Consider the following 72,089-nt stretch of genomic DNA (forward strand, 5'->3'; position numbering starts at 1 on the left):
TATAACTTAAAAATAGCACAGTCAGTGAACTTGTAAAAATTCTTTCATAATTTTTAAGTTATTTCTACAAATTTTTAATATCTTTGAACCAATAAATAGTAAAATTGTTTATTTATTCAATCATTGCTTTCTTTCTTAATTTGTGTACGACCTCTAAAACACGAACATCTGACATTTTTTCTCTTTGCCAACTCGTATCCAGGCATCGAAAAGTGGTTTAAGTCAGCATTTATGTTTCATATCTGTGACTTTTTGTGATAAAATGCTGAAATTTCGTACATGACCTTATTAAAGGATGCGGCACATTTTACTCACTGGGAATTTTGTAAGGGGTCCGTATAAAAATTTAAATTGCATTTTTTAAAGTTTAATCCCCTGAAATCCCCTTTCATGGCAATTTGCACTTTTTATACGCAACTTTATAATTTACAGTATATGTCTACGATCAATATTTCAGGAATAAAAGCCGAGGTCAATGTTTTTGAGACATGTTTTACCTTATAACCATCTTGGAAAAGTTAACGATACAAAAAAAAATGCATAATCATAATTATTGAAAATAGCTGTGGTTTTGAAAATAACTCGAAATGCTGCACACGTTAGTATTTACTTATGTATTTGAATAATGTAAATCGAATATCGAAAATGTATATATGAAAGAAAAAAGGTAATAAGAACGATAGCAAGGGAGTAAAACGACAATTTTCCTTTTTTGCGAATAAACATTTATGCAATTTAAACGTTTCTTGATGAGGAATTAACATGGAAAACACGAAAATTTTGCATTAAATACATGACAATTCGGGCACTGTGTAATATAAGAATTAATAAAGATAAGAATTTTAATATTTATATATTAGATTTTAAAGTTTTGGTAATATATTTTAATTAATTAGATTTAGTTTTTGCAATAGGTGCATTTATTTTTACAAAATAGGAGAACTGATATAGCGTGTGATGTTCCATTATCAGAGTGGCCATAGGAAAGCAAAGGGTATAAAAATTGCATTCATAACATATTTAAAGAAACAATTCAAAATACTCACATTGGCCCATGAATGACATTTCATTGTTCAGAATTGCACATCATAACTACTTACCTTTAACTGCTGAAATTTTTTATTAAATATTGATTCACAAAAAAGTGAAAGAAAAGAATGAAATATTCCACTATATATTAAAATCAAGAATAAAATTTCCGCCAAACAAATATTAAAAGCAGACGACAAACTTTAATTTCCATAGCAAAAGTGGCATTATGCCATCAACACTCATTTAAATTCCTATTCATTAAATTTATTGAGATTTGTTCAACAGAATGCATTTATAATTTCTTTTATATAACTTTCTCAAATAATAAACATTTCTAACTAAATGAACTAGTTCTGGTAGATATTTTTAGAAATTGAGATAAAAATGACTAATCACGCTTCTCTTGTATACTTGTGTTTAAATTTAATTTTCGTATGTCATGTTAAAAACAGTCATCAGGAATTTTTTTTCCAGTAAGATGCAATTCATGAGTCTCGTGAAAATAAATTTTTTGAAAAACTAAATATTTGCTGGAATTACTCTGCTATAAATAAAGGCATGTGGCGCTCTATAGATCATTTTATCTACAGGTTCCAAATTCGTCACATTTTTTAATGTTTTCAATTTAATAGAAATGCAAATTTTTTAAATATTTTTTTGTCTAATTTCCTAAAACAGTTCACATTGACGCCCTGAAATTGAAACAATTTTAATCGTTTCAATTATTTAATCTTGCGATTTTTCTTCCATTGTTGAAATTTAGGGAAGAATAATTCTGTTTAACATCTGTGTAATTTACAAGACGAATAAAAAGTGAAGCTAAAACATCACGAAATTTAGAAAATAAACGAACCACACATTATGTTTTCAATGGCGCTAAGATGTCCTAGGTTGTTCTATTGAAAAGATTCATACAATGAACAGATCTTAAAGACAATTAAAACAAAACGACTTTAATGTCAGATTATTGCACAAAATCCTGAACATGAAAAGTTACATCTAGACGATTTATCAAATTAAATATAACCAATATCCCCGACAAAATAACTGGTCGCCAAAAGTGACTAATGCAAAATAAAACTAACATAAGTTGCTTTTAACACTAGTAAATATTAACGCATTAAGCCATTCTTTAATATTCTTCAATATTAAAAATCCATCAATAATTCCTAACTATAAATTAATTCCACAAAAAAATGATGTACATTATTAGTTATGTATAACTTCTTTAAAAGAATTTAATATGCATTTCAAAATTTTTAAAATATGCACAATTGTATGCACTAGTCTTAAATTCTGCCCCCTAGTTCGAATGAGCTTCGCTAGCTTTAAAATATTGAATTTCTTATCTATTTCTTGTATGTTAGGTGAAACTACGGTAATTGTCAAAACAATTAGATTAAGATATTTGAGGAATCTCTCTGTGTCTGGAAAGATATATTGTCGATAGGAAAAATTATTATACGTCTGTCTGAACTCGATAACTCAAAAACACATTGCATTAGAATGACGAAATTGGGTATACGGTTCTAACACTAAATTTGTAAATCTTTAACAAAATCTGGACGAAATAAATTATTCTTAAAGGTCGAATCAATAAATAATTAGTAAAATAGTGAAATAGCTAGAATTACACATCAGCCATCAAACCAACTTAAAATTATGCACAATATGTAAAAGAGAAAATATAAAAGCCGGACCAACTCTGAAAGAAAAGATTCATGCACTCCAAATTTTACGCTCCTATCTAAAAAAAATTGATCTTGCACCTGGACTATTGCAATTTTCACAAATGTTCTTGCATCACCTGAAAGAATCACCGCAATAATGCTCACACTTCACTCCTTAATGGATTACAGCAAAGGTCTTAACCGACTACTTGAAATTACTTTATTTTTAAAAAATTAGGTATTGGATCATACATTTAAAATTCTTCAAGGAGCAATTTAAAACTAAATAAATAAAGCTAGAATAACACTTACATGGACGATGCGATGAAACGACGAGATGGCGCGATGATGAAGGAGCGAAAAATATGCCAGTTTGAGAAACTCCAAGCCTGAAATAATGAATTTCATCAGTGAAATTACAAAAGCATCCGATTCCATATAAACATGTTTAAATGTGAACACTTGAACTTGAATCACGGCAAGAAAACAGCAATTAATTTTGGTATAAAATGATATCGGAGGAAAAAATTAATGAAGTATTAAATTTGGGTGATCACTAGCAATTCGTTTCCATCAATCACCCCCGAAAATACAAATTTCGCAGCTCGAAAATTCGTTTTTTTAATCGGTTGGAAGATATAATTTGTGTTTTCATTTTTATTACTGACTCGTGGATGGGGGAAAAAACTGAATTGAAGTTTTCTTGATATATGCGTTAAAATTCGTACAAAGTTTATTTAAAAGCCTTTATTAGAATTTTAATATTTAGATGCAAATTATGTTTTAAAATTTGGCGCAAAAGATCCCAAACCAATCAATAGAAATATCTTTAAGAAATTTGACAAAAATATTTTTAATGATTTCTTTTAACGACAAAGTTTAAAAGATGCATCACAATTGTCAAAAGTTCCATCTTCTTTCGTAATTTCTCAGTAATACCAAAGAGAACATTAATTTTCAACAAAAAATTTAATATGCACCAGATCCAATATATACTGGCCATTTAGTGGAATGAGAGTTTCGAACCTGAAGCTGTCTTCAATATCAATTAATGAATTCCTTGTTAGTGGACCAATAATTCGACTTTGTCATCAATAAACCCATATTTTATTTCGAATGCATAAAACATATTCCGACGATGGTTCATTACTGATAAACATTAATTCTTTTTTTTTATTTAATATTTAATTAGACAGGGAAAAAGCACAATATGTCAACAAAATACTTTAACGCAACTGGGAATATAAAAACAAAATTTCGATATTTGTAATATATATAACTGTTCGTTTATTACTATGCAGCAAAACAATAAAAATGAAAAGCTTAAAATATATTTCTATTAAATTTTCTATTTTTCTGTCAAACTGACGCTTCCACACTGGCCCAAGACGACCCAATACTTGATTAAATATGAATTTTCCGAGATTCATTTTGGAACGTCAATGCTTGAAGTTGGAACATTTCAAATTTTAAGTGTTGATGTTTTAAAATATTCTCAAAATCACCGATATCAGTCTGAAAATATCTTCATAATATTTTAAGATATAGAAATATGAATAAAACTTACTGTTTTTTTTTCCATTTAAGATTTTAGAAAACAACTTGAACAGAACAACGATCATTTAAATTTAAACTCGTATAATCGCCAAGGGGTTCATGATTTTAATATGCTTTAATGATTTTTTTTTCACATAAAATATCTTTAAGCTTAAATAAAAACAATAATAAAACCTAAATTCATAGAATTTTTTAAAAAATACATTTAAAATCAGAAGAAAGTCTTGGCTGATTTTAATTTCTTACCAATAGTCGATGAATCTCAGTCTTTTTCCTTGAGAAATCAGTTTATTTTAAGCAATTTTATAATATATTTAAATGTAAAAAAGAGTATAATAAAAGTTATCACTACTAATAATAGAGTATATGTGCGCTTGCAAGTTCTCTACAAAAAAAAAAGTTGGATCTAGAGATGAGAAATTCGACATTTACATATATTTTGGAGAGCACGCTTATACATCTTGGAGCCATTGTTTTAATTTGATTCGCGATAAATTATCTTTAATTTCACATTACTTTTAATATTATCATTGATATTAAAGATATTTTAAATAATCTTGCATCTATTTTATTTATTGCATAAATGAACCATTCTGACAGTGCCGATTTCCATGACATCGTTGTTTGTGTCTTTAGAATCTTGGCATTAAAATTAGAGCTGAATTAGTTATCTTTGGATGTAGTTTCCGATATAAACTTGAACAGATTCTAATGGTCAGATGACGAGGCCGACAAATGAGCAGGCATTCATTCTACAAGCTTCTGTGTTGCATCAGCTGGGGATATTTGTCCTCGATGTATTCAAAACGCTTCATATTAGGTCACATGGATATTCTTTGGGGGCATCTGGTTTTGGATTTGAAACCTTCAATCCCTGATGCCAAGTCTTTACCATCAAGCTACTTCGGTTGTTTATGTTGCAATAAAGAGTAATTATGTGGGTTTATCTTTATCATTTTTAAAGATAAACCCTTATTCTTAATTACCAATAAAACTTTAAAATTTCACTAAAAACATACTTTTAAAAAACCCATACAATATTCCTATATTGGAAAATCAAGTATAAAAAAAAAGACTCAGGACAAAATATTTAAAGCAATTATAAAAACAAATTGAATTTCAATGCAAGAATAAAATATCGCGGCAAAGTATAGATAAAAATATATTTATTGCATTTATTAAAATTATAGAAAATGTATGACATTTTTTTCAAATAATGCAATTTTTTTTTTTTTTTGTAATATATTTTGTCGAGGGGGTGGACAAAATTTCACTTTATTTTAATTAAAATTTCAAAACTCCCTGTGAAGTGCATATTCTCATAACCCGAATTATATTTGTGCCAACTTTATAGTTCAAGGTTCAACGATCTGCCCAGCAGAATGCCGATACACACAAGTTGGATTTTTTTTTTTTTAATTTTGTAAAAAATTTAATTTTTGCTAAATTGTCATTAGTTTTTTTTTTTGTTCAATAATCCCATCTTTGAATATTTAGCTTTGGAATTACGAAAAACAGAACTAAGAAAATCTGATCAATTCAACCAAAATTAATCGGCCACTAAAATTCTTTTCAGTATTTCGCTTATTCTTATTCAAACCCACTATATTAAGATGTAATTTTTTTTAACTATTTATTATTCATCAGGTATTTATGACGTGAAAAATGCCTCTATTCTGGCTTCACTAAATACAAATTAATTGCAGTAACTACAAGGTGGAATACATTCTTCACTTTCGCGTAGGCGGAGTCCTGGCATAGGGGTAGCGCGTCTTCCCCGTGATCTGGGTGTCCCGGATTCGAGTCGCGGTTCGGTCATGGTTATTATGTGTTCTATCTGTAAGGTTTGTGAATGTGCACCCCTATAAAAAAGGGACGCATGCAAGCGAATGGGACGCATGAAGTAGCCTCTTGACCCTTCTGAAAAAACAAGACACGCTCACTCGACTTAAATCGCTAACGGATAATATCAGCGGGCTTGTAAAGTGCCATAAGTCACAATAACAACTTTCTCGTTTACGCAGTATACAGAGATAAAGCATTATAAGCGTCGCAAAAATTCAATCTTGAGATTTTAACGAATCTCCTCCCTTAGGGAAGATGCATGCACATCTAGACCGACAAACCCAACCAGTCATATCTCAGAACTGTTTCGTCAGATTTGCTCACGAAAAAATGTTGTACAAACACCCATGCGTATTGGCAGAGCTTAAGAATGAAATGATTTTTCCTTCCAATAGGATCTTCCCTATTCATACCTTTTATCAACACGCAAATCAGAATAATAATTCTACCAACTCTAAAAAAAATCTACAAATACAAAATAAAAAAAAAAAGATGAATCGGTGATAGCAAAATCTTATTAAGTCCACCAACTATAGTAAAAAAAAATCATTTGCTCACATACCAAATAAATGTTTAACATATAGAAAAAGGAAAATAGTGGCCTTTATCAATTTTCTTACTACATAAAAAAGTATTTTAGATGCATAAATTTTTTAAAAAATGAAAAAATTAATAATTTTGTGACAATCGTTTCTATATGTATCAAAACGTATGCTGATCTTGCTTTAAAATTTGAGAAAATTACAAGACATTACGTACTTCTAGAAATTTACGTACCTAGAAATATTTTAATTTCTTGCATTTAATATTTTTAAATTATGGAGTATTTTGTTAAATGTATGGAGAATTTTAAACACAATTTTTTTTTAGTGTTAAAAAGAAATTATTAGCAGTAAGGACCATTCCATGTCGCCCATAAACTTCCGCCCGAATTACTTAACTAAAGAATTTAATAAAAAAAAATCCATATTCATATTGTTTAAAACTAAGCAAAATTTCTAAAAAATACTAGTAATAACATCCGATACCTTATAATTCAATGCAACTTCAATTATTAATTTAGCAACTTTTCTGTAGATCAGTAGTTAGCAACCAATACAAATCAAACATTTACTGATAATCAAATGCTGGACTTTCTGGGCATGCTTCAGGTTGCAGAAGATTTGAACTATTTTGGCTAATGCTAAGCTAAACCTAGGCTCAATCGCTATTACCTAATTACCGAATAAATCAATTATAATTAAGGGTGAATTAAAGAATTATAATAACGTCAAATTATCATTGCATTACCATAAATACAAGAACGGAGTAAAGAATTTTTTAGTCGAGTATATAAAATACAAAAGCAGTGCAAATAATGAACTGGTTAATCGACGCAAAATAGCCAGTGCAATTTGAATCCGAATCTATTATAAACTAGATGCACGACAATTGTTCTTCAAAATTGAAGGAACTCCTCAAATTACAACCCTGTCGATGCTACAAGCCCGAAATTTCGATCCCTCAGAAATTTAATTTTAAATCTTTTGTAACCTGAAGCATGCTCAGAAAGTCCAGCATTCGATTATCAGTAAATGTTTGATTTGCATTGGTTGCCAACTACTAATCTAGTTTATATCATTCTGATTATCAAAAAATACAGCGAATTGTCAAGTTAGAAAGAATTACCGATATATAAAGCATTTCCCAGTTTTAAAATAAATTTCCTCGACTTTTATCCGATTTTTCCCGATTTCTCGGAATTCCTCTACTATTTCTGGTTTTCCGGTCACCTGGACACCCTGATATGTAATCTTTGTACTATTTGTAGGTTTCTATAAAATGTTAAAGAAAGTCCAATCATAGGAAATATGCATATCCCTCTCTCCGAGTGCAAATAGACACGATAATCTGGAAACGCAAAAAGCTAGATTCATGAAATTTAGTACAAATTTTACCATTTCAAATGCAGATATGTATCGAAGAGTTCGGTTCAAATCATGCGAGCATCGCATTCCCATATAAACGCAATTACACTATAACGCAATGATTTAGATTATTGAAATTTGGTACGTGAATTTTTTTTTTTTTTATTCAAATTGCATTATGTGAAAAATTTTGGTTTTCATCAGTCAGTAAAAAGATATTCATTATATAAATTCGTTTTTCTTAATATTCGCTAATACAAATAAACGTACAAAACACTCACGTAAGAATTCTGAAAAAAAAATCTGTTGGCATTGCTCAAGGTTTTATTTTAATACTGCGGGAAGAGGAATAAAAAACTTCATTAGGAAATGTGAGAAAGTTTCGAGCGGATTAAAAGATATTCTTTTCTGAACAAAAACAGAATAGAAAGTAACAACTGGATAAGGTAAGCAGTAATTCGATGTGTACGTAGCTTTTAGACAGTAGAATAAAACCCTCAGATTGAAAGATAGGGAATTCAGTTTGCTACTTAGCGATGTCTGGTCTGACGTACCACTTATTTTCTCACAGAATTAATACGGCTTTTAATTTTGACTGGTATAATGAACAATTGCCCCGTATTTTAGGATTTCGCAAAATACGGATGAGAGAATTCATTCATTACCCAGGAAAACCAGCTCAATTCTTTGGCTTTAGAGCATTCATTGACCCCCTCCCCAGTAGAACACTCCAGTAAAAAGGTAGTCATAGTAATAAATATATGTAATAAAAATGAGAAATTATAAAGCTATGAGACTAAAGTTTGAAATACTTAACTGAATATCATGAATTTTAAAATATATATAGAAATCTAATAAACAAATAAAATGGTACATAACAAATATTTACAAATATCAATCAAATTCGTAAATATATAAATGAATTTTACAAGAATATATAAGTAAATATGAAAGTAAATTAAATGGTTCAGGTGATTACCATTTGCTCATATCTATATAAATAGTTTAAAGGTCAAATTTAAATAAAAAGATAAAGATAAAGATAAAAGTAATGATAAGAAAAAAAGTTTCCTCCCATGATTTCATCTGCCAATAAAAGTAACCAGAATTTTAGAAACCTCGAATCAGCAGCTTCAAAGAAAGTTTTTGAATGTTATGGTGGGATGTTTTCTGTTAGGAAGAGCATGTGGAAAATTACCACATGTTCACAATATCTGCCAGCTGCTTCTGATGAATAATTATACGAATAGATCAGATGGGTGTGCCCTATTTGCAGAAGTTTTATTTATATTCGAAGCTGATAGCCAAGTTAGAATTTTATTTCCAGAAATGTTATTTTATGACATCAGCATACGAAGCAGATGCAGCGAAATTTATCATGATGGGCTAAACAAACGAAACTACATGCGATAGTTTTATTCTAAACTAGCCGCCTTTGGCGACCAGCTGGTTCGCCAATCTGAATGCTCGTTAAAATTTTAATAATTAAATATTTTATGTAATTCCTACTTTAATAGCTTCTTCATCAAATATTTTAAAGCTTCAAATTTTGATAGTCATGTAACTCACTCATAATATTATAAAGGCTTTCAGTCATAACATAATATATACATATTATGTATATATTATGATCTCTCTAATTTTCTGTTAGTTCCGGTAGAATTTATACTTAAAATTAAAATGGAAATGACTAAACTGCAATTAATATAATAATATTTTTTACTGAAACAAAACATTTTTTTAATAATATGATTACTGATAATAGAGTCACTGAGCGTTTAAACTTTATGGGCACTAAAGAATGTCTTTCTTAATTTATGTAATATCTCAAGAATTTGTCAACAAAATTCTCAGATTCATCATGAACAGATCGATTAATGAACAATGTTTAATTTTAAATGCATCAAACTTTAAGAAAATGAATCGTTTAAAATAATCGGTCGAAAACAGGTTTAAAAAAACTACTTAAAAAACGATGTACTTAAAACTATAAGCATATACAAAAATATATATAACTAACATAAATACAATTTACTTACAAAAGCATGCAACTAACCTAAAAATAATTTAAATCATCCGTTGATAACGGTTGTCATGGCAACAATCAGAACAATGCGCATACGTGAATTTTCTTCGCCAGTTAAGGTAACGCAAATGCGTGAATTTTTCTAAGCCAGTTGGGGTAACGCTATGCATACATTTTTAATTTCTTTTATTCTGTGTTATTTTAATTCAAAAGTACTTCAGAATGAATCTGAAACATGGATTAATTAACAATGTTTAATTTTAAATGCATAAAACATTAAGAAAATAAACAGAATCGTTTGAAATAATCCGCCGAAAAATCTTAACCCTAGCCTCATTACTGTTGGGAGAAAAAAATCTGAAGCCTTACTCATTTGGCGATGGGGAAAATGGAAGATTTTTTTGGCGGAAAAGTTGGCGGTGGGGAAAAATGGAAGATTTTTTTGGCGGGAAAATTAGTTTTTAATTAATAATTAAAATTCTAATTAAAATTTCAAAAAAAGGGACCCCAGGTGCACATTCCCGACCTCTAAGGTATGCATGTACCAAATTTGATAGCTGTATGTCAAATGACCTGGCCTGTAGAGCGCCAACACACACACACATTGAGCTTTATTATAAGTATAGATGTATTCACGATAACAAGAAAGATTTAAATTAATGCTTCATGGATATTTTTAAGATAGAAATATTTACAAAATCAACTTTTTCTTCCAGGAAAGACTTCAAAAAGCGAGTTTCATTAAGAATATAGGGTTCTTTTAAATTGAAATTTTGAATCTGAAACCAAAGTAAAATTCTTCTGTCTTTCACGGCAGTTATTTAACAAAGTCAACCTCAATTTATTTTACGAACAAATGCAGCGATTATATTCTAAGCATAATGAACATCAGAAACTAGAATTTTTCAGAAGACAATTTTAAAAAAATCATATTTACGATACTTGTGGGTTTTAATGGCGACCAAAAAAGCGACAAGAAAAATTTCGTAAAATTATAAAAATATATTCAAGTACATAAATATATAATAAATATGTACATAAATATAGATCAAATTATGTGCAAATCTCATGCTATACAGTTTGTCTATTACGATTGAAATCGTCTAATTGGTGAAATTTTTTCTTGGCACTTTTTGGTCGCTGTTAAAACCGACAAATCCATATTGTAAGTAAAAAACTGTAAATTTCATTCAAATCGAAGATAAAAACTGAACAGTAAAAGGTGGAATAAACCGAATTTTTTATGTCTTAAAATTAAACAATAAAATGCCTTATAAGGAATTTAAACTTAACATCCGCAAATTATTGGTGATTATCATTTTATTCCAGAGATCTGTTTTTATCAACCTCAAGAATGGAGCTGGTTTACTTTCTCCTCTACAATCCGCAAATGCATCCTTAAATGACGAAGTATTTGATGCTGTGCTAACTAAAATGAAATTTTAAACTATACTTTTCTATATATTCTTTCGAAATTTATATTTTTTAAGAAAAAAGTAAATGCAATATCCAATTTTTAAAAAATAGCAGAATATATTGCTGAAAACATTTGTATGCCAAACAACTACGAAAAAGGTCGAATGTCATTTCTAGATTAGCTCTGTTTCAAAGTATAATATTGTCTAATTACAAATTGTTTGAAAATTAAGTTATTAACCTCAAGTTGTAGATATTAAAGTCTCGTTTATAAGGAAAATAATGGATATTTTTGGGCAGATCTTGTATTTTTGAGCTTCAATCAGGTAAAGGAACGACAGCTATCACGTTCCTCTCCACATTTCCGCACCACACCAACTGAGGTAACCTCAACTAATGTGTTGAATTCACACATCCCAGTGAAGAAATTAGAAGTTAAATAAGTATATATTTTATGATGAGTGATCTAAATAAAATACCAAAATGGTGGTTGTAAAATTTAGAAATGCATCCTAGAAAATGAAGCGTTATTCTTTCAGATATACTTTATAGAAAGCTAAAAGTGACTAAACAAAAAGGAAATTTTAATATTCTTTCAGTGCTTTAATAAGCCATCTCCATTACATGAAAAATAACTGTCAAATGTCAGGTCACTTGTAAAGAGATGCTTCAAAATAACGTTATTAATGTCTTTTCTTTCGACTTGGTCACTTTCAGCTATACGTCGATCATATGTGTGCGCTGTTTGTGCCTGACGTGTGAATAGATCACTTATGAAAAACAAGTTCGCCAATTTGATTGGAAAAGACGATTAAGATAATACTGATTTTGAAACAAGTTAGAAACTAACCCCTTGGACTGTTAATTTAAAGAAGCCGTTTTGAACCGTTAATGATGAAAGTTTTTTATATATATATTTATCGTTACTTCCATTCACCTAAAAACAGAATATGCCTCTGAGGTGCTTAGTATGCATAAATCGTAATTCAAATATCAAAAATTCTGCAACAATCCTGTATGAGTGACATTTTGCGAAAGGTAGATATACTAATCCATTCCTTTTTCTTTAGTGATAGGTTTATAATCTTTACAAATTCTAAGATTCCGAAATTTTTGTACTATTCATTAAGTTCATAACACTATAAGGTGGCGAGAAATTATAGTTCAAACACATTAAATAAAATTAACATTAAATTGAACTATAATAGAAATTATAGTTCAAGCCTATTGCACTGACCGATAAGGAAGTGAAATACGAGAAATTAAAAATTTAGCAAATAAAAATTCAATTGGCTTTGAAAGTAACATTTTCATATTTCGTCTTTAAATCGTTCACTTACTTAACTCCTTCGCAAACAATGGTGTGTCTAATATGCTCATCGAACTACTAAATTTATAGTTTTAAATTACTTAATACTTTCACTTAATTGAAGATGCAAAAATCACTCAGAAGCGTTTCAATATCTCAATGCTCCTTATATTATTATAGGAATTAAAATAAATGTTCCAGATTAGATGTGTCATCTAATTAAGAAGTTAAATTCTCATATCTAAAGGTTATTAATTCATTGCAATGAAAACGGTAAAAGTGAATTTTAGTGTGCCCCTTGCTGCACCAACAGTACCAAGTCGCCATAAATATGGCGGACAAAATAAATACTTCCGCGGAACAGTTACGGTTACCATTTCCCGCCATATAATTGGGACTTCTTACTGATAAGTAAACCAGATCTGTAGAAGGTACCGGGCAGAATTTCTTAACTTAAAAAAACATCATCCGGCTTCGCTAGCAGCGGGAGCGTGAACCTAGTAGCTTCGCTAGCACATTGAACATAAGGACTGTATGGATAACAGGAAGAGTACATAACCAAAAGAAAAGAAAGAACGGAGGAAGAAGCAATCGGAACATTCTCCATACAAAATTTCAAACAAACATCATTTTTCTAACTTCATCAACTCGTAAAAAATATATTCCACTCACCCTTCATCCATTCTGCCGGTTCGATATCAAACCATTCTCCATACAAATTTTCAAACAAGCATCCTTTCCTAACTTCATCAAATCGTAATTATAGATATTTCGCTCCCCTTCATCCATTCTGCAGGTTCGAAATATTGTCTTCCATCCCATTTACCCGACATCCATTTTTGCACAATTGACGAAATAACAAATTATCAAGGGAACCCAACTGTTAGAACACCAAAAGAATTACGAGAACTGCGAAGAATTCCATTGCAGCTGTCTTTTAAAGTGAGAATGCAGACGATTTCATAAATTTAGAATTCAGACGATCTTTTAAAGCGCATACTGACAATTAAAAATTACAAAAGAATAAATATTTTCTGTTCGTATTCACATTTAAAAAAAAAAAGAAAACTTAATTATAAGCTTAACTTTATTTAATAAACTTTTAATTATAATAAAAAACAAAATTAAAATCGTTAATCGATACTTTAATATTTTTAATTTAACATTTTTCAAAATATAGTTGTAGTTCATGTACAACTGAACCATTGCAAAAAGTAGTAAAAACAGCATTAGGGTTGCTAGAAGAGTGTTCCAATGGGTTGCCATAATGGCGACAAACTCAGGGGCACACTATTTTTTACTTCATGCAAATTTTGAACTTGCGAATCACATGCTGTATAGTTTGACGGTTGAAATCGCCAAATTGGCGAAATTTTTTCTCGATGCTTTTTCTTCACCGTTATAACCAACAAGTGCTAGTAATTTTCTAATCCATTAGATGCCCATATTTATTTCGTTTAGGAAAGACAAAGAATTATATTCTAGGTTGTTTGAATCAATGTATTACTAAAAATATATATAATTTTTATATAGTCTATCAGTCTTTATTGTCATATTTAATAAAATAATCTTAACAGACATTTTAAGCAAAAAGATTCTTCTCTACAACTTAAATTCGGAGATCCAAAACTCAATTGTTTTAAAACAATTAATAGTGTAAAGTATTGTATTTAATTGAATTTCCTAGATATAACCTTAAAATAATTTAAATTCGCCCAATATAGTGATATATTTTGTAATATACTGTGCTATATATATATCTAATAAGATCAAAGAACTTTGAGATTTAGATTTCACAATTTCTTCAGTTATACATTGGCCTAAATATCATACAACATAATTCTTATATATAAAATTTATCGGAAAATATAATTCTTAATGTTATTCCAATTGGAAGTATATGCATATTTTTAAATTAGCTATTGGTCCATAATTAAATTGGATATGGTATACATTTGTAACATTTGAATGAAACCAAATTTAGTCAAGTAATGAAAACAATTGGATTATAATCAACTTCCCGTGAAATGCATACATAGCATTCATATAAAATTAAAGCATAAAAATTGACTTGGACATTTTATATATTAGATTAAAATTATAAAACTCCAGCAAAATTATTTATTTTAATTAATATTTTACTAAGAATATTTCATAGTATAAACATTTCTATTTTTTATGAATTACTTATCGAATAAAATTGAATGAATTGAATAAAGATGTTTTTAAGACAATTTTTAATGAAAAAACATCTGTAAAATTAGAAATTCTGACTTCACACGTTTACGATATTGACATCGATTAAATTTTCTGAACAAAATCTTAAGCCAAATTTTTACTATAAAATTTTTTTCAAACAGGAGCATTTAACCAATTATAAACAACACGAACTTTTTGTAACTTCTTTTTCCAAAAATATCACAAACAATTCGTATTCTCATTGCCCAAAAATTATGACATTATATATAAGTTATGCACTGCAAATCTTTGTTGTAAGTCGAGTTCCTCTCAATAAATTACACAATCTTCAGTGCAATTTGAAAATAACAATCCTAAAATCGATATATTATAATATAATATATATATATTTGGAATTTAATTATGCAATAACCCCAAATAAAAAACAAAGTACAGGTAATTAAATTCTCAGATAATTCTGTGAAAATAATTTTAAAAAATCAAATTATAAAATGATTCAATTACAGAAATGGTCATTATTGATAAACATTGTAAGCAATACGATTCTGAGTGCTTTATATTTCATTTATGGTATCTAATAGTTAATTAATGTGGCATAAAGGCCAAACTATTTTTTTAAAAATAACCACATACGGTAATCGGATTTTTTAGTTAATATTCAATAATTTCTTCCCTCTTGAGCGATATGGCAGAGATCGGCAATAATATGCATCGGGTTCTTAGTTTTACCACGATAATTGTTAATGCATTTTAACGATGAATTACAATTTTAAATAAATGTGTGAACCGAATTATTTTAAGTTACAATGCTGCAGACAATAAACTTAATTTTATTATTGTTTTTTGCGAGCACGTGGTACGCAATTTCTATTAAACTTACAGTAAAGCATACATCACCATTAATACGGTTTTATTTTCTCGTTTACAAATATAAAAAAATGCAGTAATCGTTAAAAAATTCGAATTCGAGATTTCGACGAATCTTTAGTTTTCGCCCTGATTTCGAAAAACACATTTTTGAAAAATTTAAGTCTGTTTGCAACAAAAATATCTCAATCGCTTTGAGCTCTCGATGGTTCAAATTTGTTACAGGTCTTTATACCAAATAAGCAGATTTCTATCCATTTTGACTATAACCGAAATATGCAATGACTTAAATATATCAAGTTTAGTATGAAATTCTATGACAAGTGAAATTCTGTGTCGAAATTTTGTTCAGGCAGTTGGGGAAACGCATCTAAAACAAATTCGATTTTCGCATTAACCGCATTGATACTATTAACTGCATGCCAGCGATAAATCGCCAAGAATGACACGATAAATTTGGCAAAAATGCTAACAATTAATCTTTCGCAACTATTATATTCTAATGCTATGCAAGGCGTTCCCGAGGATAGCATCTTTATTAGAGTATATATCGCTCTTGTAGTTCATGGTAAATTGATTCTCTTGTAACCATTGTAATGATAAAGTACTTTATTCATACAACGCAAAAGAAACAAAAATTCAGTTACACAGCGTTTTCGACGCCCGACCTAAGACTTATTCTCATCAATTTCATTAAAAAGAATTCAAACGGCCAGAGAGTAGAAATCATATCCTCGCTTTCTATAACGATATCGTGCACATGAATTAAGAATTGTTTATATCAACAGAAATAAATGATGGGGAATCTGAATGAATAATTTCACTTTCCTTCAAAAATGCAATGGACCCCATTAAAAAGCTAAGGACTTATTTAGTTTTTCAATACACTTGTTACGAGCGCCTTTGGCTGAAAACTAATTTTAACTTTAATCATACTAGAGCTATAACTTGCTTTTACAACTCTAAAATCAGAATTAACTGCGCGCGAAACCAATGTATGTTTTTGTATATGGCAACTAAATATAAATATAGCATGTAAATAGAATTGTAATATAGAGAGATAATAAAATGGAGTCAGATTAATAACGAGTGGATTATTTCACATTACGATCCCACATCTTTGAATCTTATTAGCGGAGAAACGACTGAATGAAATGAAATTCAGGTAGAGTCTCAACAACACTGGTGACAAAAAAAAATTCAATAAACTTGAATTTTTTCATATCCACAGAGCACATTAGATGACGATTAAAGATTTTTTTAATTAAACACCTGCACGTCCGTATATAAATAATAAATGCATCATTAGTAATTCAATACGTCCTATAAAAGTAGGATTTAAAAAAAATTTTGCTAAAGATTTTATATTTTTGTGAGTATATTATTACATAACGTAAAAAACATCTTTAAAACTTTAAGACTATTTCTATTCATTTACTAAATATAAGAGCATTAAAACCTAAAAATCAAATTTTTTAAATATATAAACTCTTATTTATTCGACGTTTTATGTCAATTCGGTAAAAGTGACTTTTAGTGTGCACCCAGCTGCGCCAGCAATGCCAAGTCGCCAATAAAGATGGCGGACCCTTCATCCATTCTACAGGTTCGAAATACTCCCGACATAACAAATTATGAAGGTAACCAACCGAAATAACACCAAAAGAATTACGAGAACTGCGAAGAATTCTATTGCAGCTGTCTTTTAAAGTGAGAATGCAGACGATTGTTTAAAGCGCATACTAACAATTAAAAATTGCAAAAGAATAAATATTTTCTGTTCGTATTCACATTAAAAAAAAGAAAGAAGAAAATAACTTTTAATTATAAGCTTAACTTTCTTTATTTAATAAAATTTTAATCATAATAAAGAACAAAATTAAAATCTTTATTCGATATTTTTAACTTAACATTTTTCATAATGTAATTGTAGTTTATGTACAACTCAACCATTGCAAAAAGTAGTAAACAAAACATCAGTACGGTTGCTATAAGATGGATCCGATGGGTTGCAATATTGGCGACAAACAGCTGGTGAACACTAATCTTCACTTAGGCCGTCAATTCATTGAAAACATAATAAAAACTACAGTAATATAAAAATTTCAAAATCTTACTATAAGACCGATTAAATAATAATTATACGCATAAAAACTGTATCCAGTAAAAGATTAATTCCTTATATAAAAAAACTACTTACTGAATATTACATAAACAAATTCTTCATTTTGCGCGTCACACTGAAAACCACAAAATCAGATTTCCACAGTTATCACAGATTATAATTATTACCACAATTTTCGTATCACATGAACAAGAAAGACGTTACATAAAACATGAACTTACCCAAGCAAACAATAGAAGACGTTGAATGATAAGTTTTGCAAGTTATTTTATGGCTTTTAGATAGATTCCTTCAATATTTGTTGTTGCTAATCTCCATGACCTGACTTAGTCAGACCAAATCCAAAAATCCGTTGACAAGAAGAAAGTCATAAACGAGGAAGGGAGAAGAATAAATTTCTCCTCAATGAAGTCCTAAACAGTCTAGGATAGGTTCAGCAGAGAGAGTATGTGCGGGCGAAGGAGCTAAGACAGTCTTCTACCTTCCTGGTGCTCCAGTTTTTTGACTCGCAGAAGCTGCACTTCAATCCCCATGAATCGGTTGACAAATGATTCAATATTTAAAAACGCATATTGGAGACCAGTCGTTAGAAAGTCACTGCAATCGTTTCGAATAATAACTTGCAATCTTCTTTTTTCTCTTCAATAAGAAGATCAATTATTTTGAAAAAAGACAGATGAACAAATTTAAATTTCGGTTTCAAAGCAACAAAGAAATGCAACTTCGAATGCAGAGCAACTTCGCGATCTTATACTTAAACGAGCTCAACATCTGCCATGCTCTCCGCTTCAAGGACGAAACCAAATGAAAAACAAAGCGAGTGCGTAAAAGAATGAGAAATGCGCGAGCATACGTGATGTCAAAATGCTGATTAACATAATATTTTCAAAAAAAATGGGCAAATGGCTGTAAAGGATGGTAAAACGTAGTAAATATTTCTTCTTACAATCCAATCAAACACGATTGATGTTTACAAGAAATAATTTGTAATTACTTCCATTTGTGTTTATTCATTTATCTTATTTGCTTATTAATCGAGCGAGTGTATATCGCTCATTTGAATATGAAACGGACTTGAGAGCGAAATTCGTCATTTCAGAAAATCTGGTTTTGAAAGAATCCGAACTTTATTTTGAATTAAATGTAATGTATAGCGGTTAATAAGAAACTCTTATTAGAATCGCAACATTCAAAACTAACTTGTGTATTTAATACAATGCAACCATTATCAATCCCTCCATTAATACAGATTCCTGATTCTGATCAAACTTTAAAGCTAGCAAAAAGAGACATGATAAAAAAAATGGAATTTTTGCATTTCAATGATATAACGGAATTCATATAACACGAAGTTTCAATATTTTGTATTAAATAATTCTGAGATTAGGTCATTTTATTTTCTCAATCCTTAATCATTACGCTTAATTTATTAAAATTTCACATGTTAATAGATATAACTATCAAAGACATTGGCCGGCGTTTTTGCATAGGTGTAGCGCATCTCCCCCGTGATATGGCCGTCCCGGGTTCGAATCCCGGTTGGGGCATGGTTGTTCTTCATCTGTGTTCTATCTGTGAGGTATGTGAATATGCCTCCCTGTAAAGAGGGATTGTGCAAGCGAATGTGTGAGTTTCATCTTCATATCAGCTAGAAGTCAGACTTCTGCCCTCGGGTGCTCAGGAGTCTTTACCCTCAGAAGCTACTGCACCTCCTTTTCCGTGGTAACGCGGACACGACATCATCATCATCAAAAACATTAAATTATTTTTAAATATAACTACAAAAAATGCTTAAAAAAATATTTAGTTACTTACCCGAAATTACTTAGATTACAAGGAAAGATAATCAATTATTTTATTAGTACAATTGATCAAAAATATTAAATAAATCTAATCTATTATTTCAAATATTCACTTTTATCAGTGGATTTATATGTGGGATTAACATTACATGATAAAGACACACGAGAATTGCAGGAAAGCGTCATTTTGAACCGAGCTCAGATGAAAAACGCATCAGTATTAAGACGCTAAACAGTAATCTCATTTTCAAAATCAACTGGTTTCATATTCAAGATAAAATTCAAAGTTGAACCATCTATTAAAGCTTGAAGCGCATTGCATCTGTTACAGGGAATCAGATGTCTTCATGATAATGTACCTCAAGTTTAAAGAATTTGATTCCTTTACGCACTGCAACTGGCTATCTGAACCTGATTTAATATTATGTACATGATTTTTTACGATTTTCCTACACACGAAGTATATAAAGAGAAAGAAATCATCAAAAAATTCGAACCCGAGATTTTGACAATCTTCAAGTTTCTGAAATCCCCGAATGTGAAAAACACATTTTCGTAATTATGTCTGTCTGTCTTTGAAGACGATAACTTAAACCTGTTTTGAGGTAGACGGTTGAAATTTCGTATGTCACCTTTAAAATGCATTTTAGATTTCTTTCAAGTTTTGAACGAAATCTATTTATATGAAATTTAACTGTCTTTTCGAGTTCAAGTGAAAGTGTAAAGAGCTAGATGGATAAGATTTAGTATACAGAATCGTATCAAATTTTGTATCACATGTCGCATGGTTGTTGACAGTTGGTCGAACTGTTGCACAAATGTAAACGCGATACCTAAACTAGCTAGAAATTTTAAACTTTCCCGCTAATTTATTAACATGTTCTCTAATTAAACTATAATGCCCGCGCATAAACGTGTGGATTTAGGACAAAGTCATGATTGCCACAAGAGCTCAGAATTAAATTTTCAGAATTCCACACATGAGAGCTGTGTGCTTTCAACTATAATAAAGAAAATCGAAGTTTTTTTTTTTTTTTTTTTTTTTTGTATTATTTGTATGGCAATGGCGCTCCGAAATAACGATATCTGAGTGAATCTTTTCTTGGGTGTAATCTTTAATGATTTTTCGCTGATCGAGTCGGAAATCGAGTTTATATTTTTGAAGTCTTACCATTTCAATTAAAACCAAAATTTGATATAAATACTAGAAAATGCAGTAACCGATGCCAAATTTCATTTATTTCAAAATTGTAATTCTTAAAATGTTTGTATTTTTTTTTAAATGTTTTAAATAAAATGTTTTAATTTTTTTAAAAAAAATGTTTTAATGTTTTAAGTTTTTTAAATATTTTAAAAAGGGTTAAACTAGTTGAATCTTTCATCTCCAGATATCGTGGAGGAATAATTATTCAAGAAACCCACAATTCAGCCAATACGTTAATTGATGTACAGTATACATTCTAAAAAGGCAATAAAAACTTCTATATATATATTGTGCAGTTTAGTTTTAACGCTCATTTTTAAACAACGCGAGAACAATTTATGGTAAATCCTTTTCCTGTTCTATAGTTATTAGCGTTCTTTCACCCTGCATAAATGAATAACCGCTACTCAAAAAAGCAGCGAGCTAGACAATTGAAATTTGGTGTCATAAAGAATTTGTGTAAATAAAACAAGTTTTAGCCTGCTGGGTTCAATAAATTGCAGCAAAGAAACTCGTAGATTTTGGAGTTATAGTTATAATACTATCGGAATAATTTATGTAAAGAATTAACTCCAATTCAAATATATATAATTTAACTGAGATAATGAAATGCGAGATGAATTTCAGTATATAAAAATGTCTTAGCTTACTCAGATCAATAATTTCCAGAAAAGCTTTTCTCCGATTTTTCAACTTATCTCATTACAAAATCGAAAAAATTAGCTTACTTCAGAAATTATGCTTCATCTATACTTATAATAAAGCTCAATGTGTGTGTGTGTGTGTGTGTGTGTGTGTGTGTGTGTGTGTGTGTGTGTGTGTGTGTGTGTGTGTGTGTGTGTGTGTGTGTTGGCGCTCTACAGGCCAGACCGTTTGACATACAGCTAGCAAATTTGGTACATGTATACCTTGGAGGTTGGGAATGTGCACCTGGGGTTTCTTTTATCGAATTTTTAATTAGAATTTTAATTATTAATTAAAAACTAACTTTCCCGCCAAAAAAATCTTCCATTTTCCCCACCGCCAACTTTTCTGCCAAAAAAATCTTCCATTATCCCCAGCGCCAAACGAGAAAGGCTTCAGTTTTTTTTTCTCCCAACAGTAATGAGGCTACTGTTAAAATTTTTCGGCGGATTATTTCAATTGGTTCTGTTTATTTTCTTAATGTTTGATGCATTTAAAATTAAACATTGTTAATGAATCAATCTTTCAGATTCATTCTGAAGTACTTTTGAATTAAAATAAAACAGAATAAAGGAAATTAAAAATTTCTAATCCGCATAGCGTTACCCCAACTGGCGTAGAAAAAATCACGTATTTGCGTTACGTAACCGGCGAAGAAAATTCACGCATGCGCATTCTGTTCTGATTGTTGCCATGACAACGTCATCAATGGATGATTTAAATTATTTTTGGGTGAGTTGCATGCTTTTGTAAGTAAATTGTATTTATGTTAGTTATATATTTTTTGTACATGCTTATAGTTTTAAGTACATCGTTTTTTAAGTAGTTTTTTTAAAACCTGTTTTCAACCGTTTATTTTAAACGATTCGTTTTATTTTCTTAGTGTTTGATGCATTTAAATTTAAACATTGTTAATTAATCGATCTGCTCATAATGAATCTAAGAAAATAAAAATTACATAATTTAATAAGAAAATAATAAGAAAATAAAAACTACATAAATTAAAAAAGATATTCTTTAGTGCCCATAAAGTTTAAACGCTGAGTGACTATTTTCAGTAATCAGATTATAAAAAAATGCTTTGTTTCAGTAAAAAATATTATTATATTAATTGAAGATAAATTCTTTCCACTTTAATTTAAAGCATAAATTCTACGGGTGCTAACAGAAAATGAGAGAGATATATATTACGTTATGACTGAAGGCCTTTATAATATTATGAATGAATTATATGATAATCAAAATTTGAAGTTTTAAAATATTTTGATGAAGAAGCTATTAAAGTAGAAATTGCATAAAATATTTAATTATTAAAATTTTAACGAACATTAAGATTGGCGAACCGGCTAGTCGCCAAAGGCGGCTAGTTTTAAATAAATTGTTTAATTTATTCCATGAACGAATGGTATAAAAAACAATTTTGGACCTTATCTCTTCGATAGCTAGCAGTAAAGAAACAAATTTTCGGCCAACACCACCATTTTGTCATGGAAGTTAGCTTATATGAGAATTTCGCCGCTCTTTAATTTATATTTAGCTTGATATGATAATGCGGAAGATCAATTTGAGGATAATAACAAGATTCAGTCTATTCTGTTCAGTAATGCATAGTAAAGCTAAGGAAACTCTTTTTCTAACTATCTCCAAAATAAATTTATTTGAGAATTTCATTCTGCTTTTTAAAAAACATTCATTTGGCTCGTATAATGATTGAAGATGAATTAGAAAATATTAATCATTTTTTTTTATTTATTCGGGTTAGTAGATAGCAAATAAACTATCCATCGATTTTCGACATGTCGTAATGACTCACAAGAAATATTCCTGAGGTGAAAGATTAGCATGATGTTGAAGAGAAACCATAGCATATATAATCTTTCTGAGAATTTCATTTCAGTTAGAAAAAGTGTTTTCTGTTTCTTGCTATGATTAAAAGGGAAATGAATTTCAATACATAAAACAAGTTTTAGTCTATTCAATTCAATAATTCGCAGCAAATCTAACAAATGATTTTTTTGTTTGTTTATCTTGTCGTGATATCACCGAAATAAGCTTTTTATTCCTCTTAAAAAATCACTAAAGTGACTAGAGAAGATGAAATTGGAGTGAGTTTAAGAATATGAAGCAAATTTCGGCCTATTCTGATATAGTATGTTAGTTAGCAGCAATATTAAGATCAATTTTTTTGCATTATCTCATTTTGATATCACTGAAATAAATTTTTATGTGGTTTTCATCCAGTTAAAAGAAAAATTTATTTAACAGTGTGATGAAACAGAAGATTAATTTGACAAATTTTAACCCACAGGAATCGTTTGTTCTCATTAATCCTTTATTTACCGACAGTACTTTAAGGTACCTTTTAAATCCGGCTGATATCTACACAATATGGCTATTTTTTTAACAATGCTTGAAACAACACGAAGAATGTCCTTAGAATAAAAAGCTTTCAATGTCATCTAAAAAAATAACATTAAAAAAATTTATAATTAATTGAATTATTTGAATTTATTTTTTTAAAAAGTTTTGCTTTCTGTGTTTATTCTGTACCAAAACTTAACTAATGGTTAAAACATATATTTGAAAAATTGAATAGTAAAGTAATTCGGTCAATAAAGGATTAACGCTATCTACCGATTTTTCGAGTTATATCTCCGTGAAATCACCAAAATAAGATTTTACAATTTTTCTAGTTATATAAATAATTTCTTCCTTAGGTAGCACCCTTTGGTATTTTTTAGCGTTATAGCATTAAAAAATAATGGAACGAAACTAAAAAAATAATTGCCAAGAAACAGGGGAACATTTTTGAATATTTAGTTGCGCTATCGGGAGATATTTATAGATTTCAATAACTTTTCATTTGTTATTTCAATATGCACCAATCGCAAGTTTTCTCCGCTATAGCGACTCGAAAATATAATTTTGAACTTTTTCTCGCTATCCTAATTAATATGCATTAAGTCATTACTAAAATGATACTTTACAGGTAACTGAATTATAAACTTGCGCTTCTTCATTTCTTAGTCATCTTAATAATCAAACCTTGATTTCTGTGCACTTCTATGAAGCCTGAGCTCGATCCTAAACTTATATTTTTGTAAATTTTCATTCAAAATTCTTTCATATTAAATTAATAATTTGGAACTTAATATGTTTACTAATTTTTTATGTAAAATTAATTCATTCAAATGGCATTTTAACTATATAAAAACAAATTTTTAAATTTAAAATAATTATAACATTAACACTAGTACGTCCAGGATTTCGATTACCCTTAAATGCCCACCTGTGTCGTTTCGACACTGGGATATAAAATATATAAAATAATTATAATAAATATATAATCGCAGGACTACTGTTCAACAGGGTTTATAGTTTTAAGACTTTTAAATATTATTTCATGTAATTATCATATATTATGACCGTTTATATCACAAAAAAAAAACAAACAAAACAAATTACTTAATCTTGTAAAATGAAATAAAACAATAATATTCATAAATATTAGTATGCTAAGCAAAATCGTAATTTTTGTGAGAATGCAAGTTTTAAATCATTATTTATCGTTTTTATGCATAACATTCGGTACATACCTCATTTGCAATGGATGCAGCGATATTCAACTTTTCCTGTACATTTTCCGCACACCAATTTCTTGTAAGAGACACACATTCTTTTTTAGTTGTATTTCCATTACACGCTTTAATTTCGTCTTTTTTTTTTTTTTTTTTTTTTTTTTGCATTTTAGAGACTTTGTAATTCCTTTAAATTCAGTATTTATTACTGGAATATTTTCAATTTCATCAGCACTTTCTTCAGATTCTTCACAATCAATTTCACGCAATCTCATTGGAATCTAAATTAGAATAAGACAGCAAACCACCATCCGATTCATTCACAGAAAGCTCCCTCAACAAATTAGCAAATTCATTAGCACTTAGACCTTTTCTACGAGCCATTGTTCCAGGGTGTCTGCTCTGCACAAGGTTCGAAAATCGGATGAAATTTTTTTTATGAGCAGATAAGCAAATGCTATGTAACGAAGCACTTAGACAATTTTAGTATAATTGATTCATTTCCTCTGTGAACCCAATAACACTGCAATCAAGGTCCAACAAATGTGCGATAATACTTTGATAATTTTGGTTTTACTAATGGTATCTACTTTTTGTTGAACGACAGCTATTTATAATGATAAATTGCCTTGGTGTCGAAACGAAAACAGCGGACTTTCTAAGTATATTTAGTTGTAAAATCTCTCCTAATCAGCCTAGAACCACAAAACATTTTCTGTGTAATCACCATGGAAAACGATTAAAAATCATGAAAAATTTTCAAATTCCCTGCAAAAATGCGGATAGGGAAACTAGCTAAACAGACTCCGGTGTCCAATCGGCACCAACGGACGTTCTAATGTTAATGATGATAAATAATTTAAATAATTATCATCTAAAAATCAATAAAAAGTTTTAAAATTTTGGATTTTTAAAATTTTATTTTTTATCTAAATTTTAATTGTTAAATTTTTAATAGTGAGAAATCATTTGATAATTTTCTTTGAAACCCTGCATTTCGGAAATTAAAGAGAGCAGATGATAATTTAACAAATACATAAACAAATGTAGAAAGCAGATGTTAAAAAATCGAATGCATAGGCAGATGTTCCAAAATGTTACTAACAATAACAAGCAACACGAATCAGAATACAACTAAGAACTTTTACCAAAATGCATGCTCTGTAAGAGCAATGAAGGAAAAGTTTTCTAAATATTGATAAACGATTAATGATATAAATGTTTCATAATTTACATTATACTTTGAAATTTTTCTTTAAGAAGAATTTCTACGTGAATTGTATAAATTCTTTCTACAATTTCTGTTGGTTTTAGAAGTTAGGAAATCCAGTTCTCGGATTTTGTTGCGATTGGGAAGACTTACACTGAATTCTAATTATTTTTCAATAATATCGACAATTTAATATTTTGATGTGAAAATGTTTGTGAATTTGGGTAATATTAATGTATCGGATACTGAAGACGAAATCGGGCTAGAATCATTATACAGTGAAGTATCAAGTTTGAAATTAAAAGATGCGCTTATTTATAATAGAAAGTAATTGGATTGCACTGGAATCCTTAGGTTCAATTTTTTTTTAAGCAATGTTGATACCAAAGAAAATTTGTAAATGTAGAAAAATATCTAAAATTATGGGATAAATTTATTTTTTGGTGTGAATAAGTATAGCTAAAATTTATTAAAATTAATGTCTATTTATTATTATTTTTCTCTCAAAAATAATTGTAAATATAACTTTAAATTAAAACAATACTTTTTAATTATAAATAATTTTTAATAATAATTGTAATGTTAAAAACAGTTATTAAATATTAATTATTATTCAAATATTGAGTCAATGAACATCCATTTTCATACAAAAATAAATAACATTTTAATTGAACTATTTACAAATTGTTAATTTAATTTAAAATAGTTTTGAAAGGAAATTGTTTTAAAAAAAAGACTAGCCCAGAAACGAACTGCAGTCGAATAAATAGTAAACATACATCTTACTAATGATGATACCAAGTCGCTCAGAGACAGTGACAAATTATTACTATATAAAATATACTAAACGTTTGGGAACCACTTTCTCAGAATGGCTGGGTATGGCGCTTTAATATTTTATTGGAATTCTGAAATTATTCCAATGTATATTACTAATAAAGTATTCCTATGAAACAAAATCTCCTCTCAAACTCAATTTTTCAATCTACGCCTGCCCTTTGTAAAGGCTACATAATAATTAATCCTTTCTTATACTTTTTTTACCTCATTTATCTCTTAATTTTATATTAAACCATTTTAGCAACCATCTTCCTGCCCAATTTTTTTTTATATTTGAAATAATTGATAAGAGCAGAGAGCCGGTATCACAGCCAGAACCATCTCACCGATTTCGCCAAAGACTTTTTTTCATATGAAAGTTAATGACGCCTAAATATGGCATCTATAGTCCTTTGCTCTCAACCAACTTCCACTTTGAGAAAAATATGTTGTGCCCCAACTCATAATTTTAAATAGTGGTTTGATAACAAACAGTGGTTTTTAAATCTTGCTCCATCAATGGCTCGTCAGAATGGAATGTTTGGAGCATGAAAATAGATTAAGAATACACCAGGTGAACATAATTTTCGGATCTTTACTGGAATTGTATTTCGAATCCCAAATTCCAATCGTCCCCAAATTCAGCTGATCAATGCGACTCGTTGGCAGGACTGGAAGTAAATTCGAACTTTCAAATCACAATTTTGGAGTGATGGCACAACCTAACGTGCTCTAGAAAATTAGAAAACCCGCGGCGGCTTGGAAGTAACGGTAGGTTTTGGGACTGGTAGGTTCTGGGCGTGAGATGCGATTCTATCGAATAACCGACATGTAAACGTGTCGGGTGCTCGTTAAACCTATCGGGATCAAATGTCTCTCTACCCTTGAGGGACATTAACATGGGAAGTTTGAAGGTGTGTCGTCCTCTTCATCTAATGACTCTTCAAAATTATGAGGTTCACCCCAAAATAGCCTTCAAATTGTTTTAAAAACGGAAGCTTATATAGCTAATTAACTCAGTAAGATTATATTGCACTAGTGTGGACCCATGTGACGCTCCTGTCAATAGTGGTTTATAGAAATACTGGATTGTAGATTCGTTTAACTAAAGAAAATATTTGTGTGCCGAATTTCAAAAGTTTAAAAATAGTTCTTTTTTGGTCCTCTTACAAAACGTAATTTAAAGTTCTGTGATTAACTTCAGTAGACTTGACTAAAAAAATATCAAATATGGTTGCGATAAAGTCATTTATTTCCTAGTTCACTTATACAAAGCATTTAATGCAATCAATTTAGTTGAATTTTCAAATCGTTTGATATAGGAAATATGTTTTAAAAATTTCTAAGCATTTCTGAACTATTCATTCAAATTAACGACTAATACTGTTATCTCAAGACTATTAAAAGTAATTCCCAAGATCTTGTGGCTTTTGCAACTTTATTAATTGTGAACGTTGGTTCTTTTTATTCAAGAGGCGATATCCCTTTTCGAAAAGACCATATATGATACACCCCGGAAGACCAATGTCCAGCTCTTCACAATTCAGTAATTTTAAATTTAGTAGTTTGTTATATTGAACAACCAAGACAAAATTTGCATTAGATGGTAGATGATGAGAAGTTCAATAAGTAAATGTGCATTTCAGGAGTTGTGAGGATTATTTACTTTATTACTTTAATAAAAAGGTTCTGGTATCCCTGGGGCTCTCAGGGTAGTAACTGAATTTAAAATACTCTATTGATTTTCTTTAACTCGATTTAACAAAACTACTCTCCACATACGGTTATTTGTCCTGTTCAGTCCCGGGATTTTGGCGCCTTTCAGACTCGAATTGACCAATCTTAAAATTTTACCTGGGAAAGTCCAATCACTATTTGGTTGAATACGTAAATAAAACATTGGAAGTTTAGCTCGAGAAGGAATAGTCCATCATAGGATTAATTTTATCTTTAAATGCATTGCTGGGGTTTTCTATCTAATTCTAATTTTGTCGCCGCTAGTCTTTGTTGAAAACTTATTGACGAGGAACTCGAATGTCTCTTTGTATTTGAGGGAAAATTTCACCCAGGACTTCTCTCTTGATAAATAATAAATGTCTTCTGTATCTAGCCCTTTCTCTTCTATAGACTATACCCGAGACTATGAATAGACCGCTCATGTATTTATTTCTTTTCAAAATATATTGTAACTATATTTTAAAAAGTTTATTAACCTTATTACTGCGCACTCTGAGGTCTTTGTACCAGAAACTGCATTCTTTAGCTATCCTTTTCGGGGTTTTTCTGTCTAGAATTTTATACATACAATTTATGTATAAATTTGCAAATTTGTTTTGTAAAAGCATTAATGTATCAATTTTAAACATTTTTTTTTTAAATTTTGAGTTCTTTTCCGATGCTGCAAAGAAACTTATTCATTCCATATTTTGATTTTAAAAAATCAGCATCTGAAAACCTCAATTCCGGTTTCGATTTAAATTTGTGATCGTTATGGAGCTGCATGTCCAGGAATCCCCAGAATTTCAAACAGTTGGCAGTAAATGAACTCAGAGTTAAATCAGAAAACATAGTGTGGTTAGTAAAAGAAAAGACGGATCATAAAGCGAATAACTTTACAAGTATATAAATTATTTGGAGCTAAGAACTCGGTCATCTTAATATCTGTAAAATTATTCTCACCATAGATTTGCTCCGTCGTTTAGGTGTGCTTCTTCAGACTTATCAAAATCTTCAAAGCAGTCATAAATGTTAAGATCAATGAGCTCCTTTAAAAGCATTTTACTGGTGCGAAGAAGAAAATAACAAAAATTCTTTAAAAAATTTTGTGAAATGAAGTTCTACAACCACCGTTCTAGCGGTTTTGAACTTGTAAAAGGCATTTATCCATCAACATTCCTTTGCTATGCAAAAAATTAATTAGATACTTAAATTGCTTTGCTGGTCACATTCGCCGGTTAAATTTCTTAAAAGACGATGGAATTACTTAGATTAATGTCCCATATTAGTAACTGTGATTGCAGTGTTCCGAAGCACATAGCAAAACTCGTAGATATTATTTTTTTAAAAAAATGCTAGTCTTTGTTACGTCTCCTAAATGGCAGCACGACTACCTGTGCCTTTTACAGTAGCAGTTAAACTTTGAGAAATTACTGCCGCCAGTTTTTAACTTAATAATAAAGGTGTTATTCCTCTCCCCTCCCCTCCCCTCTCCCCTCCCAGCATAAAATTTTGCATTTGGGGTCAAGTCATAAACTCCACAAATGCTCAGATTTTAAAGTTCAGATGACCACTCATGAGAATTTTGTACTTTATAAATAACGACGAATAAATATTTTGGGCACTTGTTTTTCTATACCGAAATGAAACAAAAAATTTGATACAAAACTACCATTTTAGTCATAAGATTTCATACCAAATTTATATAAATTGTGTTTTTGATCTGTCGTCTTTACATGCATACATACGTACAAATCAATTTGACAACCTCTTGGCAAAAGTGTCAATCCTTCAAAATTTAAGGATCTTTAGATGCTAAAACTTTATAGTAACAATTGGAAAATGTTTCAACATCAAAATTCTGAGTTTTCTGGTTTATCATTTGGAAATAAAATCTAATCTTTTTTTTTCTATGAAATAAAATCTTGTCTCGAGTTCAGCGTCAATTTATAGCTAATTATAAAATTTTTAAGTTTATTATCTACATTGGTTTTTTATTAATCAGTTCCTCAACTTTTATGAATTATCTTTTTTAGCAAAAGTTTGACGTGTAAGTTTTAAAAATAGTTATAAAGCAAAATTTAATTCATGTACGTAAGCTTATTCACATCAGACTGGTGACCACATCGAATTTCCTGCTCTTTTTTTTTTTTTTACAATTAAATAAACTATTATAATGAAATTACACATACCATCATTCAGAGAAATGGATGAAAATACTCGAACGTTTTAAATAACACGCGAGTCCAGTATTATTATCCGATTAGTAAAAATTCTTGACTGTTTTAAAAAACAAGAATTTCCCTTAAATAGTGCTGCTCGAAGTAGAAATTTAAAATTTTAACATAAGAACAACCATCCTTAACATTATTTTGATTATGGAGAAGATTAATGCATATTCTACGCCTCTTTCCAAACATCCAGTGCACAATGAGTAGAAGTCAGTAGTAAATGTTATCATAAAAAAAAGTTATTTGATTAACAACAGATTTAATGAAAGCAGTTTTTAAAATCACATTTGTATTATTTATTGTACCAAAAATGAGTTATTTCTCAATCTTGTTTTGCCTTAAGTAGAAAATTCGATATTAGAAGTATCATAGAATAATGCAATTCTTTTCTTTCGAACTTTGCAAGGTCAAATCAAAATGTAATTAACCGATCAAATTTAAATTTTTTCAATTTAATTAAACTAATATCAAAATTTAATTAATCGATATTATTACAGATATTTAAATAACCTGAAAATTCGAACACATCAGAAAGTGACACTACATCAATGAAAAATCATTAACAAAATTTCATCTTTGCAAATATTAAACAAGTAAAATGTTAAAAATCGTGCCTGAGTTGTTCCCAGATTCTGACGAATGCATTCTCCAATTCAGTCACACAATTTGGCATCAGAATCACGACCAGGTCAAGAACTGCGAGGGCCCATGAATAAGGAAATTTTCGGGAGGGATTTCTCCCTCTTCAATTTCCAATATAGGGTACCTTTAATTTTCACCTTTAGGATACATTTTATTTTAATTAAATCTCTAAATAATTAGTCTTTGGAATAGTACTTACAGTTTAAAATGAAACAACAAGTAATGATGGACACACGTTATTGTCGAACAAACATGTAATTGACGAAGAACATTAGCTTCTATATATGACACTTAATAAATTTAAATTTAGAAATTTGTAATTTTCTAATTTAAAGTTAAGGCGAATGTTTTTATCTTGAAACATTGCCGCATTGAAGAAAGACAGTCGAATTTCCATGGCCGAATGGTCATGGCACTGGTCTCATGATCAAGAGACCTGGGTTCGAATCCCGCTAGAGACAATGCGATTAATAGTATATGTAAATACTTAATTCCTTGATTTTATGTTTTCCTTTATTTCATGTTCCAGAAGATACTGGACATTTCTTTAGTTTACTAGACAAGTGTTCTGGACTTTTCTTACTGTCTCCAGAAGAGTATTCTGGAACTTTCTCTACTAGTATAAAAGCAGAAGATTTGTCAGTTACTGTGTTCAGTTCTACTGCAAGCATCCACCACCAAGAACCACGGAATGTCCATGGCATTCAAGGAACGCCAAGCTACGTTGATCCAACTTCTCGCCATTACAGGAGATAGCTTCAGTTGGAAGCGGGCTCTCCTAAACCTCCACCATTCAGTTACTGTGTTCAGAGTTCAGTTAATAAATTGGTTTAGCTCTATCTCTTGTGTGTGTCATTGAGTTCTATACTATAGTTCTACGTGACAATATCAATTTTGTTTGCGGAAAGTTGAATTTTTAAGCTATAATTGATCATATATAACGCATTCATGAATCAAACCATCAGAAATATTTTGAAAAAGTTGATTGAGTTTCATATTATAATCTACCTTCACAGATATTTTCAACAATGTTATTAGAATTAAAAGTAGATTGTTATAATTCAAAAAATAAACATTTTGAATTTGGATATTTTTTCTTATATTTAACTAATCCGACATATGGTCAATAGACCATGGCCTTTGTTTTGCCAAGTTTTTTCGACATCACAAATCCCATTCCCAAATTATCAGATCCTTGTAAAATGTAAGAATTAATTACAAATTTTTTAATACAAAATAAATATTCGTAAGCAAAATTTGCCACGAATATTGATTTGTAGATCTGTCAGTCAACTACTAAAAAATTTGAACCGCTATAATCTGCAAGTAAATTAAAAAACATGAAAAAACAAATTGAAGATAATAATCTGAAAGTTAAATATTATTTGATTTTAATATGAATAAATTCGAGAAAAATAGCGTGTTTTTATCAAATGAAGGCAAAAATAAGCTGGAAAATGTAGCAAAAATACTAACAGAAAAAATCTTGAGTCCAGGGGTCCTAAGGCCCCTATATTGCCTGCTAACAAACTGGCCCTGATTACAACAGATTTTTATAGAAAACGAATAAAAGGGGGGGAGTAAATTTTTTTGTCTTTTCAATATAATCAACCCATTACAATTGCGTCCGACGTTATATAATAAATGAAGCAAGATCAATAATTCTTATCTTTGGTTAAATAAACTGATGGTCAGTTCAGGATTATTTTATATTAAAAGGTCTTTTCAGAATGAAATAGAAAAACATTAATTTTTGCTTTAGGCTTTCATCTAGTATACTTTTATCATTTTAACTCTATACATGATACATACATTCTTCTACTCTGTATGGTCACTTTTCCTGCAAGTAATTAATATTTTATTTTCCTGTCCAGTATAAATATCTGCGTCTACCTCTTTTGTTCTATAAAAAAAAACAAGACCTTCCCATTTAGTTTGAAAGTCCCTTTGATTAGAACTTAATTTAGTTTTGAATGTTTTTAATGTTTTAATTTTCGTATATGGCATTTAAAAAAATAAATAAATATAAACAAAAGTGTAAAATTATTTTTAAATTTTAATTACTACTTTGAAATTAATTTTTCAGGATAAAAGAAATAAAAGCTTTTTTCAATTTAATTAAATATTCTAATGTAAAAATTGACAGGACTTTTCTCTTCAGTTGGTCAGCCAATTGTTAAAAAAATGACCACAAGCAAACGAAATAAATCAAAAGCATGAAGAAAAAAATTCCTTTGAATAATGTCCTGAAATTTAAATTATATTTAATTTCAATTAATTCAAGTGTATTTCTTTATAAAAGAAATAAAAGAACTAAATTAAATTACCAGGATAACACATAAGAAAAAGAAATCTTGAAACTTTTGCCCTCTCCCAAAGAAGTGTAATATCTATACACATTTGTTTATTTGGTTATCGTATCCTATATGGTTGAAATGACGCTCAATAATTATAGTTTAAACAAACCAATGCAAAGTTTACTTTTATTGCTTTTATATTCACTCTTTTGAAAGATTTAGTTAAATAATAGTTGAAACTCTTAGAATTACATCTATTACTTTTTATTTTAAAAAGTCCGATTGCTCTTTAAACTCTTTTATGCAAAATACACTTGTATAAAACCCTTTTATTTAATGATTTTTTTGTTTTATTGAATTATGATTTTAGTTTAATGAATTTTTTTTTAGCCCTTAAAATAAATTATATACAAATGCAAATTTTCATGTACCATACTGAAATATCAGTTTTCACATCAAATGAAGAGAATGATTCGGATATCTTGATAATATAAAACACTCTCGTCAATTTCAAGTAATCAATAAATATGACGTTTATGAAAAAAAAATCCATTTACGGATATTTACATCAAAAAAAATTCATACACAAGCGTTTTAAAAGGGGGAGGTGAAATTTTTTAGCTCCTTCTGATTATAGAATTTATATGCTTCAGAAACTGCAATTCTGTATCATGAACTAAAAAAAAAAACAATTTCTAAAAAAAACTTTTGAACATTTTTTTTGTTTGTGTGTGTGTGTGTATGTGATTTAGGAATGATGGCATCAAAACATAGAAATATATTCAACTGAAACAAAATCTCGAAAATCATTTATTATTGATAGAGTGGTTTCAAGTGTTTTAAATATTTTTTCAGCAAACTACAACTAAAGTTAAGTTAATTGACGTCCGTAAAATATAATTTCATTCATTGTCTTCTAGTTCTATTGACATGACTATATGAAATTCCACCCATTATAAAGCAAATAATTGAAATTTATACTGTATATATGATGATATATGAAACTATGATATGATATATGATATATACTGTATATATGATGATATATGAGGGTATATGAAATTCCACCCATTCTAAAGCAAATAATTGAAATTTATACTGTATATATTAACATGATATGACCAAAAGTATTTTCGTTAACAGTCTTTCGACCTTTTTAAAGTACTATATGATTGAACTCCCGTTTTACAATAAACGGTGATGGGGGTGTAGCGGATTGTTATGAGCGGGGATAGAACCTGTGACCTTGTAGTTCGCAGCCTAGTAACATGACCACGATACAAAAGCAATTGCTCGGGTAGCGTAGCTGTTAACTGGCTTATAAGCATTCACCACAGACACTCCCTCCAGTGAGTCGGAGGTGAGACGAACGATATGGCTGTTGATTGGTGATGTATTAGCTGTTGATTCTAATGCACCTGTACCCATTTGAGCATTTGAGTAGCGCCAAGCGTTATGGAGTGGTTGCTGTTGCTGCGTCAATTCAATCTGACAACTTTGGGTGTCTGCAGCCTTTTTGTGTTGCTGCGTCAAGTGAGTCTGACGACTTTGGTTTGCTGTGGGTAAATGGCGCCACAACAGCTGTACGAAGATTGAGGGTTCATCATTCGAGGTCACCAATGTAGCGAATTGTTATGAGCGAAGATAGAACCTGGGACCTTGTGGTTCGCAGCCCAGTAACATGACCACGACATAAAAGCAATTGCTCGGGTAGCGTAGCTATTAACTGGCTTATAAGCTTTCACCACAGGGGCATTTGGAGGACTAGCCAAAAATTAGTAAAAAAAAAAAATATTTGAACTGAATATATCTTTGCATACTACCGTCGCGCCATCTGTATAAAAAAAGAGTTTTTGTGAAAACAGTGAGTTGAGTGGCAAGCAGCCGGGAAGAGATGTGTATATCATCGGCTCCCGTCAAATTATTGAGTGTAGATTAAAAGTGAATTACAGTCCGCTAAATGAGCATTTATTTATTGAGTTTAAGTTCTTTTCATGACCAACGACGACATGTGGTCCGCTCGTACGGAGTGAAACAGTTTAAATTTATCAATGAGAGAAATCATTATCAAAATCTTTTATAGTCACAATTCTATGGCTCAGCTTGACCAAAAAATTCAACTCTAAGTAGGGGGTGGTGGATGGATCTTGCCTGTTTCTTTCAAAAAATAAGTAGGAAACAATACAGAAGTAATAAAGAAAACAGCAACAAGATCCTTTGTAGAAAAGATAAGTTAATTAAAAAAATTTGTTTGCCTTTAAAAAAAACAAATAATTGAAACAATCTAGTTTCTCTAGAAAACCTGGAACCAACAGTTGTTCACATCATGCATTACAAAAATGCGCGTATTCATAAATGTTCACCGCAAAAAGCTTCTCCTCCACAAGCAACCATACATCTAGAGCGTCTTTCCCCCATTTCCATCACTACCGAAATAAAGCACGTCCATCGTCTGAGCTACTTCCCCCTCTTTTGAACTAGCAACGGATCAAGCGTCCTCCGGTTAACGAGCCTCACTGATTCCGAAAAGTTTCTTTCCCCATTGTTATTTTAAGTTAATTTCAGCAGACGAAAGTCTGAAACTCGAAAAATAAAATAAATCTATTAATTAAATTGAGCTAAAGCGTAATATTTGAATTATCTCTCTAGAAACAAACTCAATTATTCTCGCATTAACTAGTGTCAAAGAAGGAAAACCGGCGTTCCGTAAGTTTAATATTTCAGCCATAGCCATACAACTAAACATTCTGTTCTAAACTTTCCTTCATAATTATAATTTTTATAACATAAGTTGTCAGTGATTGTAAAATGATGTCGGCTTCTATTGGACAAATTGGACCTCCTATGCATCCTGGAATGCCACCACAACAACAGCCTCCGCCACCTCCTCAGCCAAGTCATGTACAGCAACAAATTGAACTCAAATATGATAATGTTAGTAAAGTAAAAACTCTGATTTGGTCTCTGAAAAATTCTTTTGCGGTAAGTTTATGAATGTTGTCATAACGATTTTGTAAATTAGAGCACTTTGTTTGGGATTCTGTTACTATAATTTTCATATTCTATTTGTAAAATAAGCTGCATATGTTACTTAACAATCTTTGTCAAATGTAAAATTTACTATCATTTAACAAATTATATTTTTATGTACAAAAATAAAACGACTCAAGTTTGTTGCAAGATTTTGTCAAGAGTAATTAATTATGAAATGTTTTTGTCTTTGATATTGAACTGAAACTGAATTATATGACAGGTCAATATTTCTTTATTTCTAAAGCATGATAATTTTGGGGGGTAATTTCTTATTATAGTAACACTTTGAACTTACTTATTTACCTTAGGAATATGAGCCGTTTATTTTGAAAGTGGGGCAAGTCCATTTTTGAAAAAAATGGAGATAATAACAGTTATAGATAAAACTTGTTACAATCTTTTTATGAGTAAAAAATTTATAGTAAAAAAATATTTAGATTCTAGTATTTTGATGGAAGTTTTAGCTCTTAACAGTATTGAAAATCTGTTTATTTTGAAAGTGGTGCAAGTCCATCTTAGATTGAAATTATATTTAACCAAATATATTACGGCAAAATTTAGCTCCGGCTGATCTATGGTGAAGGAAATGTGGCCGTTTGACATCATGGTATTTCTATTTTTGATATTGAAAATTGGTGGTTGTACAGTGTTTTATAAATAATAAAAAGTATATCTTAATTTTGTGTGTCGATAATAATGTTTACTTCCATCACTGATTATTCAGTCCAGTGACAACGAAATAAATATCATTGATCACAAATTTTTACTATCAGGACATTCATTTCTACCAAACAGTCGTGATTTTGGAGTGGAACTATCCAGTAACTATTCAATCCAAAAACCAGTTTCTTGCATATTTCCCAAGATTACTATTAAATAATACAAAATTGTCGAAAACGTAATAAATTTTTAGTACATGAAATTAAACATGGAAATTTATTTTCAACCCAACCTCTGAGAAAAGTGGTTTTTAAAAAAAAAAGAAAAATACCGATGGAGAAACCGTGAATTGTTTAACTATATGCTGTATCAGATTTACAAGGGATGCACTATACAAAATGTTCAACAAAACTTCGATAGAATGAGATTTTGAATTTAAAGTTATCGATTTGTCAACACAACGAGGAAGATAAATAATTCCAAGTAATTTCAGAAATATAAAAGTATCTTTTATATAAGAAAAAGAGATTCATTACATCTGAAAAATACAAGGATATGATGGATTTATTACCATATATACTTCCGTTCATCATGAATTTTTTAAAATGTTAAATCTTGAATAAAATTCAAATTGATTATACCTACGTATAAATTGAAATATATAATTTCATGGAAATTCTTCATAAAACTGAATTGTTTGTTGTTATATTTTCTACTAGAATATTCTTGGTTTTGTTTCCCTTTTTATCAAATGAATAAATATTTATAAAAATTTGAATAGTATTTTGTTTTTATTCTTAAAAAAAGGCTGGTGCAACTGAAATATTATTTCCCAATTAAATGAATGATTGCAATTATTCTTTAATTTTGAAAGTGAGCCAACTTCATTTAATTATAATGGAACTCTTAATTTTTTTAGTCCGCACTGTAAACACTATTGGATTATAAACTTACATTATCTGGTTCCACAAAATACAAAAAATATTAATACTTACCAATATTTTTAAATTTATTGAAACGCAAATTTTTAAATATCTCACAATAGCAAAAAATGGACTTGCCCCATTTTCAAAATAAACGGCTCATATATCAAGATCACACTTATGATTTCTAGCTTTTGCAAACTAGCAAAATTTTGTTACATATCTTGGTTGCTTGGCAATTGAATCTCAAGATCCTCTATAGTAAAAAAGGGCCTTATTTGCATGGTATGATACCTTATCAATATTTATTTTTTTCTGTAAACTTGTGTATTGATTTCAATGTTTGCAAATTGTGCCAGCATTTTTTAAAATTAATATTGCCTTATTGAATTGATTTTTATTCTCCTTTTAGAATGTTATGAAAGTTGCCGGTGCCAGAGTAAATCATATGGCTGCTGGGTATGTATAAGATCATGTAATTTGTTAAATTTTGTGAAAACTATTTTTTCTCTAATATTATATAAAAACATTCCTTTAAAAATTTAAAAGTACAATAATATTTTAAAAGAAATTTGTCATAAAATTGAAGAAAATTAAATGAATTGCTATTACTTTAATTCTGCTTTTTTGTTGTTATTATTATTGCTTATTAAAATACGGTAAACTCTGACAATTTTCATGAAATTCAATTTTAAAAATAGTAGAATGCAATATTAGAAAACTTAATGTACCATTATAGATTTCTTTTATAAATTTAAGTATTTTATTCTTAATGTTTGTTGAGTAGATTCTACTCAAGCTTCTGATGTTCTTAATGTTTCCTAAATATTTAGATTTTATTATTTTAGCAATATTGTAATAGCATTTATAGTGTAATCCTTTCTTACAAATAATAAAATTCACTGCCTTATTTGCTCTGCATTTTTTGAATATAAGACGGTATTTTTTAAAAATATAGTTCTTCAAGTTGTTACTTAAGTGATTTTGTTCTGTTTGTTTTAATAATGACTATATTTAGTATTCTATTGGTCAGGAGGGAATTCTAATATTTTATGATTTGATGTTTGCATGGAAGCCTTAATAGTTTGCAAATAATGTTTTCCTACACATTGACTCTGCCTAAACTGAAATCTCCTGTAATCTCTCTTTTTTGCAATTGAATTTAAATCCTGTTAATTTACAAAAAGATTTTGGAAAATATTTCCATCATCCTTTATATTTGTCTTGATATTTTATTTTCATTTACTATATTCTTTTAAAGAAAAACTATTGAAGAAGCTCCTCCTAGATTTGATAAAACCCTTGATGACTTCTTCTCCATTTGCAATCAAATTGAATTGCATTTAGTAAGTAATACTTATATTTTTTAAGACAGATTTTCTTCTTTTGTAATATTTAAATCTCAAGTTAGTTCTATAACTATAACTTAAGGATCAAATAAAATGTAATATAAAATGATAAAAATTTCTTATAATTTGACTTATTTAAATTGAAATTCACTGAATTTTCACCTGTGTTTCTAATAAAAAAGAATTAATGAATTATATTAAAAGAGTATTTGCTTATTTTCTGCACAAATTAGAAAACAAAATAATTTTATTTGTATTGTCCTGCACACGATTTTTGGGCATTTAAAAATTAATATTTTCTCGTTATTTTATCCTATAACTTTATTATTTATCACAAAAATTATTACTTGAGTTTTTATTAATCTGATAATAAATTTTAAATGCAAAGATCCCATTTTGTGCTGCACTTCATGAAATCTTATTTTCATTTTCATACACAAGGTTCTTTATAGTAATATACAATTATAAATATATATTCCTTGACATTCTCCTTTTTCCATGTTCTTAAGTTCAAAGGTCTTAGCAAATGTGTGCAATAACACTTTTCCAGTGTATATTCTTGAAATAAATACATTGTTTCAAACAATTAAAAATATGATTCTGTGTATGAGCTGTATAAAAATATATTATTGATAGAAATATAATCAGAAGATGAAGTAATGTATGGAAAAAGGTTTAAATAATATGAGAAATAATTGGGATTGTTATTTTTTCCCCCTTCCATAGAAATTATTTTTTTAATATATTTTTTTTCTTGCAAAAATTTGTTTAAAAAGTAAACATGAATAAAATTTCTCAGATGGAATTGGAATTTGAGTTTTAATAGGAGGATTGGTGTCCTTTCATTGAAAATAATGTCATACACCTATTGCTCGTGGAATTCATAAAAGGAGAAATCAAAATATATTCTCCCAATTGTCTAGAATAGTAATTTCTGATTGTTTTGTTTTTGAAAATACTTAGCAACTAGAAACTCTTGTTCCTAGAGTGTCTCGGGTATCTTTGATTGAATTGAAATGCCTTGGAAAATGCCGATCAAATCATATGAAATAAAAAGAAAGTCATCAATCATCTAATCACAGAGTAACTTGATATCAATCCTCTTTGAGAAGATAATTCTCTTAATTACTGCAAAGTGATGAATCATAAAAAATTTGAAAATATGTTTTTATATTAATATCTTATTGATAATCTACTAAGAGATACCAATCTAGAGCAGCATTGCATTTCTTCCTCACTGAACAATTTTGTTTCCAAATGCAAGTTTATTCTGAGACACATGATTAAAATGATACTTCATATATTTGCAAGTTATGTATTGAAATTTCATTATCATGAGGCTGTTTGAAATGGATTTGCGCCTTTTTGATTGATTTATTGCATTTGCATCCTTTTTTTTTAATATATTTATCTTCCATTATTTGATTGTTTCATTCCAAACTATCCCACTTTATCATTTTTAACTTTATATGATATATATAGTTATGATAGTATAAATTGTATTTATATGCAAATAAAATGATGAATTTGTCTATTTCATCCAAGCCTACAAGATTTTTACATGTTAAATATTGGACAGTATCAATTTCAGAATCATATTGTTAATATCTATTAAACAAAGAATCTTAGAAAAACAAAGTAGTGAATGTAGCAAATGCATGATCATAAATTTTATTTGTTAAAAATTTTTAATGTAATTACATATTAAAATATATCTTTTACTAATAATAAAGATTAATACGTTTGTTTTGGTAATCTACATGCCTAACCATTTGACCTATAGTTACCAAATTTGGCACATGTATATCTTGCAGGATTAAAAAAAGTTCACCTTAGTGCATTTTTTAAAATTTTTAATAATTTATTTTGAAATTTTAACTGAAAATTAGGTTGGATTTTGTTGTTTGTTTGTTTCTGATAACTTTTGAAAATATTACTACTTAAATGAAATTTATACATTTCAAAATTTTAAAAAACTGTTCTTTTAATAATACCAATTTAAACAGTTGTGCAAATTTTTCCTGAATTTTGGCAATTTTTTTTTTTTTTTTTTTTTTTTTTTGCTTTATTTCTAACAGATAACATAGTTACCCAGAAATTGCAATGATTTAGAGGATAAAGGAACTGCACTTTTACATTTTTAATAGTGCTATAATGTCGGGGGAATTCCATTAGAAAGGTTTATATATAAATAATATAATGAAAAGTACATATGTAAGACTTTTAAAAAACACAGATTTAATGCTTGACAATTTCCATTGTATAAATAATCAGTAGGAGTAATCTCCCCCAAATTTTTTCGTATATCCTCCAACTGAGGTCTTATCCCAACCAGCATCCTGGCTTAGATCACTGGGAAGCGCGTCTTCCCCGTGATCTAAGCATCATGGGTTCGAGCCCTGGTTTGAGCATGGTTGTTCTCCCCTTGTGTTCTATCTGTGAGATGTGTGAAAGAGTCCCCCCTGTAAAAAGGGGTTGTGCAAGCAAATATGTGTGTGCCATCGTCATTTGAGCTAGAAGTTAGACTTCTGCCCCGGTTGCTCAAGGGTCTTTACTCTCAGAAGTTACTGCACCCCCTTTCCAACGTAATGTGGACACGACATCATCAGGTCTTATCCCTCTCCCTTTGCTTTGATAAGATTGCAAATGCCTTGCAGGCAACTAGCAAATAATAATTAGATTCATGCTAAAAATCAATGTATCATATCTTGTGAATATGCATTTTGAACATATTTTTTGCTGATTGAATGAAACCGAAATTTGACATGGAACTACAGCTTTAATCACAAAATAACAACTGAATATCATTGATTTAAATCATTTCTTATGAGATATTTATTCCATTTACATAATGTGAAAGTACAGAACAGCAGATGGTATGCCCTTTAACATATTCGATTCAAAATTTGATAATCTACATTTTGGATACTAAGTCTGTATATCAAATTTTTTGGAGATATCAGTTTCACTTCTAATCAAACAGCCAGCCAGACAGGCTTCAGATGGATTTCATTCAAAATTTGATAGAAATCTACAAATTTGATGAAAACAAATTCTACCATTCTAGCTAAAAGCAGTTTTGAGCTATAATATTTGCAGACAGGCAAACATAATGTCAAAAATAGGTTTTTCAGACCTAGAAAGTCTGAAATGAAGAGATTCGTCAAAATCTCAAATGTTAATTTTTTAATGGTTACAATAATTCCTTTACATAAATGTAAAAGTTAAAAAAAAAAATGTTTTTTTAAATATTCAGCATTTCGATGAAAAGTAATTGAACAAACTAGATTATAAACTTTTTTAATTCATGTAGATCAACAAAAATTTAGCATGATCAGGTCTTCCTTTTTTTGTTGTGAATATTATTTTGGAAACTGGTTTAACAAAAGGTTACTCACATAAAGATATCTATTTTAATATGTCTATGAAATTTTCCTTTGTGAAAATGTAGCTAATTGCTTTTCTATCAATTGTGTTATTATTGTTTGAATTAAATACAATTTATTAAATCACTGTCAATCTTGTTATTCCGACCATAACGTGTGATCAATAGTTCAGAGTATGAAAGGTCATTCAGATGTTTCACTATCCAGTACTAAGAATAAAATAGAGATATTGAATTGTATTGACATTTTTATAAAATATTTTGGCTTGAAGATTTTTTTAACTTTATTTTTATTAGTCCATGACAATTTTCATTCTTATTTAATTTCTTTTTACTGATTATTTTAAACATTCCAGCTAAACTCAAAATTGATCTAAAATTTAATATCCTAATCTAAATCTTTTTATTATTTATTGGATATTTTTTCTCCATTTCTAATTTTATCAAAATACCTTTTTATATAGATAGTTATACCTGTTATTTTGGAAACTATAATCTATATTTTATTTCACATCAAATTGTCATTTAATATAATTTTAGTTCATCCCTCTAAGGGGTCAAGCTAGCTCTTTTTCTTATAATTTAGGAAATAATTCTTATTTGTATATTTTCTAGACATTCCATAGATTATATAATATGTCAACGTTTCACTTCCACATTAAATGTGAATAATTTATTCTTTTAACCTCATTTCTAAGAGTTTAAATTTACTTATATAAAAACATTTGTTGTCTAGAGTTAATATGTATCAGCAATGGTTAATTTTGCGAATTGGTTGTGTAGTTATTGCAATTCTAAAAATTAAGTGTACAACATAATTTTTTATAAAATTTTGTTTTATGTTTATAAAGTTTAATACAGTTCCATGCTTTGATTTTTTCAGAAAGCTATTCAGGAATGTACATTACAGCACAAAGACAGTATCCAGTATTTACCTTTGCATGTGACATTAGGTAAGCAGGATGCATCCAGTGGGCCTTCTCAAGATGTGAATTTATCCTATACACAGTATGTCAGTACTGTGAAAGCTCAGGTCAATTTTACAAAATCTGTTCAAGAAATACTATCTGAAGGTGTTCGAAATGTTACAAAATCAGAAAGCAATTAATCTGTCTTTACTGCATTATTTCAGTAAAATGTACAGATGGAACATTGGAATGTAGTTTGTTTATTTAAGCTATGTACAACTGATGTGTTTGTGAAATAAATTATTAAAATTCTTTTTCATATTAGAATTCATGTAAATATTAGAAACTTGTAAATTCTCTATAATAATAATATGATTATTCTGCACTAACCACAACCACATTACTGCTTCCATTTTTATTATTTAGTTCCGAAGCAAACAACACATTTATTAGTATTATTTTTTTTAAAAATATTCTTCAGATTAAAATTATTTGCTAAAAACAAGGACTGTTTATTTCTATTTTAAATGTTTATTTCAATGCTGAAAGACATCATACTATTGGAGGGTTAAATTTAGATGAATTAAAAAATATGCTGAATCCAGGAAATTTTTAGCTAATAAACAAGGAGACAAATTTTTGTCATTTCAAGTTATCATTGTGTATAAGATACATGTCACAATATGTAATAATTCAAAACTAAAGCATTCAGGGGGCATTTTTTTGGGGGGGGAGACTAAAATATTAGCAGAAATTGTTACTCAAAGAGCAAATCTCAGACATTAAATCTCATGGCTTTTTGAAAAATGATTGCAGTTTCTAAACATTTAAATATGAAATTTAGGGAATTGATCTTTATACTGTTCTGGGCAATTAAGAAAATGTATGTGTTTAGTAACTCAAAATTGGAAAATGAAAAACAAACATAGCTATATAATAAATCAAATTTTACAAAATAATTCCCCATATTTTGTTTTTAATTGCTGAAAGATATTAAATATTACTCAATAAGAATATAGTTATTTGAAAAAGATAATTTTAAAGAACACTACAAATAATTTTTAGTGAACATATCTTTAATAGTCAACTACACTGCTTTATTAGAATTCGCTTTTTTTTTTTTTTTTTTTTTTTTTTGCAAGAAAATTGAATTACATATATAGTGCAATATCCTACCCACACCTTCCATCAAAAATAGCTTGTGAAAACGAATATTTAAAAAAAAATTTTCATTGGAAACAACTTGCCATGTATTTATTTATGAAGTATTGTGACTTCTTGCTATCTTTCCTTATAATTATAAAAAGTATATTACAAATACCCACAATCAAAATACAGAATGCCATTCAGTTATGATTAAAGATATATGAATTCTTATTTATAGTCAAACAGTATTTTAAATGTCATGAAAATGTATGTAATTTGAATTAATTCTTTATAGATGAATTCCTATAATCAGTACATAGTTCAAAGCGTTATAATGTTTGTCAAAATAATGTAATTAAATATTTATAAAAGCAAAGTGAAGACGTTCAAAAATTTCCTTAATATTAAAGTCTATTATCCTGAAAACAAAACTAGTTTTATACTCCAATGAGCAGAATAAATAAATATCAAAACTGCTTAGTTTTTCTTTAAAAAAAAAAAAATTCAAACAATATTGTACTTTTACACATGTATTTTTTTAAAATTTGTGTAACTACTAAAAACAAAAATCTTTCATTTCATTGTTGAAAATAAAGTGCATCATTTCAACAGTTATAAAAAAAAGAACTGTGTAGGAGCAAGTTATAGGTAGATATTTTAATTGTTTGGTAAGATTTTAATGCTTATTAAGTTACAAAGTAATTATGACCTAAAAGAAGCTTGTTATTATTAATTCTTAAATAATCTGCAAATATTGAAAGTCCATTCTTCATGTACAAGATTCATTATCAGTAGCAATTTTCCATAAATAAGTAGTATGATATTTATAGAAACTCATTGCTTGGTTTCATTCTGTAAAACAGTAACTGAATAGTAACCAATATATTAATTTATATTAGCATCATGGCTAACTGAAGTATGATGAATTCAAAAGCCTAAGAATACGAGATTGTTCGATTTGAGCAAGTTTTTAAGCACTTAAATTAATGCACTATTTAATCACTTTTTAAAAAAATTAATGTTAATGAATGAGTTATTTTTTGATTCAGCTCTTTTAATAATCTTTAGAAACAAAACAATGTAAGGTTAATAAGAAGTATGGAAAAATGGTCTATGTCAGTAAATTCACATTTTAATATTTTAGAAAATTTTATAGACAAAAGTATGAAACTTTGTGTTCTTATAGATGAATGCAAGAAAAACTTTTTACTTATTGACACATTTAATTACTTTTATCACACATAAAAACATTTAATTTTGTAACTTTTTATCATACTCATATATAAAGTATTCTCAGCATTTTCATACATACATATACTGTAATTGATGAAATTTTGCATTTGGAAGTATTGAAATAGTTGAAGAAACAAATGATTGTTTCACCTTTTAGAAACTCTGTACATTTTAAAAAGCAATATTAAAGAGTTGAGAGAGAGAGCTGCAATGTTGATAAAATTAATGTTTTCAAGAAGTTAGGAGTTTTTACATTTCATTTAAACTAAAAACCTTATTTAATAAACACACTCTAGTATTTCAGCTTGCTTTAAAGGTTCTTGCAATTCTTTTATAAATGTACATTATATTATTTATATATATAATGTTCATAGATGTCCAATGTGAGAAAGTTCTTTCATGGCATAGCACCAATTTCATTTAAGTGAGAATTTTATTTCTAATTTTCCTATGCAACAAAACTAATAGATTGTTTATTTGAAGGTACTAAAAAGAAAATATCTAAAAATGAATGAAAGGAATTATGCAGTGAATATTGAATTTATTGATCCTGCAAGAATTTAAAATTTTTATTTTATATAAACCTTATAATAGTTTTAATTGCTTTTTCCTTTGCTTTACAATGCTTTTTTCAAAAGGTATGTAATTATAACATACTATTTTTTACTTATAAATGATAACATCAATTATATGCGTATTTGTACTACTTTCTGGATTGAATTTCATTTGTAAATTTTCTGTATTAAAACTAGAATAATAAAATCTAATGCAATAAACATAATTGTCTATATTGTATATGTAGACAATTTGCTACAAATTTAAAATTCAACAATCCTAATAACAAATGCTTGCTTGGTTTATAAATTTTATTGTATACAAATAAAACTTCATACACAATACAAATAAAAATTCAGAAAATTTACATACACTCGGATCAATAAAGCTCATTGAAAACGCAAAATGCTTGTTCGATTTATTCGAATTAATCTTTTAATATTTCACAATTCCAGAATCACAAGAATGGTCACAACAAACAACATACACTTTGGACGTATGCATTGAATTATAGTAAATATGCTTTAAATTTAGGGTGATATGAAAGTAACCAAATAAAAATAACACATTTAAGTGAATATCAATAAACTACAGTTAATTAGAAATAAAGTCATTCCAAAATGTTGGCCACTATCAAAATAATAAGATGTTATTTGTTAAAATATTTAATTGAAATTTATCTGAAAGGGTAGAAAAAAATTAAATGCTACTAAGTCATAAAACCTTGCATATTATAAAATTCCTCAATTTTTCATACACTATAAAAAATTCACCTACTTTTATGGCTTAGCTGCATTAATATCATTTGGCTGCTACATATAAAGAAGAAACTTGAGTTTGCAGTAGATTCTTCTAATTGCTGACAAAACCATTCATGTATCCCACTATACATCCTTATAAAATAAACAATCCCCCTATACATCCTTATAAAGTAAGCATTTATAACACAATAACATATAAAAGAAAATAATAAACATTCAATCCTGAAAGATATTTTGGTATAACTAATATGATTTTATGGCAAATGCTGAGTTGAAATTAATCTCTAACTAATAATTTAGAATAATTTTTTTTTTTAATTTCATGAATTTTCTAACTTATATAAATTAATATAAATGTTATCAATGAAATTTTTAAATCTCTGTAGATCATTCATAAACAATATTCTACTTTCAAATATTCCATTATTAATAAAACTAAAATATATGCTAAATGAAGGCACTCAATTTTTTTAAATTCAGATTATACAATGTTAATTAAAATTGAAAATTTACAAAAACAGCAACTCCTAATTAAAAACAACAAATTTTTACTTCATCCGTAAATTAATATATATAATTTCAAAATTATGTAATAAAAATTTGTCTATCAAAATTATTGTAGTAATAATGTTACTATTTCACATTATACAGGGAAGGGGGAAATGACATTTAAAATAGTGCAAAATAATCATTAATATATAAGATATTTGTTTTTAGTACAGAATACTGGTGAAAAGAAAAGTTTTATTAACATATGCACAAAGCAGCACAATTTGTTTTCAAGACAAGAATACACATTTTTTTCGGAAGAAAAAGAAAGATGGGAAGAAGTCATTTCAAATAATAAAATTTCTTCTGACAGAATAAACATACACAAAATATTTCAAAGAAACAAAGGACATTACATATAAAAAAATTATAATAAAAATCAAGACATTTGCAAAAAGTAGAGAGAGCAGGAATAATTGCAGAAAATAGTGAGGATGCACTCAATTACAAGATAGTAAAACAACTTCACAGTAACTTTGTAGCTCATGAAAACTCTACTGCAGACATTCCAGCTAACACTCCAAAAGGCATTAGCAGATACTCTTAAACAATATTATTTGAGCAAAGGAATCACTTATGGAGCCATTCATTAACAGTCTTTGGAACTTTCTCCATTTGGCAGTGTTTATCACCATAAAGCAATGTATATCTGCATTGAATTTTCACGATATTAGTTTTGATATGTTGATTTCCTACACTTAGAATCAGATCTTTTGGCCTTTTGTTTGCAAACTGAAAAAAAAAATTATTAAATTGCATTATTTCTGAAAAATGTCAAATATTAAAAGAATGACTCACTAAACTATAAAAAAGCTTTTATTTCATTTTTAGCAAATCTAAACATCACGATTTAAACATATAATAACTTCAGGGTAAAAGATTAGCAAATTATCAAGGTTTATGGGTTTAAAGCAAGCTACATAGGCATATGGACACTGCCTTTTGAATTATGCACCAATTCTGAAAAATCAGCCCTACTCTAAATGTTTGCCAGGAATCTCATATCATCTAATTATACCACTGAGAATCCTCTAAATGTTAATATGCTTTTCTTAAAAAGAAAATTGATTGGGTAATATCAAGAATATAATGAAGGCAGAAAAATGCTCTTGCTCGACTTTATTTTTAGAAATAAATAATCAAAATTGTAAGATATTTCTTTAAAACAGTGTGATATTTATCTAATCTTAATCCTAAAAATATAATTAGTAAATTATTAAAAATAATAAAACACAGGCAACTGCTGGTGAAAGTGGGTTAAAAACATTTTAAATACAAACACTTAAATGTTTTAAAACTTTGGTTCTGAAAACATATGATATTTTCTATAATACTGCCTGACTCTGACAAATTAGGGAGCATGAGAAACATTTGCAAGATCTTGTTTCTCTCCTTCATAATGCTAAATTCACCAATAATGAATGCTCTTTAGAGAAGCAAAGGAAAATAATGCATTGCTTCCAACATAAGCATACATTATTAACCATATAATTTCTTCGTAATCCTTTCTGTTTCATACTTTTATTCCTCTCTGTAAAATAACTCTTTGCCAGAGTAAAATGCCAACTGCCATATCTTAGAGCCAAGCTATACCTCACCTATATTGAGATTTTATATTGAATTAATTACTTTAGTTTAATTTGAAAAGAACATTTTTTAATGGTTTTTTTAACATTCTGTCTATTTATTTATTTACAATTTTAACACTTACATAAAATAAATATTTATTTTACGCATATAAAAATATTTAATTGTGGAGTGATTTCTGGCTAATTTTCTCTATTACTCACTCTTCCCTCACCTAACAACAATAAAGTGTTGCTTAGATTATTATGATGACACTACTAAGTAAAATTTTTTAAGATTTCAAAATTTTGGTTAGATAACTTTTAGCTTTAAAATGTGATTTCTTGGAGATTTAACAATATAATCAAAAGAGAATTTGAAAACTTGATCAAATATACATATTTACAGGAATTTATAAAATTTTTTGGTATTGGCATATTACCCTATTCTCAACATAATACAAAAATTAAAATCTATGGATACATGAACATTATTAGTAAAAAGAATAGAATAGGATTCTTTACACTTGATTTCTCTATTAAAAATTTATTAAAGCATGTTAAAAGGAAGGAGAGGGATTGATTTGGGGGAAGCGCCAAATATAAAATGGAACAATTATAATGAAATTAAGCAGCCATTCATTGAAACATAAGAATTAAAATTCAAATTCACTAAATTAAAGTAAATTATCTAAAGATTTTTTTTTAAATGCTTCCATGTGGGGAAAATATTAAGGTAGAAAGATAAGAATTTAGGCTTTACATCCAAATTCTTTTATTGCAGGCTCATTATTTGAGAATTTAGTCACTTCAGACATTATAAATTGAATTTACATTGCATAGAACATTTTAAAACTCTTTCATTATAAAAATGAAATTTTCACATATGATATACAAGAAATTCTCATAAATAAAACATTATTATGCTAAGTTTTTTTTTTTTTTTTTTTTTAATAAAAGATCTGTCAAACCACAGTGAACTAGAAAAGAATAGCCATTATGAAAGATACAGCCTTTTTTATCTTCTTTTCTAAAATTTAAAAAAAAAAAAAAAAAATACCTTAGGACTAAAAAGTCATTATGATTTAACTGCAATTCTAAAAGGAATGCATATAATGTAAGAAATAATATTCATTAAAGCATAAGAGACATGGGGAAAAAAATTACTTTCTGCAGTATGGAAGCAACCAAACATTTCCTGGGAAGCATATGTTACATAAAGAAAACCATCTTCATCTTTACTTTCTAAATATACTTCTGCAACAGTTTTGGACATGCTAGCAATACTTCTGTTATTTATTAGAAGATAAAAAGCCTGGTTGGCACCAAGATGCATACGATTTCTGCAATAAAAAAAGTTATTAAAATCCCTAAACATATTGTTTTATATTCCATGACTGAACAGTACTTATAAATGTTTTGTAAAGTCAGATAATAAGAAACAGTTTTTGATAAAAATGCAAAAGGCATCAAAACTTATAGCTTAGTGTATTATATATGTATTCATAGGAAATTCAAATAATCAGATATAGATATACCTAATTTATACAGTTATGGCTGCATTTCTAAAATTCTACACTATATTTTTAAGGTTATTATGCTTTAACCAGATTTAATTATGAAGGCAAAATACACAATCTATTTATATCTTTTTGTAAAATAATAACATAACTAGTGGTAGTCTTTAATAAATTAAAGATAATAATTCTTAAAGCTTTATTAGTATAGTATTTATTTTAACATTAATAATAAGTATAGAATTTCTTGCTAGATTTGCAAAATAACATATGGAAACTGTTTTAGAGGACATAAAATACGATTATGATTAGAAACATTAATATTATTACATTTTGATACTACTTGCAGATTAAAATTTTCAATGAAATATGTCTTCTATATATTTCACAAATCTACACATAAAAATTTGTAAATATTTTAATTTTTATTCTCAGTATTTTTTTTCCCCTCTAATCACTGCAACTAATATCATAAATGTGTTGAAAATTATTCTGAAGAATAGCTTATAAAAAATTACATCAAATTTTACAATTAAATTTTAAATGGGTCAAATTTTCAGAATAAAATTACAAACTATATAGTTTTACATAGATACATTTTTAAAAAAAAATGGATATTAACTTCAAGTACTAGATATAAATCTGTTATCCACATTATGGCTGAATTAGGTTACTAAATCTGATTCCAAATAATATCATGCAAGCAAGGTTCAATGTCATATATATCTGTTATCCATGTTATGGCTAAATTGAGTTATTAATCTGATTCCAAATAATATTATGCAAAATTTTAATGTCATATATATTTTACCCTTTAATGATGACAAGTTTCTGCTTTCACCTGTAATTAACATGCCAATAATTCATCCATATCTCATGCAGGATTCAGCCATTAAAATTCGTTAACACAGATTTTGATTTTAACTTTTGTCAATCTAAAAATATTATTGATCTCTTCATGAATATTCCCTGAGATCAATGGTCACTATTTTTTAACTCAGGGAAAAATTAAAACAATTAAAGAAAAATCCAAATTTAATTCAAAGATTATCACTGACAGCTTTGAAAAACTAGCCTTGCAAATACTGTAATCAAATGGCCCTATAACTAAAAACATGGAATAGAATTCAAAAGAAACTGCTGTTTTAACAAAAGGAAAAAGGTTAAAAAGAGACAAATTCTGAAAGTAAAGAATTTTTTTTTAATTATAAAATTTAGTAAAGATTTTTTTCATTCAATTAATAGTAACATAATGAGGATATTTTAAAGGAATGAATCTTATGCCTTTATAAATTGCCTTTAATGTAACATATTGCCTTTTTGGCTAATACAGACTTAATCAAAATACAGTAGACTCCCGATTATCCGCGGGCGGATTATCCGTGCCTGCCGCACTAAGTTTTTTTTTTTTTGTTTGTTTTGTTTTGTTTCCAAGCAAAGAGAAAATGCTTCCAAAGCAAGAAGCAAATACAAATGACTGATTTCTTCAAAAAGGTGTAGTTTTACAGTTATGCTTTTGTAATTACATAATACATTACAGTATTAAAACAGTACATATGTATTAATTTTTCTGTGTATCCTTGAGCTTCTCGTAAGTACAAAGCACTTTTCTGTTTTCATTAACAAAATGCATTTTAGATTAGTTTTGTGTGATATACTAAAATATTAGCGTTAGTTAAACATTTCCTGCTGTTTATTTTACGTTTTATTGTACATAAAACGATTTTTCAAAGTTGGAATGACTGTTTTCTCTTTTGCTATACCCGTTTCTAGCTTTCTTCGGATTATCCGCGATTTTTGTTATCCGTGGCGGCAGCGCCACCCTATTCCGCGGATAATCGGGAGTGTACTGTATGTTACAGCTTATATGGTGTTATAAAAAGATAAATTTTGCAAACAAGATATATAAATATATATGTTTGTGTGTGTGAGTGCCCATACAATCAGTAAATGAATTAACCACAATGTTACAAATGCATTATAAAGTCATAAGATAAAATACTTTATTTTGAATAGAATAATCTTTCAGATTCTTTGAAATATATATATTTTTTTATATTAGACATTACCATAATAGACAACATAATGGCAAAAAAAGAAAATGAAAAAAACATGAATGCAAATGTTGACATATATGTGTTACTATAATCCGACATGATAACACTGAAAGGACTTAAAACAGACAATTAATAAATACATAAAAACAAAATTAAACAAAAATGGAATATTTTCAAAGTTTAAAATGAAATTGAAAATTAGAAATAATAAAAAAAATTCAGAATTACAAACAATGCATATAATAAATATGATTAATTCATTTTTAAATATGTCAACAAATGTTAAGCTTTTATAAATAGAAACAAATGCTACAAAAAGAAAATAAAAACACATAAAAAAATTTACTATAGTCAATACTTTTACTATACTTCATATACAAGAGAGTAAAAATGAAGAGTTGGAAAATCCCACCTTATAATTGTAAGGAACTGAGATACAGTGAGTTCTTGTGGAACTAAAAATTTTGTTTTGTCCAGAAGTGGTAGCTGTGACTCTTTATGATATCGCTCAACAATCACCTAAAACAGACATTAAAAAAACTTAAAAACCAATTATATTCCATAAATAAAAAAGATGACTTCAAACAAGCTGTAGTTTTCTCTAAAATTCTATCATTAATTTATATCCAGCATAACAACACATTATACTTAAATAATATAAATAAATAAATGCATTAATGTATTTTAAGCATTAAAAATTTTTTTATAATAATTTATACATACAGGAATTTTTGTAGGGAATTTTGTTCGGATGTTTTCAACTTCCTCCTTCCTTGTTGCTACAAGTGATAAAAAATGAGTATTAGAACTTGCAAAATAAACATAAAGAATGTACGTGTTAGGAATATAGCCATTATATTTATATCCTACATGCGTTTTAAACAATATATAATATACATTATATTTTATATTTATTCTATAAAATTTTTGAATAAATACTTAATTACTGAATTTATTTTTGACCTGAAATGAGATCATTTCAAAAAATATGAGAACCAAAAGATTTTAAAGCTAAAAATAAAGTCAGTTATTTAATAAGTTTTCCAACACTCAAAAAAATCAAGCAATTAAAAAAATATTCTTAAAAATAGAATATTAGGTATTTTGAAACATTGCTTTCTAAATATTCACAGTAAAAATATCAAATGGAATATTTAATTTAATTTTCTTATTGTTATCTTCATAAAAAAATTTTATTATACTAAAGAAAAAAAACGACTGATTTGACACAGACATGCTAGTTCAAATTAAAACAAGTGTTAATAATAAATTTTAAACCTAATAAATATTTTTTAACAACATACAAATAATTTGTCATATTAAAAAAAATTTTACCCATACAATTTCATGCAAATATTAATGTACCTTGTACAATATATATTTTAACTACTAACAACTTTCCCATGGTTAATTAATTTATGAATTACATTACTGTTTATAATACAATAAAATCAGTGTTTAAAAGTACTTCAAATAGTATTCATTTAAAAATTAATGCACAAATTCTTACATTTCATACTTATTTCATTATAAATTTATTCAATAAAATTAAAATTTAATTCATTTTTTTTTCCTTTTGAGTATAAGATAAATTGTCAAAACAGTTATTAAAATTAATAAAAATGTAAACATTTATATGGCTCAAATTATACCAATATATTTAGAGAGAGAATATCAAACACAATTAAAATTTAAAACAACAAAGAATTCAAGTATATCTAAAAATCTTCAGGATCTAGTTCATCAATTTTCACTTCAAAGTTAAATTAAATCCAATATTGGCAAATAAATGTAGTTATTCGCAATCATTTCTCAAATTGCATTTCAAATTATTGCATTGCAAAGGCAATTTAAATTTTAAATAAAAGTAACAATCAATTTTTAAAAATAATCATTCAAGGTAAAAAAAAAAACATATCACAGTACAAATAATTTTAACTACATTAAAGAGAGCATATTCCTAAAAATGATCATCTTATACAGTGAAAAAAGGTTTAAAAATTGACAGATTTATAAAAAAATACATTATCAAAAAATTTATACACTTTTTTTTAATTTAATGTTTTAATATCAGTTCTGCACTGTTTGCAATACCTTTACTGAAAATACTCGCCCAATTTGAATTCACACAAAAGCTTATTTCTGCGGTTAAATGATCTGCATTTCAAAATGAATAAATGTTTAAAATTAATATTTTTAATAATGTTCCAGGAAAAATAAACGACATTATTAAAAATTCACATAAAAGCAAGATAATTGAGTAGAAATCCGGCCGTAATTTCTACTCAATTATTCAGAGAAACCATCCTAACTTTATTTTAAATAAACATAATGGCCCTCTGTTAATATAAAGTTTCTTCCAATTAATTTCACAAGAAAAAGATCCTATAGCACTGAGATAAATCCAATTATTATTTTAATATTTGACAATCATCATTCAGTTAGGTTTTAAAAAGTTAACAATGGAAGCTAATAGGAGAGTAGTTTCAAACGAAAATTACAAACAGGACATTTGACATTTAAAAAATTTTTAATAAATTTTTTTTTCATAAATTTTAGACTTTTTATTTCTACAACTTGCATAAAAACAATAGAATCCAACAATTTTGTTTATTTCAAACAAAAGTTGCATTTTGTTAAAAAAAAATTTGATGAAACATGCTAAAGAAGATCTCAAGAATCCACACACAGATTAAAATAAAAAGAGAAAAAACAACTATTTATGACAATACTCAACTGATCTACTTACAATACATACAAACTGCGTATCAGATATCACAAAGTCGAAAATGTAAACAAAATTGAAAGTTCATATGAAAAGGCATTTGCAATAAGCTAAAACTACGAGCCCAACCCATTACTCACCAAGAGACTTTCGCTGTTTAAATGTCCCCATAGCATTTGCGTTTTTGTCGGAATGATCATGAAATATTTTATGCATGGCGAATTTAAGATTCTTTAGCCGCAAAGGGCTCAATTTTCAACAACTTTGAAACTAAAAAGGAAATACCTAATCTAACATGTGACAGATCGATAGGAAACAACAGTAAATTACGCAACGTCACGTTTTGAGGTCAATGATACTGCCAGATTCTTCCCATAATTTAAATCATTTGGTTTCGAAATCACCAAATCAGAATTTTTTATTTGAACTCTTTATATAAAGAGATAAAAGAATTCAGGTAACTTTAAATTTCGTCATTGTAAATATTTTACCAGATGAATTATTCATGTTTCGGAATTTCTTTCATTTTATCTGAAATCGAATATCATGAAAAGTTCATAATTTTCGATAGTTATCATTGGCTAAAGTGGAAAGGAGGGAACTTTTCTTACTTTTGATTGGCTGCAAGGTCTGTAGCCAATTCTAAAAAAAAAGATATGGACTTAATTCAAATGTCAAGTTAAAATCCGGTTCGTATCTTTTCCATAAAACATAAAATTCTGTATTTTTCTGACCATCAGGTCTTTTTTTTTTTTCGTTTGTTTGGTCTTCTAACATATTAGCGAAGAAAACTAGTGAGATAAAACGTTTCTTAAAACTGAAGACTGCTTTATATACCTTCAGAAACAGTGAATTTTAAAAATTGTGTCTCCATTTCAATTATTTTAAAGAAACTATGAGATTTCGTGTCTTTATATTATTATCGAATCATATAAAGAGAAAAAAAGATTTCAAATGATGATGAAAGTCCTTAAATAAAATGCTTAGAATCTGAAGTTTTCCACCTAGAAATCATTACATCCGAAATTGTACTCGTACACAAAATCTCTCTAGATCTTTTATAAAGCTTTCGCTTCCGAGTTTGATTTGATTGGATTTATTCTGTTCAGACAATATTATTTTTGTTCGAAATACCATCGATATATTTAGCATCTGCTTCTGTTTTAAATTGAATATGCTTTTTGCCACGACTTTCTTGTTGAGATGCAACTAATGCTCAATAATAAGACAAACACTCTGATTTTTTTTAAAATATGAGCCGTGAAATATTATGCATAGAAATATGCTTTTCACTCACAAGAACCACACATTTCAATATCCTGTATTTGTTTTATTTATGTATTAAAAAGATAAATGTTCCCTTTTAACATTTATTTTTTTAGTTCCTATATCAAAAACAATTTTTTTAAAAAAAACTTATTTTGATCTTGGCACTTTGGTTAAAATGAAGGTTGCTTTTACTTTTAATATGATAAATTTATAAATTAACTGTAAATTGCGACGTGTGTGATAAAATATTTAGTTTTATTTTTTTAATATATATGATGAGAAAATTTTCAAAGCGCTATGCTGCACAGATCGATAGATCAAAAGCTACCAAATGTGATATATAGTTAATTCTGCCGTAGTAGGGTGGATAATTACTTCATCGTTGGATTAAAATAAGAGGATTTCAAAATTTTAAGCAGATATTTAATTATCAAAATATTAGCGTTGAATTCAGAGCACTTAAAAAAAATAATAATTTTGTTAATAATAAAGTTTTGTAATAATATTAATTTTATTTCTGTATTTCTTTCTATAATTTTAACAAATTTTTAAATATATTTTACACGAATAATTTTTATTCTTTTAATTATTGAATTTATATTCACGCGCATTGCGATGGTATAATATACATTTTTTGATTGCATGTTATCACTGCTGCATAATTAGAAGTAAATTAAGCAGTCGTGATTTTTAAAAAGTATTTAAAAAATTTTGGGTCATTTTTTAAAAGTAATTTTTAAAAAATAAAATAGACGAATCAGGTATAAAAACTAATTATATTACGATGCTTCAGACTAGTCTTTGAGTTTCCATTCAAAGAAACTGAAAACATTTATGTTTTGTAATCATTTTATACCTTTATTAGCTGACTTGCTGCCAATAATTCAGCTTTTATTACTGCATGAACTGCATTGTAGTACATTAATTGCATCCTTTTCTGTTTTTGTTTTCTTATACGTTGTTATACAATATAATAAAATCTATACTTTTATAGACTATACTTGATAGTCTGTCGCCCATATATTCTGAAATTTTACTATATTGGTTTACCATAATTTTGAACCGAAAGGCTTTTTGTTATCCTGCAGGCTATAAGCCCGATTGTGCTAAAATTCCCAAATTCAAACAAATCGACATTCTCTTAAATCACCGAGTATACTCATCTCTCAAATGAGCTCTGTCCAGTTTGTCTTGAAAGTTAAAAAGCTAATTCAAAATCTGGATCAGAACTAAGACCTTCCAATGGAATAAAAGGTAATTAAATTACCTCAGGAGCATTTCCATGGGATTCATAGGTGGTATAGATTCTTAAATTTTACTATATTGGTTTATCGCAATTCTGAAACAGAAGTGCATTATCTTACAGTCTATAAGCCTGATTATCCTAAACTTGTTAAATATTTATATTTTTAACTCTCATAATATACAATCAAGTTTTTTAAAACATATTTCTTAAACTAGAAGGATATTAATGAAAATCCTATTTAGGCAAGAGCAAGTCGAGAGACACACCATTTGCTATCTTTCAATTTATAAAAGTAAATGGGTTGAAACTTAATAAATATCTGTAATTTAATTTCTTACATTGTTGCAAACATGTAAGCTACAGACTGATAGTCTATCGATCATTTGCATCGATGTAAGCGCGTATGATTTGGATAATGAAAATTGGTATTTGATCTTGTTACTAAAATTGCAATCTGTGGCAAATTTTGATCTAAATTGGGTGACAAAAGAAAGTACAAAATGTTTATTCGATTTTCCTCACTATTTTATAAAGCACAACATGCTCATGGATGGGAATCTGAAAATAGAATCTGTGCACTCGTGGCGTTCTCGGTCTTGCTCAAGGTCTACATTTTTTTTTTTTTTTCTGAAAGGAGGAGGTTAATTATTAGAAGACGTTAGAGAAAGTTTGAAGAGACTACTATCTATGCAACTGCAGCTCTGCTCAGAGGAGGTAGTTTAGTCGAATCATACGAAATATAGCAAAATGTGGGGGGAAATACATAAGAAATAAAATTAAATGCGGATTTTTCTGATTTAAATAAAAAAGTAAAGAAGAAAACCTTAAATTAAAAGCTGTAGATAATAAGCGAAGACCTATAAAATAAACTATAGAATGTAATGATAACTTAATTAGTGAATGAGTAATTTTTAAGGAGTACAAAAGTGAAGATATATGTTTTATTCATTTTTTTAATTCTAACAAAATTTTGGAAATTCTACTTAGCCACATATCATATAGATGGAAAATGGATGGTAAAAGTTTCAAGTCAATGACGGCATCATTTTTGAAAAATTCAATTTTCCTATCATAAAAAGATTGCTGAAAAATATATCAAAGCACTTTTCTATAAATCAGAATTTGTAGACCGAAAACAAGTAATTCTACTATTTTAAATAGTATCACAACGATCGGTTTTCAAACAAAGCAAATTAAAAATTAAATATGAAAAAAATCTTAATTTTTGGCGATCGGTTTTCCAAAAATATTAAAAAATAATGTTCGCGAGCATATTGTGCATCGAAAAATGAATATGAAAAAAATCTTAATTTTTGGCGATCGGTTTTCCAAAAATATTAAAAAATAATGTTCGCGAGCATATTGTGCATCGAAAAATGAATTCAGTCTTAATAATCAAGTCAATATAAAGGATTTCTATTAAGAACCGACCATTATGATACCATTTGAAATAGTAGAATAGTACAGGTTGATTATAATTAAAGTTCCAGTTCGAAATGGTTATAAAAGGAAAACTACTAAACCAAATGATATCGAACTTGGTAATAATTTAAAGAAGGTCTTGGGAATATCTTTTCTGGCAAAAAAAAGTTCAAAAACTCACCACCAGCTATGAAATGGCGCTGTATGTAATATTAGTAAGAAAAATAGGACATGCACATCGGTTTAAAATGAGCCTAATCGTTTCTGAAGTGTGTTACAAAGCATATTCAATATGTATTATCTCAAAAGCACTGTTTATGGTGATAATCTAAACAATTTGGCGGAACTGAAAGAAGCGATACACCGACATGTGTGTAACTTTCCTCCTGATATGCTAAGAGCTACTTTTGAGAATACAGTAATGCGATTTAACTTACTTTCAGAAAATAGAGGACGTCACATTCAACATGCTTTGTAACATGTTTCAGAAACGATTAAACACACTTTTAACCGATTTCTTCAAGTCCAATATTATTTAACAATATTGCATACAGAGCCATTTCTCCCCTGGTGTTGAGTTTTTGAACTTTTTTTGGAGGAAAAGAAATTCCCATGATCTTCTTTAAACTATTACCAAGTTTGATAACATTTGGTCCAGTCATTTTCCTTTTATGACCATTTCAAAGTGGAACTGTAATTATAACCCCCTCCCCCTTTACTTTAAAAATATTTTTTTTTCGGTCTACAAGTTTATAAAAAGATAATACGGATTTTTCGACCTGATTTGTAAAAAGGTACGTATACAGATTTTTCGACGATCCTGTTTTTTTTTTTTTAAAATCTAATTTTTCAAGAAATAATGCAGATATTGACTTGAAAATTTAATTATTGCTTCTTATATAACATAGCCTAAATACAGTTTCAAATATTTCGTTCAAATTTTTTTTTAAATAAAAAATATATTTTCAAACTCACAATTTTAAAAATTTACTCGTAATTCTTAATTAAGTGATCATTACGTTCTATAGCTCGTTTTATAAGTCTTTCTAATATCCCCCCAAAAAAACTTTACCCCCCCCCCTCTCTCTTATCCGGCAATACACACGACCTTCGTAATTACGGAGGTCGTGCAATACACCAGGGTGCAAAATTAGAGATCTATTTTGGATATTCAGAACAAAAACAAGCCAGTAAAATTGCTTTTATATATTTTTTCCAGGAAATATCACAATTCGGATATAAAGGTTATTCCAAGAAAAATACATTTAGATTAAAGGGGGGGGGGGGCATTTGATACTTGATATAGTTATACATGACTATAACTGAAAGAATTTAGCAATAAAATTTTAGAAAAATAAATTATAAGATTTCTCTAATTTTACTTCCTCTATTATGTTCTTTAAAATAAATGAAAAGTCTAATAATTAAATTAATAATGAACACAAATAATTCTTAACTTTAAGTAGGATTTTCTTTTTCTTTCCCAATTTAATTATTGTTCTGCCTGAATCAATTCTGATCATCAGAAGAACTCGATGTCTTTGAATATTCCCAGCCATTTATTTTTATTTCTTCAAATGAGTGTAAAAATTCTCGTCTGGCGTTTTTAAGACTTGTAAGAAATAATTTAAAATCTTCAGTATTTGAAAGAACTGAGCTTAGAAGGAAATCACGCAAATGATTATTTTCTTCAATAATCAAATCGAATTCCTCTTTTGATTTATCAAGTGATTCTTCGACCATTTTCTTTTTATCTTTGCTTTTAGCAGCAGGTTTTTCAACAGGAGAGACTTTCAAAATTTCGAAATCGCATCTATTCTTAGCGCATAACTCTTCAGCATTAATTAAGTCGGCCACATTTTTGTCTAAAATCCCAGCAAGGGACAATACTTTTTCTTCCACCAGCTTAACCTCTTTTTCTGATCTTTCGTACAAAGTTTTATATTTTTGCTTATCAGTTGCCTGTTCAACTTTTTCTTCTTCTATTTGGAACTCTGAATAAACTCTGGGTATAGATTCATCAATTTCGAGCGTATCTGGATTAAGCATTAACTTCATGAGAGTTTGGTGACTAATCATATATTCTATTGCTTTGGCATTATCTTGTGTCTGCATCTTGTACACATGAAGTTTCTTGTCAGCCGAGATTATTTTCTTCTTCAAGCTTTTATTCCTGTAACGCGAGGCTCTGTAGATTAAAGTCAAATCTTTCAATTTCTTTTTCAATGCTTCGAGAGGCTTTCCTCGTTTCAAGAGAGCTTTCTTCTCGTCTTCGATCACTTGACAATATAAATTTTCTTCTTTTTTGGGAAGTAATTTGATATCGAATTTTTTCCGTGGATCGAAGGGCCCTCGGTAATATGGTTTATGCACTGGCTCTAAAAATTGTGATTTCAGAGCCGATAGTTTCAATCTGAGATTAATTATTTCTTGAGCTCTGGCCAAATAACCTGTTCCTCCACCAGATCTAACTAAAGCTGGAATATTAATATCGTCTCCCATTTCTCGACGTAAAATGACAGAGTATTTGTTGATTTCTTCTTTGATACTTCGCATATCTTTTTTAGCCAGAATCAGTCTTGTACGGTTGAACTGTAATTCGTCTTCTATTTTTTGGAGATACGTCTTGGATGTTTCAACTTTTTCCATCTCAGGCTGAGGATCTAATCCTAAAGCGTTATTTTGCAAACCATCTCCATCAGCCATCTTTTACTAAGTTGATTCAGAGTAGTCAGTTGATTGGATGGATGAGACTGCAGTAAGGTATTTTATAGATTTCAGTTCCTGTTACAAAGCTGATGATGTAAATTGAAAGAGTTTTTAAAAATTATTGAGTATGATGATAACATAGCAGCTAAAGTTTGAGTATGACAATTTTTTGTTTCTTCAAGAATATGCTAAAAATAAACTATCAAGTTTATCGCAATTAACGTGTATATAATGTTTTTAAACGACTGCAAGTGTGCACGAGATTTAAATTAAATTTTCAAAAAGATTAGTCACCTATTAAAAATTGTGTTATTTCAATTCAATTTAAATATAAAATATATTTTTGATGGCGAAAATCAATAGCTTCCTTTTTTGCGGTAACAGTGTAATAAAAAAAAATACCTGCTTTTTTTTTTTTGAAAGGAATTTGAAGATGAGCACAAATAGATCTTCGTTTTAGGCAGATTCCTCACAGGAATTATATCTATTGGAATGTTTTCAAGACACGCTTTCGGGAAATTTTCTGCATCGATCATTTATGTATATATGGAATTTTTTCTTTTGATGTTTTCTTTCGTTTGATGCCCATGAAAAATGAATAGATGTTTTTAAAAATATTATATCATCTTGAAATCTAATTTTATTTGTGCGTGTCATTACTTCAAAAAATTCCAGTATTTAATATTTAATTGTTATTTACTTCTGTAGCTCACAATTCTTTAGAATATGATGACAATAAATTAAATATATAAAAATTAAATATTTTTAAAGGAAATTTAAGTGTTTCCTGCATTTAAAATTATTCAAATTAATCACAACTAAAAATCTGTAGAGCTTTTAATGGAATTATTCTATATAAAATATACAAAAAATTATATATGTTTCCGTCTGAATCACGAGAGCTAACTAACATTTATTTTCTTCTTTTTGGCCTCAGATTTATAATTAAATCATATATACTGAATATAACATTGAGTATTTTCTAAACGGGTATTAATTTATTTCAAATTCAAATCCGTATAAGTTTTATCCAAACTTATACGGATAACGGGAAATCCGATTATAAATACTGCTATAAAATGTTTTAGGTTGAACTATATAATTTTGAATAATGAAAGGAGCAGCTTTAGTATACAATCATTTTCGCTAAAAAATAGTTTATCGCAAAATTTTAGTGAAATGGCAGAGTGTGGTGCGAACAGCAGCAATAGAGTAACGGTAGCAAAAGCGCCACCGGAAAATGGCCAACCTCGCAAGGTGCCAAATGACTGTATATTAAAGATTAGCCTAATAAAACATCAGTTATCTAAAAATTTAAAACTGATTATAAATATTTATTAGAAATAATTAAATTTAACATCTTTAGCCAAATGTAATAGAAATAATGTGAAATTCAACTGTAAATGCTGCTATAAAAATCTTTTATATTAATGGATACAATCTTGAAATAACGATGCATCAAATAACTTAAAATTTGAACTCATAGGGAATCATTGATAATTATTGAAAATATTAAGTTGAGTATTGAAAATATTTTTTCACCATTGGATTTAAACTCCGGTTTAAAAAAAGTTTGACTAACAGGATATTTCTAATAGGAACAGATCATTTCTAAAAACTGTTAAATATTTTCGAAATTAATATTACGGAAGTAAAGATTTTTAGAAAAAAATGGCTCATAAAACAAGACCAAAAAGTTATATTTGTCATATTTTAACATGTTTGGGTGTTAAGTGATATAACTACTTCCTTGTTTTATAAAGATATGTTTCTTTAACATAGTACATTGAAATTCAGAAACAGGCTGCAAGGCTTTTAAGTGAATAAATTTGATAAATATGAAAATCCAATTTTCATACAAACTGTTGCAGAAATATTGGAAAAACTAAATAAAATAATGTTCATTTTAAACAAATAAAGTTTGACGACGTTTAGTGAACATTTCAAAAACGAATATTTGCAGAAACAATATTTAGTTTATGATTATTTCTGATAATAATTTTAATAAGGTAAGGAATCCAAACACTTATAAAGATAATTAATTTTCTGACTTGAATTTAAATGTAAAACATGTTATAAAATTATTTTTGGAATATTTGATATTTAATTAATCTGAATTTTTTTTATTTATCGAAAAATTAGCGGTACCCTCACAGTGTTGCCCGTGGCATAACATCCAAAAAAAAATAGCTTTAAATTTAAGTCTAGCCTCTACCTAATATGACATGGGCATGTCATGCAACATCAAACAGATACTTAGAAATCATCAAAAATAACTACAAAACAATTTTTTATAGTATACATTCAGAAATATTTAGGGCTAAGATTTGATACAGTCTTTTAGCGCCTTGCGAGGTTGACAATTTTTTGGTGGCGCTTTTATTGGGGTTAATTGTCGCCATTTTTTTATGTTATTGTATTTCGATCTTTCCGGTTCATTTCCCTTGATTTTTTTCTGTTGGACATACTCCTGCTTACTTTCATTATTTTAGATTAAATTTTTTGTGTGCATTCCATTTTACTGCATTTATTGATTTTTTCTATATTTCCTTTAATTTACTGCAGCGTTCCTCGGAACCTCACGATTGGAAACGTTATTGCTGTGGTTCGCGCCACATTCAGCCATTTCGCTAAAATTTGGCGATAAAATATTTTTTGGGAAAAAAGGACTGTATATCAAAGTTATTCCATATTTAGACTGTCAAAAAGATAAAAATATGATATGTTCATAGACAAAACAATTCACTAAAAATATATAATAGAAAAGGTGTTTTAAAATATACAAATAAGTCATTGTACCCACTGTTTCACACTTGTTTATCAACTCTGTATTGTTACAAACCTGTAAGTTTGCCTCCCAGCACGAATAGTGTCATCATAAGAAAGACCGTTTTACAGTCATCTGTACTGGATGCTGTCGGATGCCGAGCCAGTGATCCCAAAGATTTGCGACAAACTTGGCGACAAAATGGATAATGTTGGAAACTTCGAGCATTTTGTCAATTCGTCCATTAGAAATCGAGATACGCCTGATTGGTCTATAAGCTTCTAGCCCGCCTCCCGGGAACTATAAAAGGCCGACACTCTCAAGCTGTGATGTCGTCGTGAATTGCAGTCGGAGTCGCCGACAAGTAACGAGTCTTCGAGAGGATAGCGAAGAAACAGAGAAGTACTAATGTTGTGTGGAGCAAGTAATGAACTGCTGTATGCCGAATCCTGTTGTCTACTGTGAAGGCAGCGTCATATATTGTGTGTAGTAGCCAGTTGTGAGAAGTAATGAGTCGGCAGCTAAAGCGAGAGAAGACAGCGAGAAGTTAAGCCGTTGGAGAGACCATAGAGTGAAGCTCCGAGGAATCCCTCTCCTGCTGGATTCTGTCTGGCCGCTTCGTGTACTACTTGTGGGCTATTGTTTGCTGTAGTTTGTTCGTCTCTCTTGTAAATATTTGTCTTCTGTGCCTTCGTCGTCTTTGTATTAGTATCTTTGTGTAAATAAACGTCGTTGTTTTCTACTGAGGCCTGCTGATTGTGCTTTTTCACACCATACACCCACTATCATAATTCATATTGCTTCATAATATTTCTTTGTAAACTATATTGGCTGTTTTTAATCCTGGTGCCAAGACAAAAGAGACAATGAACCAAATGTTGACTTCGCCGTGTACAGAATACCATGAATATACCATTTTTACTGAATCTATTTTGAGAATAAGTATTTTGGACGCATTTTTACAGAACGATTCACATCAAAATTTGAATGACAATTGTAGTCACAAGACAATAGAAAGATCTCATTCATTTAAGTCATTGCATTTATGAATGATCCTATTTACATGCTTCAAAAAGTGGACCAACAGATGGATGACTACTCGACATATTTAGATCAAAATTTCATATGAATCTCTTACTTAAAATGCTAAAACTATTTCAGATTATAAACTATGTTATCATAAACTAAACAAATTTTATTTATATAGTTCTTTGCGTTTTGTAACTATTGAGTCCATCTGTACATCAAACGGCCCGACAGCCAGATTTCCTCTGAACAGATTTTGCTCAACGTGTGACAGACACCTACCTACAAATTGGTGAAAAGACCGCATATGACATTTGTCTACCTCAAAGCCTTTCTTGATATCTTAATAACAGACTGACTGACTGACAGATAACCATAATGTCAAAAAATATGTTTTTCGACCCAGGGAGGTCCGAAACGAAGAGTTTCATCGAAATCTAGAGTGTGAATTTTTTGACGATTACCATACCTTCTCCATACTTCCTTTATGATGAAGTAAAAATGAAATACTACATACTGAAGCAACCACAGGTAATGCTTATTTTGTTATCGCACTATTCAGCATTTATTGCAAAATAAATAATATCAAATTACAAATATTATAAAAACAATAAATACAAATATTGGCTCGTTAGGAAGTTTTTATTATTGTAAAGCTTTGAAGTTTTTAACAAATACCAAAAGTTTGTATTAGTTGGCAAGAACTGAAAATTTATCTCTGGATTTTAAACACATTTGAAGAAATTAACGATTGTTTGCAAATATTGTTCTTTCAATTCAATGCAATCAATAACGTTTTACGGTAGAAAGTACGAATTCATCATTTGAATTTTCATTTATATTGGAGAGAAAAATCATCTGCTTTTCTTAATTAATATTGGAACTAAGATCTTATTGTTGCGCATTTAAATAATATAATATTCAATCAATTATAACTCTTAATCAGAGTAAAAGGAAATTTATCAACAGTTTTTTTTAAATATTCTTCAGCACTATTGTACTTATTATTAACTAATGTCATTGGCAACCTCATGCCATTGTCGAACAAAGTCAAACATATCTTTGCCGCTCTTTTTTGGCGAATAATCGATTAATAAAACTATCCATTAAGTTTAACTCATAATGATTGCATTTTACAATTACAATATTTTTTAATATAGTATACTCTCAGAAATGTCCCGGATATCAAACCAAAAGACCATCAAATTAACAAAAGCTCCGGAAAAACAAGTTTAATTTTAAATATACAGTGGCTCAAAAAATGAGAGTACACCTTACTTTTACTTGATAAATCCGACTTTCAATGTAAATAACACATTACCGGAAAGTGCAAACATGTTTAAATTTTTACACATAACAAATGGTTTAATTTAGAGTAAAAAGAAAGAAAAATCAATCAAAAACTTCTAAATTGAAAAGTTTCAGAAGCATTTTAAATAAACATACGCAGAATTTTGCCTCAAACAATTGAGAATACACCAATGAAATATTTGCAATATCACGCATAGAAACAAAGTGTCACTATTAAGTTGCATGTCTTTTGGCTCTTATAATGGCCTCTAAACGTCATGGTACCGATTCGACCAATTTTTGATGGTCGATGGCTATTTGAAGATATTTTATCCCATTCTTTTTGCAACACTTGTTTTAAATCAGCTTTGTTTCTATTTTTATGTTTTTGAATCACTTTTTCGAGTATGGCCCACAAATATTCAATAGCATTGATGTCGGGGTACTGTGGTGGTGCGTGTAACTACTGTTTACAATGAAAAAGACACCATATTTTGACGTTATCAGCATTCTGTTTTTGGTCGTTTCCTGCTGGAAAATGGAATTTCCGTCTAACCCCAAATTTTTAACACTTGCCTTTAGATTGGTTCATCTAACTTTTTGCAGAAACGTTTCATAGCCAGAAGTGTAACTGCTGAAATTGTGCGAAATGCCATTAGACAAGCTGGATATAAAAGTCACTGTTAGCATTGGATAAAAAGCATTGTTAGAGAGAAACCGTTCATCAGCTTGCAAATTCAGAAAACGAATTTGAAGTTTGCAAAAACTCATCAATTGAAGATCAATAACCTTTGGAAGAAAGCTATATTTAGTTATGAAAGAAATCGCAACATTTTTGGCAGTGACAGCCATCGTTCAGTATGGAGAAAGCCTAGTATTGCTTTGGATTAAAAAAATTTACGTCCTCCAGTTAAACATGATGGTGACTCCGTCATGATTTGAGGTTGCATGGCTACACCCGGGGTAGGAAATTTAATTTTTATAGATGGCATTATGAACGATATGGTTTATTTGGATATACTTCGCAGCAATCTAAAGGATAGTGGAAAATATTTGGGTTTAGATGGAAATTTCATTTTCCAATAGGACAACGACCCCAAACAGAATGCACGTAACGTCAAAATATGGTGTCGTTTATATTGCAATCAGCAGCACTCACCACCACAGTACCCCGACATCAATACCATTGAATACTGTGGGCCACACTCGAAGCAGTGGTCCAAAAACACAACATTAGAAACAAAACTCATTTAAAACAAGTGGTGCAAGAAGAATGGGATAAAATATCTTCAGATACCACCAAAAATTAGTCGAATCGGTGCCATGATGTTTAGAGACCATTATAAAAGCCAAAAGACATGCAACTAAATACTGACAAGTTCTTTCTATGCGTGATATTACAAGAATTTCATTGGTGTATTCTCAATTTTTTGAGGCAAAATTCTTCGTATGTTTATTTAAAATGCTTCTGAAACTTTTCAATTTAGAAGTTTTTGATTGATTTTTTTTATTTTTACTCTAAATTGAACCATTTGTTATGTGTAAAAATAAAAACACGTTTGCACTTCCCGGTAGTGTGTTATTTATATTGAAAGTCGGATTTATCAAGTAAAAGTAAGGTGTACTCTCAATTTTTTGAGCCACTGTATATACATATATATAAAGAACTAAAAAACACGCAACTTGAAGAAAATTTTAAACTGATCTGTTTTACATAAATCTTTCTCTAATGTTGCCATCAAATCTTTCTCTTCTATGTTTTTATTGAATGAGTTTTATTCGAGATTTTAATCTTTACATCAAGTGCGTTTAAACAATTTCAAACTATGGAAATGAAAGAAAAGTAAAAGTTTTATTTCATTTTTTACCAAAACTGGCGACATAAATTGTTGATGTTAGAAACAATCAAAATTTGGGATTGAAAATGACTTTCTAGCCTCTCATTTCTAAGATATTGTAGTTATTGAAAAACTTTCAACACAAAAGTGGTCGTCTTAATGAGGCGCTAATTTGATTTATTTTTCTATCGTCAGTATTAAGGAAGTTATAGATAAATGAAAAATTCAATTCCCTCCATTTCCACCCCCTTTGAGCTAGACAGTCCATTTACAAATCTATATGAAGTTTTTGCGAACCATTGCAATAGGTAGTCTTTCTATAGGAATCTACCTAAAAAAAAACTGCCTGGCAATTAATATTTATGTTCTGATATATTTATAAGATTTTAAAATCAATAACAGTATATTTAATTATATTGTCCACAAGCAGTGTTGCCCGACGAAATTCGAGTACAAGTAAAAATATGAAATGGAACCACTTGTAAATAAATAAAGTTTTCTACATTTAAAATAAAAATATATTGCATTTATTCTTATTTAGTTAATAATATTTATAACAAATTAATATTAATATGAAAGATATAAGATCTGTTTATCAAATAAACATAATATGTCACTGTTTAGAGGCCCCGAAACCTCCAGATATTTTCATGCGATGTTTTCATTTTATTTATTTATTTTAATTTATTGTTTTCGTTTGATTTAAAGATCTGTGTCATTTAAAGGGATTTATTAGATCGAAATTATGCATCGTTAAAACTTTATAATATCATTAGAAGCCTTTAATGACCAGTTCATTTGCATATATATTAAAATAATTATCAAAAGGATGCTTCATACTGGAGCTTCTCAACAACAAAAACCCAAATCCGCATATCTTGATCTTAACAAGGGAAAACAAGCTGGAAGGCAAAGGTAGATTCTTTATAATCCAAGTAACTGCTTTCAAATTCCTTTCAATCCTTAGACAAAAACTAGCAGAAATGGTCTCCCCGAAACTTTCTCGCATACTCTCCAATTCATTTTCATTCCTTCCTCCGTATAAAATTGTGGATCTTGGATAATTCCGTGAATACCTTCTTGGCATTGGTGAACGAAAGTTACGAAATAAAGTCTTTGGCGCGAATCTAGCATTTTTAGTAAATCTCTTTTGAGAATATGTGCTTTGAATACCTTTCTGCCCGGTCGACACCAGGAATTACCACAAATCTATAGTTGTTGTGACAAGACAACATACAGAATTAACCGATTTATTTAAATTATTGCCTTGCAAACATGCGAAAGTACAGACAGAGAGAAAGTACTTTTCTAAGAATTTAACGTTTGAGGAAGTTACAAAAACAGGAGAAATTGAAAGTATATCCGAACAGAGAATCATCAGTACACGTGGTTGTTATATTAGGTATTACATAAATATTTAAAAATCAAAATAATCTGTACTGAAAAATAAATTCGTAAATTAAATATTTTGATGGAATTCTTTAGCTTCTTCCCTCCTTTTTTTTCAGCACAGAAATCCAAGGAAAGTCATCGTGATATTCTACATTAAATTTTTGAAAAATTCTCTACTGTTAATAGATGCCGCATTAATTCTTAATAACAGAATCATTGCAAAACAGGACATTTCCTGTTATGTTGTGTTCAACACTCTCGTTTTCTAGAATTAGCAGACTCACAGTGATTTCTGCTAAGTAGCGATGCAGGTTTTCCTTCCCAGTAATAGATTGCTCAATTGTTTATTAGTTTTCAGATAATTGTCTTTTTCTTCATAAAAACTAGCGTCACCCTTGTTTTTATATTTCTTGATTCAATAAAATTTTCATTAAAGCACAAAAGTGCAACTGTTTTTGACTATATATTGAATACATTATTATTTTATGAGAACATTTTTGTTCGAGGCAAAAAAATTTTATTTAATGCATAAAATGTAATTTTAAAAAAAAATTAAATTAGATAAAGTTTTTTTAGAAAATTCAGAAGGGAAAAAAAAGGAGAAATTTTCTATTTTCAAATGCTTGAT

General features: G+C 28.7%; 2 protein-coding genes across 2 annotated transcripts; one reads left to right on the forward strand and one right to left on the reverse strand.

Moving 5' to 3' along the window:
- The first annotated feature begins 36,463 nt into the window (after window positions 1-36,463).
- Window positions 36,464-44,713, forward strand: LOC129981356 (mediator of RNA polymerase II transcription subunit 29-like). Its single transcript, XM_056092181.1, has 5 exons — window positions 36,464-36,842; window positions 36,928-37,118; window positions 39,165-39,211; window positions 40,014-40,098; window positions 44,370-44,713. The coding sequence occupies exons 2-5, from the start codon at window positions 36,945-36,947 to the stop codon at window positions 44,592-44,594; spliced, it is 531 nt and encodes a 176-aa protein (XP_055948156.1). The 5' UTR covers window positions 36,464-36,842; window positions 36,928-36,944; the 3' UTR covers window positions 44,595-44,713.
- A 2,912-nt stretch (window positions 44,714-47,625) lies between these two features.
- LOC129968518 (microtubule-associated proteins 1A/1B light chain 3C-like) lies at window positions 47,626-56,841 on the reverse strand. Its single transcript, XM_056082494.1, has 5 exons — window positions 56,643-56,841; window positions 54,501-54,556; window positions 54,190-54,296; window positions 51,371-51,546; window positions 47,626-49,370 (listed from the first exon to the last, which is right to left on the reverse strand). Exons 1-5 carry the CDS (start codon window positions 56,716-56,718, stop codon window positions 49,309-49,311), a joined length of 477 nt encoding a protein of 158 aa, XP_055938469.1. The 5' UTR covers window positions 56,719-56,841; the 3' UTR covers window positions 47,626-49,308.
- Between the last annotated feature and the right edge of the window lie 15,248 nt (window positions 56,842-72,089).

Source organism: Argiope bruennichi, chromosome 1 (assembly GCF_947563725.1).
Source record: "Argiope bruennichi chromosome 1, qqArgBrue1.1, whole genome shotgun sequence".
In the NCBI taxonomy this organism is placed as follows: domain Eukaryota; kingdom Metazoa; phylum Arthropoda; class Arachnida; order Araneae; family Araneidae; genus Argiope; species Argiope bruennichi.

Bases quoted from the DNA above. Each gene is read 5' to 3' on its own strand.
- LOC129981356 (XM_056092181.1), top strand. From the start codon at position 36,945: ATGATGTCGGCTTCTATTGGACAAATTGGACCTCCTATGCATCCTGGA. The intron at 37,119-39,164 runs GTAAGTTTATGA...TTCTCCTTTTAG, and splicing joins CTCTGAAAAATTCTTTTGCG to AATGTTATGAAAGTTGCCGG. The intron at 39,212-40,013 runs GTATGTATAAGA...ATTCTTTTAAAG, and splicing joins GTAAATCATATGGCTGCTGG to AAAAACTATTGAAGAAGCTC.
- LOC129968518 (XM_056082494.1), bottom strand. From the start codon at position 56,718: ATGCATAAAATATTTCATGATCATTCCGACAAAAACGCAAATGCTATG. The intron at 54,557-56,642 runs GTGAGTAATGGG...TATCACTTGTAG, and splicing joins TAAACAGCGAAAGTCTCTTG to CAACAAGGAAGGAGGAAGTT. The intron at 51,547-54,189 runs GTGGGATTTTCC...TTTTTATTGCAG, and splicing joins CAGTTCCTTACAATTATAAG to AAATCGTATGCATCTTGGTG.